Source organism: Thalia democratica, chromosome 3, assembly GCF_965202585.1.
Source record: "Thalia democratica chromosome 3, ktThaDemo2.hap1.1, whole genome shotgun sequence".
Taxonomy (NCBI): domain Eukaryota; kingdom Metazoa; phylum Chordata; class Thaliacea; order Salpida; family Salpidae; genus Thalia; species Thalia democratica.
Window position 1 is genome coordinate 52,342,229 of NC_139167.1, and position 72,089 is coordinate 52,414,317.

The 72,089-nt window shown below is 25.7% G+C and overlaps 4 protein-coding genes across 4 annotated transcripts; 3 read left to right on the plus strand and 1 right to left on the minus strand.

The window, feature by feature from the left end:
* The first annotated feature begins 14,627 nt into the window (after positions 1-14,627).
* LOC145832389 (uncharacterized) lies at positions 14,628-15,518 on the plus strand. The gene has a single exon (XM_082939707.1). The coding sequence runs from the start codon at positions 14,628-14,630 to the stop codon at positions 15,516-15,518; it is 891 nt and encodes a 296-aa protein (XP_082795833.1).
* Positions 15,519-25,120: 9,602 nt separating this feature from the next.
* Positions 25,121-25,617, plus strand: LOC145831836 (N-alpha-acetyltransferase 38, NatC auxiliary subunit-like). The gene has a single exon (XM_082939178.1). It carries the CDS (start codon positions 25,144-25,146, stop codon positions 25,405-25,407), a length of 264 nt encoding a protein of 87 aa, XP_082795304.1. The 5' UTR covers positions 25,121-25,143; the 3' UTR covers positions 25,408-25,617.
* Positions 25,618-26,819: 1,202 nt separating this feature from the next.
* Positions 26,820-41,039, plus strand: LOC145831556 (GTPase Era, mitochondrial-like). The gene is made up of 3 exons (XM_082938846.1): positions 26,820-27,565; positions 32,745-33,004; positions 40,572-41,039. Exons 1-3 carry the CDS (start codon positions 26,948-26,950, stop codon positions 40,690-40,692), a joined length of 999 nt encoding a protein of 332 aa, XP_082794972.1. The 5' UTR covers positions 26,820-26,947; the 3' UTR covers positions 40,693-41,039.
* Positions 41,040-52,495: 11,456 nt separating this feature from the next.
* LOC145832390 (slit homolog 1 protein-like) lies at positions 52,496-65,744 on the minus strand. Its single transcript, XM_082939708.1, has 33 exons — positions 65,731-65,744; positions 64,599-64,670; positions 63,465-63,611; positions 62,973-63,142; positions 62,570-62,708; positions 62,207-62,278; positions 61,970-62,041; positions 61,840-61,911; positions 61,681-61,752; positions 61,533-61,604; positions 60,922-61,094; positions 60,571-60,703; positions 60,183-60,329; positions 60,057-60,128; positions 59,813-59,956; positions 59,211-59,443; positions 58,739-58,883; positions 58,494-58,637; positions 58,219-58,290; positions 57,639-57,817; positions 57,453-57,569; positions 57,205-57,304; positions 56,895-57,032; positions 56,585-56,695; positions 56,383-56,529; positions 55,057-55,225; positions 54,683-54,796; positions 54,258-54,428; positions 53,896-54,097; positions 53,541-53,723; positions 53,332-53,442; positions 53,120-53,266; positions 52,496-52,982 (listed from the first exon to the last, which is right to left on the minus strand). Exons 1-33 carry the CDS (start codon positions 65,742-65,744, stop codon positions 52,660-52,662), a joined length of 4,377 nt encoding a protein of 1,458 aa, XP_082795834.1. The 3' UTR covers positions 52,496-52,659.
* Between the last annotated feature and the right edge of the window lie 6,345 nt (positions 65,745-72,089).

A 72,089-nucleotide genomic window follows, 5' to 3' on the forward strand; every position in this document is an offset into this window, starting at 1 on the left:
TTTTTGAATAGTTTTTAAAAGACCTAATTAATTTTATATAGCAATTTAAAAACTTTTAAGTTTTTATTTTTGAATAACAATATAGTAGATAATCTAACTATATAGTATTAAAAATAATATATTTTAAATTTTTACTTTGACAACTCGATATTATTTTGATTATGCATCACCTGATACAACCTTAAACTAAACTTAAAATTAAACTAAAAACTACTTGAATTTTAACAAAACCTAATAAACAAACACATATCTTAGCAACAAAGAATTGAACTTACTGTCTCCTCAGTTTGTCAACACAGCTTTTTTGATGCTTGTTGTAGCTATTGTACAAAATATTTTATTTTTTTATTACTTATAGCTTTAACTTGTTCTAAAAAAATTTAAGGTAAACAAAAACTCCTAAACTGCTAAACAATGCTTAAATTCAAATGTAATGCAATATGTAATGTTGTCATTTTAATATTTTTCTATAGTTATCAACACTTTGTATAATTTTTTTAAATTATACTATTAAAGAAAAATTAATACTAAAAACAGGGTTGACACTTTTTGAGGCGAAACAGCCAGCCTTAGTAAGTAAAAACTAGTCAGAGTTGTTTTAAGCAAGCCTGAGTTAAAAAAAAAAAGAAATATAAAAGTAAAATAAGCAAAAAAAAATGTTTATTATTAATCAAACTTAAATACCTAAAACACTAATTTGATAACAAAAGGACTTTGTAAAAACATAATTTTTAGGAAACTAAATTTAAGTTATATAATCTAGTCTGAGTCTTAAAAATTATAAAAACTAGCCTAAGTTTTTAAATATTTCAAACTAGCCTGAGTTAATCAGAGTGTGTGGCAACCCTGTAAAAAATGTAGTTTTAGTATAATAAACTTATCATTAACATTTGACACAAAGGTATTATTATAAAATACTTAATTTTAAATATGTTTCTTTTTAATTAATTTTAATTTAATAAAATACTTCTTTGTTATAAAATACTGTTTTGTTTTCTATTTTTGGAGAAATAAGCAAGTTAGTCACTAAAAAATTTTCATGAAAAATGTACTTTTCAACTCATAAAATCATACAAAAAAGTTTGAATACTTAAGTACTTTTCCACTCATAAAGTCACAAGTGTGAAGTTAGCTTGACCGCGTTTTTCAATAAATTTTATAAAATGTCAAACTTTGGTCCTAATTATTTTCCTTATCTTAATAGCTAATTCAAAACTTTTATTTTCATTCTAAAGAGCGGTCGTTTGTCTTTTTTTTTTTTAAACCATTGGATTGGTGTTTGGTTTTTTTGAGTGGGGTCCCTTATAAAAAATTGGGTTTTTTTTATGATTTTTTTATTTTATGAGTTTGAGTAAAAAATAAAAATAATACTTTTTTTATTATCTTATTAATATGTGAATTAATGGCTATAACATTTTTTTAATAATTGTCAATATTTTGTATAACTTGGCCTTATTTCAATCTTTTTACAATTGGGCCAATTTTTTTACTCAAACTCATAAAATAAAAAAATTCATAAAAAACCTAATAAAGGCCAAATTGTACAATATATTGACAGTATTTAAAAAAAATTATGGCCATTAATTCATATATTAATAAGAAGATAAAAAAAAATATTTTTATTTTTTACACTAACTCATAAAATAAAAAACAGAATAAAAAAAATTTAAAGTTTTACTAAAAAAAAAAATTTAATTAGCTATTAAGATAAAGAAAATAATTAAGTCAAAAGTTTGGACATTTCATAAAAATTATTGAAAAACGCGGTCAGGCTAACTTCACACTTGTCATATAGTCATACAAAAAAGTGATGCTAAAATATTGTTGTTGCTACAGCAAAAAAAATATTTTAAAAATGCACTCTATGTTTTGCACTATGATAAGAAGTACATACAACTCTAAGTACAAATAAAATTTTTGAAGCCAAAAAAATAATATTGGTTATATTATCACAAAAATTTTAATCACCAAGAAAAAAAAAGTAAATTCTAAAGATTTTCATATATTATTCAAATAAATTTTTTAAGGATTTTTAGGGAAGTAGGAACCCTGATTTTTAGATCTTTTTAAAATATTTATACTAACTTTTGTGATATGGCTGGTTAAATTTAGAAATTTCTATAGGTTCTTAATACAGGGTTGCCAAATATTTTTAAGAAACTTCTTCCAGGTTTTTGCAATTACAAGTTTTTTGGTCTATTTATTTTAAGTATATAATTAAGTTCAAGGTTAAAAACTGTCTTAAATTAGTATAATAAGATTGAAAAAATATTGTAAATATAATTTAAATATGTTTTTTAATAAAAAAAAATTAATACAAAAAAATATTGTCTATATGATACATTTTTTATGTCATATTGAATTATTATTACTCCACAAGAAAACTGTTAAAATTTCAAGCTTTCCCAGGTTTCTAATATTTTTTGTTCAAAATTCTAGGTATTTTTTAAAATTTATGAAAATCTAGGTTATTTTAGCCTAAACTGTGAATTTTATAGTTTTTCCAGGTTTTTTAGCAAACCTGCCAATAGCTTTAACAATACTTCAGCTTAAAAATCACATCTTTTTAAACTTATAGTTCATCTTTATTTTAAAAAGGAATGTTAATATATAAAAAATAGTAAAACTTTTTCTTTTTATATATTGTCTGTGTTTATTGTAATTCTAGAAACTACTTTAACTAACTATCAAAGGTTGAATTAGATCAGGGTTTCCAAAAAGGGGCAATGTCACCCCTTTTGGATGATTTTAGTAAGTTGGTGGTAATACCTAAAAAGGCTTTAAAAACTTATTTATATAAGTTACAGGGTTCCAACTAAAATTTAACAAAAGAAAATCTAGGGAAAGTCATGCTAGAGCAGCAAAAATCTAGGTATTTACCTCAAATAAAAAAACTTCATATTATTAATTAAAAAACTGGACACAAGAATTTCTAATATGAGTATCTACAACCTATCCTACATCTGAACAAGAAATGAATTTTAAGTAATCTATTGTATGCTGGTCAGTTTTCAATAAATCATCACATAACCACATATTAAATAGTCTTTAATTCTGGGTGGCTTCGCGTTTAGCCACTAAATCTTACGCTCTACTGAGCACTAAAGATAGCTTTTTTTAAGAGAATGTTCAACGTTTAAAAAAAGCTAACTGTTATCTAATATAAAAGAACATTATCAAAGAATCTGATAAATTAAATTAAAATATCAGTTTTAAACGGGCATATTTTTAAGTGTTTGTTACTGTATTTATACACTATACTTTATCTAATTTTCACTATTTATACAAATTAGTTATGTTGTTTTTTAAGTTAAAAAATCTAATTAAATATTATTTTATTTTAAAATTACATGTAAAAATCAACGTTATCACCACCAATCAAATAGTCTTCAATTCTCACCTCTAAAAGGTCCAAAGAACCCAGTAAATTTGTTTTCTATTAAATAATGCACACATATTATTCAACAATTTTTACAGAGACTTTTACTAAATTAAAATTAATATTCTTCTTGTATTTACTACCAGCTCTAAATTTCAAGAACGTGCTTTTTAAGAAGTAAAGACATCGATAAGGTAAGCACTTTGAAAAGTAAATAAAGAACAAAAATTGGAAATTTTGATAACTTAAAATAATTTTAAACATAAATATTCATGAAAAAAGAAAACCTATATTTAAAAAAACAAAAGCAAAAAAAAAACAATTAAACTTCTGTCGAAACTAATCGTTACTTTTGGTAAAATTTCATTAAAAAGTTTTTTTTTAAACATATTGCAAATTATCATATTGATTTTTTTTTTCAACTTATGTCACAATAAGGTTTTGCATGTAAATGATATATCGAACGTAGATAATAGATCAATAAGCGTGCATTATTTTCAACCTGGTAGTAGGTAAAAATTCGGTGCTGACTGCTGACCTTATGCTGCTGCGTATTTTTTAATAAAACTTTCAAATATGAAATATAAGTGTGTTAATGAAAATTTAGTGCAAACCTTTAGCAGGTGCGTACTTCTTAAAAATGCATAACTTACTGATGTCTTCTATTTTTTTAAAAGTATAGTCTGCAAATTTGTTTAAAATGGAAATTGGTTATCGAAAATAAATCTAATAAAGTTCCTGTATACAATAATTATTAATGTTTTTGTTTTTGTGGTAGAATAACATCAGACTCACTCTTCCCTCTACCTACAACGATAAACGTAAAATAATGTTAGTAATAATAAATGATAATTTGCGTGCATTTTGTACCTACAAAAAATTAAAAAACAACAAAGACCTATCACAGTTTAGTGTAAATAAAACTTGCATCAATTTTCAATACATATAAAAAGTCGGCTATACACGTGAATCGGGGCACAAATTATTCAACATTATTTTCAGGAACTTTTTCCTATTTTATATCATATTCAATATATATTTACTACCAGGTCCAAAGTTTTACAATGTGCTTCTAAAAAAGTTAAGACATCGGTTAGGTACGCACTAATTTTTTTTTTAATATTTAGTATTGGTTTTAGAAAACTTTTTTAACACTAAATGTTTAGAAACTTTTTACAGGTATTATCAGAGACTAATACAAGCTCTTTAACACAAAGATAGAATTGTAATTACTAGTGACATTTAAACTACGCTTGATAATTTAACTATATCAAAACTTTATTGTTAAATAAATGAAAAATATTCCTTTTCTGAAAACGAGTGTTTAACTAAAACTAAACAAAAACAAAAAAATAATTAGGGTTAAAGTAAATTTAGTTAAACTAAAGTTTAATTAAACCTGAACAGAACTGTTTTAAATTTTTTTTTTTTTCAAAAGATAAAAATAGACATGCAACTATTTTAAAGAAATGAAACTCTAAAATTTATCAAACTTAAATTATAACAAATAACGTTTTGAGTTTAAACTACAAACCTTTTTGTCTTTAATAAATAAATAAACAACTTAAGTTTAATTATCAAATTTAGTTTATCAATTTTTGTCAGGAAAAAATCTAATCGTAGCGGTACAAGATTTAACGAAACAACTATATTCCAAAAACTAATCAAATAATTAAACACAAGCTTAAGTGACAGAAGTTTATTTTAAATTAACACAAATTGAGTTTGATTAATGTTTTTTATTTTTACACAAAAAATCCCAAACTAATCACTGAATCATACAATAAGTGAAATTTATTAATAAAAACGATATTGTTTAGCATAAATTACATAGAAATATTTTTGTTCCATACTTTTAAATTTTAACGTTGTAAATCAGAGGAAATATCAGCGAAAATTATCTTACAATGCTGAAGTCTGGATTTTTGTGAGCTGAGAGACAAGCTCAAGTTAACATAAAGTTTTGATTACACCATTTCTAATCTTTAGACCAAGATTAAGCCAAACTAACACAGTATAAGAATAAGTTAGTTTTTGAAATTTATAACTGCACTAAAAGTTATTAAAAAATGTAATAGTAAACGAGTAAAGAATATATTTAGTTTCAATAAACAGCTTAATCTACTATATGGTAATAATTTTAACTTAACTACTAATTTAAATGTATGTTTCAAACAAGTAAAGAATAAACTTAAACCTATTTAACTGTATATCTTTATCAAGACTCTAATCGGCGCACACATACTTAATTGTAATCAAAGCAGACAATAAATACACCTATTTGGGCACGACTGTTTTTTATAACACTTTTTTTTGTATGAATGTTGCTAGAAAAGTTTTTTTGTACATTTTGTTTACAATATTCTAAGTAAATAAACTATACAGAATTTTCGATTTACTTTTTTTTTTTTTTCGTTCGTTTTATTTGTTGAAGATTGAATTAAAAAAGAAACTTTTCAAGTAGATCTTAATAGGTTGTAAAAGCATGTTGAGTACTAATCGATAACTATTTTTTTTCTTACACCAGGTCTTTAGGCTTAATTTTTGAGCGTTTTATATCATTTGTTAAAAAAAAAACATAAAGCATAAGCTTCAGCCAAATTTTTAAGTTTAATACAGTTATAAGTCTTTAACTTGTTTAAAAAAACTATTATTTGTATCAGAAACTTAGCCTTAATAATACTTTAACTTTAAAATTTTTTGTTTAGAAACAGCTTCTACCTATGCTATGACTCATACTTGTTTTGGAAACTAAATATTACTTTTTTAGGCGTAACTACTACATTGTATGACTGAATTGACTTTAGCAATACAAAATATTCAATCTAACGTAATTAAAGAATGCTATTAAACATAAATTATTGCATAAATTCTTATACAGATTTTTTAAAACCATTGTTTAAACATAAAAAAAATAAAAGTAATTATGCCATTTTTGTATCAACGCTTTTTATTACTTACGAAAAAACATTTCAATACTACTAACGACTTAACTAAAAAGAAATTACTAAAAATGAACAATAAAGAAAAACTTTAAAACTTTTAACTAATTACTTTAAAATACAGAATATATTTTTCTTCAATATAATTAAAAAAAAAATTGTTCGTACAGGAATGGCCTCCCGCACTTAATTAACAATTTAAATAAAGAACGAATTATAAAAGAAAATATTTCTAGTACTATAAACATATTACTTTTAGTTAGCTAAAAAATTAGTCTTCTTATTCGTCGTAAGGAAACTTTGAATTAACTAAACTTATTTTAAACCAAATTATTTCTTTTTTATTATTTAGTTTTAGTCAAATATAAGTTTTCATAAAAATATTTTTTTTTTTTTTGACGATAAATTTTTGATATATTTAAAATGTCTAACGTAGTTAAAATGTCACTAACAGTTACAATTTTCTATCTTTGCTTTAAAGAGTTTGTCTTTGTCTCTGATAACACCTGTAAAAAGTTTATAAATATTTAATTTTAAATAAGTTTTCTAAAACCAATATTAAGAGTTGAAAAAAATAGTGCGTACCTTACGCGGGTGCCTACCTCTCAAAGGGTGTACCTTACCAATGTCTTTACGTTTTTTAAATCACATTGTAGAAATTTGGACCTGAATATAAATTTATATTGAATATCATCTAAAATAGAAAAAAGTTTCTGCAAATAATGTTGAATAAAGTGTAGCCCGATTCGTGCGTATAACCAAAAAGTCAAACCCGAATCCCATGGAACTTTTTATTTAATTCAAAGCAAAGAAACGTAGAGCAAAGCTAGAAAAGAAAATTAATTAGCTTTAAAGGTAAGAAAATAATTGGATCTAAAGTTTGGAGTTGTTCAAAATTTTCAAAAACATGCTATTAGAGCAAAGTAAACGCTCGTACACATAAAACATACATTTAAAATCATTCTAGAATCTAGATCTAGTGATTTAATATAAATTTAGTCATGGTTCAGTTTAGAGGTGATAATTTGCTTTCTTTATCAAAACTGTTTACGAGCGTTAACTTAGCAGATTAGCAGTCTTTTGCAGTTTAAAAAAATGTCCAAACATCAAATCCAATTATTTTCCTTATCTTTAAAGCTAACTAAGATTTCTTTTGATTCTAGAGAACGCTTCTTTTTCATTAATTAAAAAAAAAATCTTTTGGTTGGGGTTGAATTTTTGAGTGGGGCCCCTGAGATTTTTTTTTTTTGATATTTTTACTCCAATTGATGTTTAGCCAAACAATATTAACTATTATTTTTTTTATCCTTATCTTGCTGTGTTTTCAAAGGTGGGTGTTTTTTTTTCAAATTTATAATATTTTAATAAAACATAAAAATATGCCCAGTTGTAGATTTCAAAGACACTCAGTTTTCTAACGGTCACTGTAGCAAAAAAAGAGTTTTTTTTATTTTTTAGAACACTTAATTATAACTATTTTAAATGTTGCACGCTTTTTTTAAAATCTAAACTGTTTTTTTTGTAAGATATGACCCATGCACGTTTTACTAAAATTATCATTATTTGAACATCAAATCCCTCATGCACCTTTTATGAGATTATAAAGTTTAAACTGTAAAAAACTGAATACAAATTTAAAATATATCTAGTGGCTTAAACATTATAACTTCTTTTAAGTTGTGCTTTTAGTTCTAAAATATATTGCGTTTAGTTTATGTTTACTCAAACTTTTTTAAGTAAAAAATAAAAATAAAGAAATTGGTTTTAGAAAACTTTAACACTACAGTATTTCTAAACTACTTCCCTAGAAGAAAAGACTAAACTATTACAAACTTAAGTTTCGTAAACAATTTGTTTTTTACAGAAGCAGAATCAACGGAATCTACAACAATTTATGTAGATAAAATCTCTCACTTTACACTCCATAGTAAACAATATTTGTACTTTTTGAAACTTATTTAATAAATTAGTCCGCATATACAATTATAATGTATGAAAAACATTATACTTTTCTAACCTAATTATTAATTTTAACTACACAGACCTTTGCTTTTGCGACAGTTTTACTCCCATTTGAAAGGAAGAAAGTAGTGATGAAGAGCACTCTGTTGATGATGGCGATATTTACGATGAAAATGGAGACGAGGAAGATTTTAAAAAGCTCAGTGATTGTATTGATGATGGTAAAATCATCATCTAGTCAGAGTATGAACTGTGATGGAGGAACCTCCGTTAAGTAAGAAAATGAAATGTAAACGATGCCGATGAGATAAAATGTTTCAAAATAGAATCACTTTTCGAAATACGAGGTGAGAAAGACACTGAGAGCACCTATGTAGATAAACGCTAGAGTTCTGTTAAAAGGAAATCTTCTCTCGATAGTTTGTCTTACTTATTTGAGATAAGAGTTGATGAAACCGACAGTAGTAGGGAGAATGATTGTGACAGTAAGAGTAATTGTGACAATGAGAGTATTTTTGACAGCGAAAGTGATTGTGACAGTTTGAGTGATATTGACAAATTTGTTTCGTATCGTTACAACGAGGAGTGTAGCGAGTGTGTGCTTTCAGACCATAATAAAGCAAACTTTGCAAAAATGAATGAGAAGTGGACAATGAAAAAGCCTGAGAGTGTGGTTGACAGCGATGATGAGTGGTGAATTGTGAGAAGATTTTTAAATATGAAATGAACAGATCAATATTTGAAAATAAATAAAATCTTAACCACCAATTTTTGTTGTGATATCTACAACATATTTGTAACTTTAATGTAGATTTAGTTCTAAAATGTTTTTATATTCTCTGCTTAGCTATTAAGTAATTTTTTATAAACAACAAATAGAATTTAAATACTCTTAATAGAGTACGACAGCATTAAATGAATAAAAATGCATTGATTGTTTTATTTATGAATCATTAATAGTTTATGCCTTTTTAACTACACTTCTTCATGCTAAACTTAGTAATAAATATTACAGTATAAATTTAAACTCTTCTTTGATTTGAGTAAAATTTAAGGGTTTTGACAGCAAAAATAAAATAACAATTTTTTTTTACGAAAACTGTCTAAAAGAAAGAGCTTGAAATCATAAAAGAAGTATAATTGCCTGCCGTATAATAGAAATTATGATGCTATTAACCTTTTAAGCTTTCAAAGCGTGGTAAAGTATTTATAATATATTACCAAACATATAGAATTCAAACTTTTTAGAAAGACAAAAACAAAGCTTAGTTTTTTCAATATGTAGAAAATTTTTCACAGGTTTCAATATCTCTAAATTATTGCAGATTAATTTTTATAATGCAGATATAAAATGTGTTCTGTTGTATACTACAAAATTAATTAATGAAAGATTTGTAAACTTTCAGTTCAAAACATTTGTTTTTTCAAACATAAGTGTTTTGCCTTACTACATGGAAAAAGTAATTTTAGAAATATTTTTTTTATTCAAGTTAACTTGTATCTGTTGCACTTCATAGAAATTTAACTGCAATCAAGTATGAAAACTTAATCAACCGGTAGTATGCATATATATTGTTAACGACGATTTCTATTTTTTTCAAATATACGTGGTTGTTCTTTTAAAAATAATCCTTGTACTTTACAATTTTCATTAATAGGCCACACTTTCTTTCTTACAATTAAGAAGACTAAAATAGTAGTTTAGGTAAAATAGGTTTGGTTTTAGCGTGGAATTTTTTCAAATAGTTCATAAGTATTACGGGTGGTTTTAACAAGACAGAGATAAATATGTTTTACCCTAAGTATAATGTCGTTGGTTTACATAAATAAAAGGAAGACTTTACATTATTAAATCAATTTTTTTTTATTAAAAAAATGTATAGACATTTTTAAACCTAACCTTTCAAACCATATAGCAAATTTAGTCTGAATATGAACACTGTTTAAACTAAACATACTCTAACCTTATCTTTAGCTTTCAAAATAACTATAAAGCTTAACTAAGTTAGTAAAGTTATCACACTTTACTATAAAAACAGGTGAAAAGATGCTCACATGGTTAATTAAAGACAATATTTGTTCTACAGCTCTATCGAACAAACTAGCCGATTTCAAAACACGACTTTAAAAAATTGGGATTTAAAAGCCACTGCTTACTTAAACCTTTTTCCGTTAAAACTTTGTGTAAATCAAAAAGCATATTGTTTATACTTTGGTAAGCTTCCAACTTATTTCCAGGGCTAAGCACTGATGAAAATTTAAAATACATTATCATAATTTAGATCAGTTTTGTAGTATTGGTAAAACTATTAACAACAATTTTAATCTCAAACTCACAACTTTTAACATGCGCTTATTTTTAGTTAAGATTTCAAACTGTCACACTTAAAATAAAAAAAAATTATTGAAAACCTCCCGTACTTCTCTTCATTATGCTTATAAACTAGAAACTAAATATTAAATCACTATGTTAACTTAACTAAAAAATTTAATTCGAAAGCTAGTTAAATTATAAACAAATACAATTGAAATACCTAGAATAAACGCTGTAAACTATTTGAAAATACGTTTTTTACGAAATTTGTTTATAAATCTACCGATTAAAATAAAACTTTTTTTAAATTTCTAAAAAAAACTTTAGATTTACAAAAAATTAAGATATACCAGTTTTTAACTATAAAAATATTAAGAATTTTTTCTTTCAAGACTTTATTTTACAAACTAAGTTTCGGTCAAAGACCTCGTCAGTGCTTAAATAAGTCTAAAAAGATATATAAAAGTCATGGAAAATAGCATTAAAACAATTAAATAAGAACAATTTTTTACTTAAAAACTAAACTAATTAAATTCTAATATTTTGATTGAATTTACGGTAAAGTTTAATTTTTAGTCAGGTTTCAAAATCAGAAAACAACAAAAATAATAATAAAAAGCTGAATGTAGTTTTCTTCTTTCTTCTAGTTAATTTTCAAAGTAAACATTGCTTAAATAAAAATGTAGTTAATAGTGCTATATTAAGTGAGCTTTAGTTGAGCTGCATTTTAATAAAGATAGTTTTAATAGTGACGTAACTTTTGAAAATTTTAGACAATTTTGTACTTGTAATAGCTACAAAAATTTGAAGTTTTGCTTGAATGATTTTCATAAAAACTTTAAGTTTCAAGAAAATATTAGCTACATAAAAACTTTTTAAGAGCATGCAAAAAACCTATATTAATAACAATTTAAACTTAAGTTTTGAAGTGGAGTTTTCTGAAGTGCGGGCAGGAATAAAAGAGCTCGTACCGTTTATTTAAGTTATCCCTTCTGTCGGCTTTGGCAATCGCGACCTTTTCTAGTATGCAAGTTCTGCAAATGCTTTGTGGATTTTCGACTTTGCAAATATGGTGGATTATTTCCCAGTCTATTTAGTAAACAATGTTGTTATTTTTAAGTTTCCAGATGTATTTTGATATTTCTGTGCCGTTTTCTTTTTAGTTTTTAAAATCACTGATTTGGTTGTACCATCTTTTTTGAGCGTTCCACCCGTTGATCCCAAACATTTGTTTCGTTATCTGATTGTTGCTTTATATATGACATTTTCAACTAAGCATTTGCTATTGAAAGGTCATTTATTTTTAGTTTGACCGTTGCAAAGTGTTTCGTTTTCTTCATCGTTTATTGTTTTAAGTATTTTTGATTATATTTTTGGGTTAATTTCTAAATTTTGCTCATGCAGCTATATGAAATCTTACAATTATTTCTCTTTATTATTTTGTTTAACTTGTGGTCTTCTTTAAAATGTTTAACTATTAGTTGCAAAAAAGCTTTACCTATATTGGTTCTTACTGACTGACAGTAAGGTGGGTTGAAGTAGATTGCTTTTCTTGTTCGTATTGGTTGCTTTGGTGATTTAAGTATTTAAGTTTGTGTTTGAAATTTGAGTTAAATGAAGCATTCTGGTATCCTGTTATTGACTCTTTGAAAATTTCTACAGTTTTTGACAGTCTATTGAGTCTTTTTTCGATCATTTTTGGGAGTTTCTTTTTGATAATGGACGAATGATTCGAATACTTGTCAATATAATTGGTGCTGGAGTTTACTTTTTGGTATTTTTTGAATGTATTATTAGCAGTGTCTAGAGATATATCTAGGAAATGGCATTAATATTGCAGTAATAATATTTAAGCTTTTCAAGTCGTCCTGGTATGTCAACTATTTGTTGTGATTTTTTGTCGTGATTATTTACTTGTTATTAAATAAAATGTTCTAACCATTTACAGTTTTTAACTAAAATGAACGACATTGACCGTATATTACTGGTAAAAATAAAAAGTTTCCTAAAAGTATATAATACAAAGTACACTGTTTAAATGTATTACTACCTCAACATTTTGATACGAATGACCAAAATTTTAGATTTCTTGTTTGAATATTAACTTTTAAAAAGTACTATTAAAAACTATCAATTATAGAAAAGTAACAAAGAAACGTTAAAACAAAAAGTATAATTTTTATTAAGGTATAAATAAAATGGTTCTGAATTGAAAAACAAGTTTTTGCAGATACTCTGGTGTTCAAATAGGCTAGTATCTGTTTCTGAATATCTTCTAATTTTCAGCTTACTTTAGATTAATAAACCTGAATAAATAAAATAGAATAAACTTTTGAATAATTGTAATAAAATTTCATAAATAAAAATCTAAGTACTAAAATGTTTAAATATTTTAACTGTTGACTGATACATGCCAAGAAAATACCTTAATAAATGCTTTTATTTTATACTCACTTAATCTGTTGTGAATAAAATACTCACAACTTTTGGCTGTTTTTTCATACCATGTTTTGTTATTTTTTTATTGGCTGCTTTAATTATATAATTAAACATATAAATGATATTTAACACTCTAATTACATTGACTTAAATGTAAACACTTGTAAACTTCTTTAAATGGTACTTAGTCAAAAGTAACTATTTGATGTGTCAAGTATAGTCTTTAGCTATTAATTTAAAATTAAATACATGGTTACAACAGATTTACCACATAAAATCAATTTAAGCTGAAGATTCATATACTAAAAAATATATTTATTACAAAACTTACAGTTACTCAGTTTCTCGATTTCACCGTTAAACGGATTTTAAAACTTTGATTCTACAATAAAAGAAACTTTAATTGAAAAACTATGGATAAAATCTAAAAACACTTTTTTATTTTCAAGTCGATATACTTGAAAGTGTTTTCTACGACGCTTAAAAAAGTACTAAACTAAATATAGTTTAACTTTACTTAAGGTTTTATGCTATTCGAATTTAGTATTTAATTGTGCTTTAATATTTTTGACATATTTTTTGATTTTAGTTATTATTGCCCAAATTCAAGTTTATTATTCTTTTTACAACTTTAACTAACACTTTATTAACTACACTTATTTTTGATAAAAAAAACCCTAAACAATCGTTATTTTATACAACCTAATTATGAATTTATGCTAGTACTTAACTCTTCATCTAAAGTTAAGCATACATTATTAAGATTTGAATTTTAAATATCAAGTTTAGGCTCAGCCAATTACAGTAATAGTTCTAAAACATTCTCAATAGTTTTGCACCTAAGTTTTACAAGCGTAAGTTTTTTAGTTTAGTCTTTTAAATAAAAGCTAATAAAACTAAATATTTTTTAAAATTATATATATTTTTTTCTATTACTTAAAGTCATTTATGCTAAAAATTTACTGTGTATAAAAAAAAAACAACTTAAATAAATGAAAACTGTTTGTTTTCTATCACTAAATACAATAGAATATATAAAAAGTTAGTTTATTGCTTATTAAAGTTCGTATCGTAATGCTTTTTACTTGAAAGTATACTATAATATATTAAACAAAAAATAAATTGAGTAGTTTCGTTTATAAATTTTTATTTATACACATATAGTCTTGGAAATCTGAATTAAGATATCTTATTTATTTGATGTGTGTGATTAGCACGTTATTAGATATAAATTAAATAGTTTTCGTTGTGAATTTTAAGTAAATTTAATCAAACCAAATGTAACAGTTTTATTATTATTACTATCAATTTAATTTAAAAAGTACCATCATTTAACTCCAAGCACATATAAAAAGCACATTATTAAAATGACAGTTCCTACTTTGTTTTATTATTTTAAATCACTAAAAATAAAAACAATGTCTTTCATGAAATGATAACTAATACTTACAAGCTTTTTCTAACAAGATTTATAATAAACCTAAAGTACTAGTAGCTCTTAAATAATTTTTGAACATTAATTATATAAAAACTCTTAAAGAAAACAATCTATGTAAAGGTAATTAAACTTTTCTAAAGTAAAAAATCAACAATGGTTATACCTGATAAAGAAGACACTTTTGACCGAAAAAAACTAAAAATTCAGAGGGAACTCGCAAAGGGAAGTCTCGGTCGCGTTTATGACGCAACATACGAAAGCCTTCCGGTGGTGGTCAAATCTTCACTGCGAGAAGACAACAACAAGCTGCTGTTGCACGAGTACAATATTTTAAAATACCTTCAAAAGAATAAAATTCCCGGCATTCCGCAGGTTAGTTTCAAGCTCACTTACGAAAACAAAGCGAGTTTCATAATGGAAAAGCTCCGAACCGACCTGAAGAGACTAGCGGATAAAATTTCAAACAAAAAATTTGCCTTGGAAACCACATTGAGGGTGGCCATGCAAGTTTTGAACATTTTGAAATCGGTCCACGACCTCGGCATAGTTCACAACGACGTCAAGCCGAGCAACTTGATGACCAAAACTGACGACCCGAACTCGATCTACTTGATAGACTTTGGTTTGGCGACGAGTTATCTTTGTAAAGGGGAGCACGTTCACGAAAAACAAACGAATCAAATCGTTGGAAATCGCAAATACTGTTCGACCAACAGCCTCAACGGAAGAAATTTGAGCCGAAGAGACGATTTAGAAAGCTTGGCCTACGTTCTCATAAAACTCAGGTCCGGAAAACTGCTTTGGGAAGAAATTGTAAGGGACAATAAGATCAGTAAGAAAGACAAGCATATAAAACTAGTTGAGTGCAGAAGCAGGCACGCAAAGGACTTGTGTTTGGGTTTGAATGAAGAATTTGCAACTTTTCTTGACGAAGTGAGATGTTTGAGTTTCACTGAGAAGCCTGATTATGATAAATATTACAGAATGTTTGAACGGCTGCTGAAGAAAACTAGCGACTTAAATGGACCAATAGATTGGAGTTAATTTTAATGTAAAGATTAAATAGTTAATTTTATTTGTAATTGCGATTGTGAACAAATTTTTCGGTTTTTAGATTTTTGTTGAAAAATAAAATTTTACAGTTTTTAACAGTTTAAGTTTAACTTTTACTACATTAAACGCAATGTAGCAGAGGATCATAAATTATAGCAAAAATATTGTATAACATAAAAAAATACAATTCTTAACCTCCTATAGCTTATCTGTATTGTAAATACTAAAATTTGATGATTTTAAACAGAGTAATTTTATACCCTTACGCTTAAAATTAATGCTGTTGTAACGAAATAACAAAATAATTTCAATTTGTCTTTGCCAATGACTTTTGTGAAATAAAAAAATATTGTTAAGTATATATAAGTATTTTATTAAAAAAAGCAAAAGATATTAATAAAGAACATTAAAAAAAGATAATTTTAAATGTACTATCTTTAGCTTTTATTAATTATAAAACACGACTAACATGTAATTGATATTAAAATAACACAGAAAAAATATAAATTTAAAACTATTTTTGACTAAACTAATACATACAAATTATTAATAAGACTTAAGGCAAAATTTAGTATATTATTATTATTATCATTATTATTATTGGAGTTTATTGTGCAAAGATGGACTCGGGCATTAAAACCTGAGCCGCTTAAACAATACACACGAAAAAAGAAACAAACAAATTACATTCAATAAAAATTAAAATCTGAAAATAACACTGTAAAAAAAATTACAAACAAATAGTCCTGTATGATATATGTGGTTTTAATGTTGTATTTTTTTACTTATAGGAAACGAGTTATTTAAATACTTTATAAATACAAAACTCTGTAAAAATGGAAAGGTGAACGTTCATATTTAGATTCAATTGAATTTATTGAATATGTAAAAAACCTTTTTTTTTCATTTCACAAAAAAAAATCTTAAAATAAGTTCATTATTGTAGTAAAAACACTAGAGAATTTAAGAGAACTCTTAAAATTGTTTGTCATAAAAATGTTTCTAGCATAATAATTTAAAGTAGTCAACTCTCGCGAATCTACGCACTCATTTGGTTACGCACTCTCGTTTAGTTCTTCTAAATTGAAAAAATGTTGAAAAATCTTTATTACTGTAAATTTGGTGCAAATAGGCAATATTTCCTTAAAATTATCTGTGAATTTTATATGTGGTATGCATTTTTTGAGGAAAATTTAACTTGTTTATACAGCTATATAGTTCAAATATTCATCATAGTAATTTTAAATCAACGAGATTGATAATAAAACTGATATATTTTAACTAAGTTTGGTTTTATAGTTTTAAATGAATTATTTTGTATTTCTAAGCGCAAAACTATGTACTATGTAATAATTTATTAATTAACAAAATAATAGCTATGATCTTAATTTAAGTGCGTTAATAATATGTTACTTTGTTATTATTTTATAGTAAGTATATAAGCCTAGCAAAAAGTGTTACTAGTTTACACAAATCCTCAATTTAATTTTTATAAATAACATACACATATTATTGAAGTATTTAAACTTAAAGTATTTTAATCAGTATACTAACAATTTCTACCTGTCACCCACGCACAATTCACTACCCAATTGTTTATTCTAATTTTTCTGTTCTTTTTTTATTTGTTTTATGTTTATTATTCACTATCACTGTTACCCCTACTGACCCTTACCGTTGGTCGGTAAGCGGTTCTTGTAATTGATCGGGTGGCTATCGTGCGAATAGGAGTTGATCACAAACTGGAACTGAGCAGATTACAGTTTGATCGTAACCTCACACAGTAAACAACAAGCCAAACAGAAAAAATAAAGTCAAAAGCCGTTTACAATTGTTCAAAGCAGTATTAGTTACAAAACCTAAGAAAACAGCCAATACAATAAGTACATTGCAACCTCTCGTGTAGTTACGTTCTCCAATTTAGTTACGCACTTTTGCTGTGGATACAATGTGAGTAGATTGGCGAGAAGTGACTGTACACTACTTTATACCATACGGTATTATAATATCAAAACAGTTTTAAAATATAGTTGTCCTGGACAAGACCTTAAAAGGTATCCGTGGTGTGCGACTCGATAACCGAAAGGTTTTTTCGTGCACCAGGTCATTGGACCAAAAATTTTGAGGATATCTTTTGCTGTTTAATAATATATATATATATATTATAATATTTCTGCTTATATCAATTATAGTTTCTTTAAAGAAGTTGAAACCCATCTTTCAAGTATCTTCAAATTTTCTATTATAATTGTATGTTTCATTATATTTAGCTAAACTAATATTAGTTTTTTTAGGTCTAAAAAATTTTTCAACTACTTACTACCTTTATTTTTTCAAAAAATTGGGCTCTATTTTCATTTGTATGTTTTTAAACGAGATTTTTAGTACATTTATAATTTGACTTTCCTGCTAAATTTACTACTTGGTTAACTTTTGTTTAAGTTTTTCTTTCTATTACAGACTGTTAGATTTGTTCAGGTTTAAAGCGTTAAATTTAAAAGATAATTTTTACTAGCTCTTAATAGGTGCTAGAAGCATGTTGTGTACAACTCGATAACCAAAACTTTCTTTCGTACAATTTATTTGCCAATAATCTTTTATTGTCCAATAAACAGTATTAAGTAAAACTTTTATGCTCTAAAAACTCTTTGGTTCGGCCATTTATTTTTTTTAAGCTAATCTAGCTAGTTAACTGCAAAAGCAGCTTAGCTCTGTATTATGAAATACTACAGTTTAAATACGCATGACTTAATTTTACAACTAAAAATTCTAAATTAATTTAAGTCATTACGATGTATTTTTTATATTTCCTAATAATAATAAATTTAAGCTTTATTAAAAAGTACTATAGATTATTTGTATAGCGCAGTATGACCAAAGCAAATAAATGTTTTTGTAACCTATATTCTTTTAAAAAGAAACATATAAAAAATAGTAGTACAGTAAATTATATTTTACTTTTTAAATTAATTGTAGCAATCTTTAAAAGTTTAAACATTAAACTCGTACAATTTAACATTGTAGTAAATACAAAATTTTTCTTCAAATATATTTGAAATAAATTAACATTTGTATTTTACAATTTGTTAAGCTTACTAACACAGCTTAAAATTAAAATTATAAATTAAATTCAAAAATTTCTGTAGTTAAAACAATTTTGCTGCAATTAATCACCTATTTAACGTTTATATTCTATTGTATATTGTCCAAAAACCTATTTTATATTATTTTTTTTTGCAATTTTAAACAATTTTATGATTTAAATGTTTTTTAATTTTTGCTTTTTTATTATAAGCTTTTTATTTAATACATCAATAAATATGAAAAGCTGTGAAACGTAAAAAATAAGAATTTTTTATTTTGTGAGTATGAAATTGAATTTTAAGTATTAAAACATATGTATAAAACTACATGAATTTAAAAATATTAAAATAAGTTTTTTGTTTAAATATATAATATCATACCCTAAAATTCTATAATTAAGAATTTTTTAATAGAAGTAAAATTAACTTTTGTTTTAGGTTTGCGATGTTTTTACTTTATAAAGCTAAACAAAAGCTTGAACTAACAATATTATGTTTTAACATCTATACTAGTAAAACTAGTAACATGTTTGAAAAAATCTAGTGTTTGCTTATTTTTATTAATTATGTTTGTTTATTAAACTTTGCTATATATAGTTCCGTGCTAAAATGACGCCGTGCAAAAGTGACGCACCATATCATATTGACGCTTAAAATTTTGACTCGCTCCCTTGTATACAGCATAATATTTCAGACCTGGTAGGACTTCAAAATTAAAAAAATTCTCCCAAATTCAGTTCAAGCTTGAATATTAAACACAAGAAATGCATGGTTATTTGCATTAATATGACAATAAATAGTTGAATTTAAAACGTGTTTTTTATTAAGCTAATCAGAACAATGCTGCTTTTATCTTTTCAAAAGAACAAATTTTTGCTTCTGTATCGATATTCAACTGATATAAAATAAATACTACAAACAAAATTGCACCGAAACAAAATTGCACAAACAACAGTTTTTCACAAAGGGTCATTTTAAATCAAAAAAAATAATTTAAATCAAAATATAACTACTTAAAGATAAACTAATAAAAAATAGCTATCGATCGAGGGTAAGGGTTAGGGGTAACAGTGATAACAAAATAATAAAGTAACTATTAAATAAAATAAAAGTTTTTTGTCTGAATTTGAGTAGTCGTGCACCCTATATATGTAAATGTTTTGACCTGGTGTTAAGTTTAAAATGATTATTAATTTATAAAAATATTACTTTAAAATTAGTTGGAAAAAACTACAATAAAAAAAAACAATATTCAATTCACCCTTAATATTACAATTAAGGGCATAGGTAGGGGAAAAACACCCTTTTTGTTTTTTAATCTTATTTTATATAGTTTTTACTAAGCTACAAGATGCTTTTTACAGATTTTAAAAACTCAAAATAATTTTTGAGATATAGCCGGTCAAAGTTGGAGGTAACAATACTTTACATAACTGTATTTTTGTTTATTTTTTATATATAATTTTTATTTTATAAATTTTAAAAAATTTCTTCCAACAGAATTTTCGGTTATGATTAATTTTAGGTGGGCACCAATATCAAAGTGTAGTTAAATATACAGAAATTTTTCAGCTTTATTTTAAGCTTTAATAATTTTCAATTTTATTTTGAAAATAAGTACATAAGCAAGGCTTCGCCCTGCTTATGCTTTTATACTACTGAATGTAATTTTAGGTGACTCTTCAACTGTACATAACAGTGTCATTTCAATAATGCGACTTTTAAACTATTTTTTATTCTTTTATAATTATGGTTTATGTATGTTACATATCGCTGTGAATTAATTATAGAAATTAAGTCGGTTTTTGGGCCCTATTTAATTCTAACGATAGTTTCATTTCAACTAAGTAAATACAATAACTTACTTCTAAATTAAAGAACTAGTATTTAGTTATATGTACAACACAACAGTAATATCAGGATTTTATTTATTAAACGAAGTTGAATAAAACTATTACATTTTTGACATAGGAAAAAAAAAGCTGTTTGCTAGTAATCGTTAAAAAACTATGTAAATTTAAAATTACTGTTTATAAACATATCAAATCAACTCTAACATTTGTGCCTTAAATTCAAAAAGGAACTATTTATTACTTGGACTTAAAAAAATCATAAACGAAATAATAAACAAACGAAAAAACAAAATACACTTTTTTTTCTATAAAAAATTTTACTTTTAAACATAAAGCTCCTGATAAAAAACAACTTTCATTTAATAACTGTAAAAAACTTTGATAAATCAAACTAATTTAAATAATTTTTTAATTAAAATAAAATAGTTTGTAATGAAAAACAAGTACTTTTTAACAAAATTATTTAATTTGATTACAGTGAACGTTGATTAAAACGAAATTAAATAAATAAATTTGTAGACTTAACTTAAAAAGTTTAGATAAAATTGTTTGTTTTGGTACTATGTTAACAAGCAAAATTTTTAAATTAAAACATGCATATAGCGTTTAACATCAAATACATTGTTCTGAGTTTTTATTATATACTTCTAAATCTGCAAAAATGTTAGCGGATTTTTGAAATCTTTCAAAGTAGTACATTTAAAAAAATATATCAATTGTATATTGAAAAAAATATTTTGTAGTTTTAATTATCAGAAGTGGTTAAAATTAACGTTGTTCTTAACTACAAAAATTCTAATAAACTTTTAAGAATTTTAAAATACAAACAATATATCAAGCAATTTACTTTTTTTTTTGCAAATACATACTAGTTTTTAAATGTATTTAGAGTTTACCCTGGTAGTATGATAATAAAATAAGTAACTTTATTAATTTAATAAAAAATTAACTTTTCGGAATGGATTTTTTTATTCGAATTTTATTTGTAACTAAATATTACTATAAATCGATATATAAGAAAAAACATACTACTAAACTATAAAATAAAAAAAAAAAGAGTCTAGTATGTTATGTTAAAGAGATGGCTCTTGGCTCTTGATCACTTATTCGTGGAGGCTTGCAAAGCTTTACTATTCAGCCGGCACATCAATGAGCTTTGATTTTTACCTATCTGTGATTTTAAGATGAAATAAGTATAGTTTTGCTTTTTTGTGTATATCAAATCATTAAATAATGTCTTTAACAGGTTATAAAATATTTTCAATAATTTTTTTATTAATTGTTGTTATAGTTATAACTTAACTACGTATACTAATGTTTAAGTGTTAAGTTAAGTCTACAAATTTATTTCTTTAATTTCGATTTAATCAAAGTTATCTGTAATCAGGTTAAATGATTTTGTTGAAAAGTACTTGTTTTTCGATATAAACTAGATAATTTTAATTAAAAGATTATTTAAATTATTTTGATTAATTAAAGTTTTTTCAGTTATTAAATGAAAGTTGTTTTTTTATCAGGAGCTTTATGTTTAAAAGTAAAGTTTTTCATAGAAAAAAAGTGTATTTTGTTTTTTCGTTTGTTTATTATTTTGTTTATGATTTTTTTAAAGTCCAAGTTATGAATATTTCTTTGACTTTGTTTTAAACAAGCTATACAATTAAATAGTAAGGATTAAATTTATATATTATAAAATAAAATATTTATTTGACTTTATTTTACAACATCGAAATCAATATAAATTATTGCATTGATATAATTACTTTACATTGTCAAATAATAACTATTAAATATTTAAGTTTTATTAGTTTATGATAAATATGTGTTTATGTATTTATAAAATAAAAATTTTTAGCTTAATCAAAATTATAGTTGAATAATGCATTAGTTATAACATATTTTTAGTTTGATATTGGTGTGACATAATCCTAGATAATTACCAAAAATTTCATGATTATTCAGTACAAATGCTAGAGAAACTCTGAATTTATTAAAGATGTTCGTTAATCTAATTGTTTTGAGGGTTGTTCAAAACCTGGAAACCTGGAAAAAATTGGAATTTGATAATTTAGATAAAAAAACCTGGAGTTTGAGATATCAAATAAAAAACCTGGAATTTTGTACAAAAAATAATGGAAAGACCTGAAAAAAAAATGTTTTATATTATTAATAATATACAATAAACTCATCAGAATTAGAGAATAAAATATTCGAGGTAAACTTTCTCCGAGGAGACAATTGATTATGTAGTTCTAGTAGTTCAAAGTAATTTTCAATTTAGTTCAAAGTTTAGTTTTCATATTTTTTTCTTAAGTTCTTATTTATTTATTTTTAATTTTTTTGAAAGTGTTTTACAGTTTGAATTCCAAGTAGGTAACTCTCACTTTAATTTAAACATTTTTTAAAACATCAGTCTCTTAGATTGTTTATTTACAATAGAATAACTAGTCACTTAAATTTTTTGTAATCATTTTAAAATATGGTTCAATACTTATGTTAGACACTGAAAAATAGCTTTTTAGTTTTAGTTTTTTTCTGAGTTAATTCATAATAAGTTTTTGTAAAGTAGTTTTTACTTTGTAAATCATATATGTAATTTTATTTCAATCATAAAATTTAAAAAATGGGTACATAGAAGATTAGTCAATATTTATTTTGCTGTTTTTGTTAAAGTTCATTGTAATTTACAGAAGATAAGTAAGTTTTTTAATGATAGAATTTTAATTGCATACATCAACCAACAACCCCCCCACTTTGGTCCTTTTGCTACTTATGGCCCCCAAAAGGGCCGTATGACCCACATTTGGAAACCCTAGTCTAAATGGTTTTTGTCTACTTAAAATTTCAAGGCTTTGTTTATAAACCCATTTTTCAATAGTATATAATATTGTAATAATTCTTTTAAGCTGTGTTTTATTAGTCATGTGCATAAATATTGTGATACTGTGCACATAAAATTTAGTAAGTTATAAAAGCATTTAAATTAAATATTTTTAATGTTCTAACAAAAAAGCTCAATATATCACAAATTATAAGTTTAACAGTTTACTTTTCTTTTAACACTCTAAAAACATTGAAAATAAAGTTTTATAATAATTAGTTAAAGTAGTGATCTAATACCTAAGAATCCAGCTGGATCAATATCTTATTTTGGAATCAGGCTTTGACCGCATCCTATAAATCTCTCAAATAATCTTGTAGAATTTAATGTAAGTTTCAAGACTGCCTTAAAATATGCTGAAACCCTTTTTTGCTCTTTATCTTGAACTTCAGAATATCTAGTTTAAGTTTCATGTTTTCTTTAAATGATTAATGTAGTATTTAAGTATTTTCTTTTGATATCTAGTATAACTGTTAAAACTACCCTAAAATGACCTTCTTTTTTTGCTCTTTTTCATGAACTCCAGAACATTTATTTTCAGTTTTAAAACGCTCAACTATGTCTTTTACCTGAAAAAACTAAAAAAATTGAAGTATATTCTGTGACCTACTGAATCTATAACATTAGAATCTAGTCAAATTTGGTCAATATTTTTAAAAATAGGATCAGGCCAGATCCAGATATTTTTTCATATTAATATTCAGCCAGGAATCTAAGTCAGGATATTTTTGTTAAATTAAGATCCAACTGAATAGAAATCTGGATTAAAAAAAAGTATCCAGCCAGATCTGATTCCGCATCCAAAAAGACATTCCAGCTGGATCCAAATCTCAACACTAGAATCCAGTAGGTCACTAAAATATATTGAATAATTAAATACTTTTCTAATCTAGTCTTGTGTACACAACACTTATTATCAGTAATTTAATGTGCACAGCTTTTGAAAAAGTTGAAAACCACTATTAGGGTTGCTCACACTTATGAAAACTCTGGCTAGTTTTAAAATGATTGAAACACTTAAGCTAGCTCAGGCCAACTCAGGCTAATATAAACATTTTTAAAGACTTATTTTTTGCAAAACCTTGGCTAATTTGTATTTTTTGTAATGTCAGGCTAGTTTTTATGACATAACTATCTTATTGATTAATTCCTTTTGTTACTTTTTAGTATTTCTAGGTATTAAAACAGGGGTCAGCAGGTCAAAAGGGAACAACTTTGTGTGCTTAAAAAAAAATTTTTTTACTAACTTTTTGAACAAAAAATAAAAGGTGATTGATTGTCTTGTAATAATAACACTAAAACTTAAATAAAAAAAAACAAATACATAAAAATAAACTCATTAAAACTTTGAGTGCAGCCTGCTGGTCGCAGTTCGCTGAATCCAGTATTAAAGCTTGATTAAAGTGTTTTTTTAAACTTTTTTCCTCATAACATTAAAAAAAATCCTAAGATTAAGGATTGCCACTCACTTAAACAACTCAGGCTTACTTAAACTTTAAAATAAACAATTTATATTTTGTTTAGTTTTTGTTAAAACACAACTAAATTGAAATATCAATGTATTTAAATAGTTAATTATTAAAACAATTTTTACCTAAAGTTTAATTAAAAAAAAAGAAAAAAGAAAAATTGTATATTTTGAAAAAGTACTTGATACTTTTTATAAATTTAATTTCAGCACTTTTTTACTACATATAATACAGTTGCCAAAAAAAAAACACCTTGTAGTTTTCAATCAACTTTTACAACTTCCAACAAAAGCAATTCCTTACAGAAAATTTTAATCTTTTTGCTTAGTAAGTATGGATTCTTCAAAAGAAGAGGCCAAGGACAAGTTCAAGAGCTGGCTGGGGCAGATCATGCGAGTGAAGCTGAGCGATGGAAGAAACGTGATGGGCCAGTTCATGTGCACTGACAAGGACTGCAACATCATACTCGGCATGGCTTCAGAGTTTGTTGAAGAAGGGGAAGCAGCAGATAGGAAGCCGAGAAACATCGGACTTGTTATGGTTCCCGGCAATCACATTGTGACAATTCACATAGATAAAACTGACTTTAGTAAATAAAACGCCTTTTGAATTTTGTGCTTTGATTGATTTTGAGTTGTTTTAGGTAAAATTGTTTCTGCTAAAGGCATTTAGCTGTTTCATTATTTGAAAACAATAGTTTGCCTAATAATAAATAAGTTTTTAAAGTATTTTTTAGTGTTCCATTAAATAAATTTACATTTTTTTGTGTAAAGTATAATTCGGTCCTTAAAATTGTCGAAGTTTATAGTGTACGTATAATTTTTAAAGATATTTATTTTTATGCTTAAGTAATTTATCAATTTCAAGTATTGAAATAAAAAATAAAATGTATGATACATACTAGTTTGTTTCATGGTATTAACTTGTAAACTACTTTTAACTCAAGTTTTTTTCTTCAAATCTTATTTTAAGAATTGAAATTTTTTTAAAGTGTTTACTATTCTTTTTATCATAAGGTAAATACTAACATTATTGAAGTTAATAAAATATATGACTTTGACAAAAAATGTTCTCTTAACTTTGGTAATTTTAACATGTATGTTTGCTAATGTCATACACTAACATAAAAAAATTATTAACAATTTTGTATTTTGAATCAAACATGCTGTTTCGTTTACAAAGTTATTAACTTCTTGTTTTTAAAGTTGAAACTGACTTACTTACTGTTATAGTATTAAGTTCACATTTTTTATATAAATATACAGAACATATTTTACCTAATACTATTTCTTGCATCATAAAAAAAAAGTTTACAAAATCTTCACTTACAGTAATTAACAGGCTTTAAACTATAAGTTTCTCATGCTTTTATATTGTTCATTTTTTAAAAGCTATACTTTGTTGAAATGTTTTAGATTTAGGACTATCTTTTAAAGTTATAACATATATGATGAGGAATTTAAAGTGTTTAACTAACGTTTTAAGAAAACTAGTATTTATTAGTAAAGTAAGTTTAATAATTTAACCAGAATTTTTATTTAAAGTAATCTCAAAACTATTAAGCAGTATATTTGCTTGAAGTCTGTCCAACTATATTAACTATACAAAAGTTTTGTATGAAGAACTTTAAATCTTTTACTTCACTTTTTCTTCATTATAGATACAAATGGTGTTCAATAGTGATACAACAAGTAATTTAAGATAATTTTAGTTACTAATAAAATATTTCTGTCAATGTTAAATTTTTTTTATGAAAAGTTGTTTTGTGAAGAAAGTGGACTATTTTGGGATTTAATAACTAATTTGCGCATTAAAAATAAACAATTTATTTGGCTTTTGAACATTTTATTTCGTGCAGTTTTCTAGAAAATAAGTTACTATTGTTAGCAAATTTCTACAACATTATTTGAAAAGTTATCACTTGGTAGTGAAGTGATCAAGTTTTAAAAGTATTTACGCACTACACAATTTAAAGTAATAAAAAAAGTATTATTTTTTAAAGATGTTAATGCAAATATGTAAGCAATGCTTTTTGCAAAGGCATTTAAAAACTTTTAAAAAATTAAACCGCCTTTGTTCAAGTACCAGCAAAAAACCTGAAGATGAGGAGAAAACGCTGAAAGTGGGAGTCATTGGAATGCCCAACGTTGGAAAATCCACACTCATAAACGCGCTCACAGGCGTTCACTTGCTGCCCGTTTCAAAGAAAATAGACACCACGCGGGCAAACACCATTGCAGTTCTGACCCACCAAAACGTTCAGATCGAATTCGAGGACAGCCCTGGCATCCACAACATGCTGAAGACGAAAAAGTACAAGGGCAACTTCTCCCCGGCCCATCTTCCTGCTGACTGCATGCAGTCATCCGATTTGTGCATGGTTGTTGTGGACTGCTCTTCTAGGCGCACAGCTTTGGGCCACCTCCAGCCGGAGATACTTTTGCACCTGATCACTAATCGCAACGTTCCTGCCGTCCTTGTTCTCAACAAAAGCGACCAGTTGTCCAGACCTGAAGACTCGTTCGACATCATCAAAGGCCTCACCAAGGGTTGCTTGGACGGGAAAGAAGCGGTGGTGACAAGGAAAAGAAAAAGTTTGAAGAAGATTGATTTGCCCAACTTCGAGGCGGAAGTGATTGAGGCAGAAGGCAGCTGGAAAGAAATAAAGTCTCTGGAGGATGTAAATTTTGCTAAAAAGGAGAAAAGCATCTTGAATCAGCTTCGTTCCGTGAGAGGCTGGCCTTACTTCAAAGAGGTTAGATTAAAAAATACTTAAGAAACTAACAGTTATAAATTAAAAGTTTGACTTGGAGATTTTTGTAAGTAATTTTTCAAGGTGAAATTAATTTAAAAACAAGCTTTAATTAAGTGAAAATACTTGTAAGCATGATGAATATGTTTTTATATCAAAATAAAATATTCTAGCATGTTTTGTGTAATTTGATTTTTATATCAAGTACATTACTATAGTGGTAGATTAAAAGATTCTTTGTTATCTATTTAGCTGTTAGTATAGGACAGAATAAGTCTTGGGTTTTTGTTAGTTGGTTATAAATTAAAACTATAATACTTAGCTATCAGATAACTAAATCACTTAAATAATATTAAAGGCTTAAAATTAAAGAGTTTCTTATGAAAGAGGTAACTTTTTAAGACATAAAAGTCTACTAAAATAAAATATCCCTTTCTTTTTAATAATAACAAAAAAAGTTCTGTTTTTTCTTTACTTAATTTAGACTATTATAACCTTAGGTAAATTTTCTATTTTATAAAATTAAATAAATATTAAGAGAAAAGACTTTCATAGAATCAATTCATATCAAGAAAAAAAGTTTTTTTTAAAGTTCAAGTGTTTTTACTTAAGTTTTAAATTTCAAAAAGTATTAGTGAATAAAATTTAGTCAGTGCTGTAAGTTCTTGAAAATTAAGGACCAGTAAAAAGTTTTCTTGCATAAACTTAAAATTTTGAAAGTATATCTATGTAAGGTTTACTGTTTATTTTTGTAAATAAAAGCTTATGCCTCACTTAAAATACTGCTTTGTTTTTAACAAGACAATTTATAACAAGGTCATAACAAGGCGGTAAGAAGTATATGTTCTATTAAAACTAACATTGATTCTTATATAAAGTATAAAAAGACTTATTTTAATGATTTTTTAAATAGTAAAACTTATATTAGTGTCTTATTTGATCATTAGTGCTACACCAAGTATTATTATGTATATATATTAAGAGGGTAGGTGTCAAATATGCACAAATGGACATTTTTGCACAAAGACACTTTTGCACGACATCATTTTAGCAAGGTGCGTCACTTTAGTATGGCGGATCACATTTGCACGTAGTGTCACTCTTGCATGGCGTCACTTTAGCTAGACGGGTCACTTTTGCATGGCGTCAGTTTATCACCGAGCGTAATTTTTGCAATATTTTTTTCTCTTTTATTTTTGCTTGAAGCTTCTTTTTTTAACAGTTTTTTTAGGACTGAGCATTATTTTGCACACACCAAACCTTTTTAAGAACAACTGTTTTTTCTATAATAAATTTTTAATTAGAATTTTTTATAACTTTGTATTATATAAAACACGTGTTTTAAACTTGAAAAATTAAAAGTAAAAACGCATTAGATTCAAAAAAATTCAAACTTAGTTTACAACTTTATTTTTAATAGTTTTTAAAATGTAGTAATAAATTTTTCTTGACATCGGTGTAAAAGTATATATAACAAAGTTCAATAAACAAATATAACTAAAGATAAAGCAAACACCGCATACTTAATTTTTTTTTCGAAAATTTAACTAGTTTTATTGGTATAATTATTAAAACAATTTATTATTGTTTCAAGTTACTATTCAGTTTTATAAAATAAAAATATTGCAAGCTAAAAAAAAGTTAGACTAACTTCTGTTATTAAATTTTTAATTATATTATTTAAAATTGATGTTAACTATTAAAAAAGAACTTATTTTAATGTTTTAAACTAATATTTGGTTAATAGATGCGTTTTAAATACTTTAAAATACAAGTTGATAGACAATATACATACACACATAATGAAATTTTAAGTTTCTTTTGTTTTTACGTTTCACGGCTTTTCATATTTATGTATTGAATAAAAAACTTAAAATAAAAATGTTCCAGAAATAATAAAACTAAAATCAAAGATGATATTCAAAAATATCCAATTAAAAACAAGCGTTAAATAATTAATTAATTGCTGCAATATTGTCTTAACTCCAGAATTTTTTTGAATTGAAACGTATAAAAAAATACAAATGCTGCGTTAGAAAATACACTGAATTATAAAATGCAACTGTTAACTTATTTCAAATACACTAAAGAAAACTTTCGCATTTACTTCAAACTTATATAAGTAAAATAATGTTTAAAAATAATAAGATTGCTACGTTTAGTTCAAAAAATACAGTATAACTCTACTATACTACAATAACCTGCCAACTAGGTACGCACTTCTTAGGTACGAACTACCAGTCTGGTACGCACTATTTAGCTGAAAAACACTGTGTTCAAAATGCAATTTAGTTTTTATAAAAATTAAGATGTTTTGTACAATATAAGTTACACTACCTATGTTATACAACATAAGTGAAATCTTATCTGAATATTTATTTGACCAAATCTTGTATAGTTGTTGATATACTTTGGGAAAAGTTCATAAGTAATTAATTATAAATTTAAAACTAATTATATAATTTTGTAAAGCTGTTTAATTCTTATAACTTTAATACAATCGTTGTTCTACTTTTAGTTTATATAATTTCTTTTTAGACTAATTATTTAATTTATAATTTATTATTATTATTTTTGTTTTCTAAAATAAGTTTTTAAAATTGAAATTTTATTTAATAATCCGGGTTTCAATGGCGTCATCCAAGGTAAAACAAAGGCAGTAATTTATCTAAATACATTTTACTAGTGTATAACATTTTACATTTAAGGCAGTATATATAATATATTTAGCTGACATTGTCAATTTTTGTCATTTGTATTGCAAGAAGCATTTCAAATAACAGTGGATTTATAGAAATATTACCATTAAAACTTGCACTTAATTTTTAGGAAACAATACTCACATTTACTATGTATCCCTTTTAAGAGTCCATTAAATAACCAAGGATATTGTTCCAGTTTTAATCTAAATAACTAACAAAGTGTGTTGACACAATTTAAATCCTAATAATTCAAAAGTTATTAGCAAAGTATAAGACCTATATATTCAAAGTTTGGTAAAGTAAGCCTAAATAAGTTACAAATTCTATTTGCATGGTATAGGCCTGAGTTACTCAATGTTTTTGGCATAGTATAGATTATTCTCAGTTTTTCAAAGTATAGGCCTAAATAAGTTGCAAAAGTCATTGGCATAGTATAAGCCCAAGTAAGTCTTAACTATTGGTAATATGTAAGCCCAAATAATTCTCAAAATTTCGGAAAAGTATAAGCCAAAATAAGTCAAAAGTATTTAAAAAAATAGGCCAAAGTAAGTTACGAAGGTTTTGTCAAAACATAAGCCCCAGTAGGTCTCAAAAGTTATTGGGCATGGTATAATCCCGAGTAAGTCATAGTTGTTGGCAAAGTTTAAGCCCAAATAAGTATTTTAGAGGTTATATAAAATTTAAGAATATACTTTTTTTTTTTGCTAAAGTGGTTAAAAAATTAGTCCTATATTATTTCAAACTTACTATTTTTTTATTAAAAAACTGTTTTTAAATACTTCGAAATTGCTATTCAAATTATTACATAGCTAGTTTAATTGAAGTCAATAAAAGCCTGACAAATTCAATTGTTCTTAGAATAACAATGCTTTAAAAACGAGTCATTTTTTAAGTTATGACTTTATAAATCTTATTAAATGGGTTTTTTAATTTATAAGTAAGAATGAATTTTTTGCAAAATTTTATTAAATCAAAACGTTTTTTATGAAGTTACTTAAAAGTATAGGTTGAAACATTTACTTACACGTTAAAAATCTACATCTTATCTAAAACAAGTTTATGTCGTATGAAATTAGATTCAATACTTGAAAAATAAAGTTGTTTCAAAAAATGTAGTATTAAACTTTCAAGGTTTTTTGGTCAATTTAGTTAAATTTATAAGGTTTTATTAAATTAAATATGGTTAATACTTGACTGACTTTTTAGTTTCACTAAACTTTCTAGCCTTAAAAAATTAAAATGAAAACTTAAGAACGATGAAAATATTGTATTGCCATATGGTATAAAAAATTAAAAAACATTATACATAAGTTACAAAATCAGTAAAAAATAAAACATTAATAGTTTGTATCTAAAAGCAGACTTAAATTTGTTTTTAAACAATTTTGCTAATTTGTACTCTTGAGTTTTTTTTACAAAGGTTTAAAAAATCTCAGCTTCTTTTAGTTTTTAAAAAATGTGTTATTGTACTGGTTAGTTATTAGCTTTACTATCTTATCGTAATATTTATTTAGTTTAAAATGTATATGATTATTAATTAACAAACTTTATAATTTTTAATTTTGAAATAACTACTACAAAGTACTAAAAAATATAAAATTAAGTTTTCCTTAAAAAAATTATATACAAATAGAATAACAAATTTAATTTAAGCTTAATGTTCCTAAAAATTTAGAGTATTAACATTTATTTTTTATCAGATGAATAGCAAGTTTTATAAATCCTCATATAGAAAAGCTTTAGTTAAAATGCAAAAATAAGGCTTCGTGCTTAAGTTACCCTTAAAAAAGTGACACCAAGCAAAAGTGAACAATTGTGCTAGAGTGACACCAAGCAAAAGTGAACAATTGTGCTAAAGTGACGTACCTTGTTAAAATGATGCCGTGAAAAAGTGATCACCAGTGCAAAGGATGTCGCACTGTGCAAAAGTGACTCACCGTGCTGAATTGTTTATTTATGCTGAAAATTATTTATCTTTTGTATTTTTATTTTTTTTAGTTGTTTTTTTTAACGTTATTTATTTTTTTACTCTCGTTCAAAAGTGACCCTCCCTGCAAAAGTGTTTTCGTTTCAAAAATATCTTTGTGTAAAAATGACCTTTTGTACAAAGGTGTCCCTTCGTGCATATTTGACCCGTTCCCATATTTAGTAGACAAGTAGTTAACTTGAAAGAGAAAGTTTGCCTTTTCGCAAACATTCCTTTTTTGTTTTTTTTTTAAGTTGAGCTTTTCATGCAGATCCTGTTTTTTTTACTAGTTTTAATTCTAAATATCTCAAAAGTAAATTATATTTTGTAGTGGTAAAAAATTCTGATAGCTTAGATGAAACTTTGTTAATAAGATCACTGTTGAAAAAACAGGGTAAACATATTATTTAACTTTAATATAACACTATTTGTTTAATTACAACTTATTTTTATAACCTTAACAGACTTTCACTTATTTCAATTAAAATTAGTAAGTAAAAAAATAAACATTCAGGTATTTTTCGTCTCTGCCAAGAAACAGTCAAACGTCGACTTGCTGAAAAGCTACTTGCTCGAAAAATCCACTCCCGGCCGGTGGAAGCACGACTGTGACGTCATAACAACGGCGGAAAGCGACGACATCATGGTGGACGCGATGCGGGCCGCCCTGCTGAACAACATCCAGCACGAAGTTCCGTACCAGACGCAAGTGGTGCTGGCCGATTTCAGGGAGGGTGAAGATGAAATTCTGGTTTCGTTTCATCTCAAATGCAGGTTTATTTATATAAATATACTTTTGGAGCATGATTGATATATTAAAAAATATATAAGAGCAATGATAAATCAGATAGTTTTTTTTAATGCGCAATTAAAATAAAAATCATTATATTTCTACAGTAACTTTTTTTAAATGTTACCAAATCTCCTAAAAATAATTGAAGAAAAAAAAGGTATAAGATTTATTTAACTAGCTGTTTATTTTGGTTTTTAAGCAAGTATTTAAAATTATATAGGAAATATTTAAGTTTGGTACCTTACAAAGCTTCTATTTTATATTTTATAAAATGCAGTATAAGCTTTTAAGCATTTATTACAAAAAATTATGATAACCTTGGTACATTATGAAATAATAAAAACTTGTAGAATAACTACTTTTTTAAAAAACAAACTATTTATGCAAGATATAAAAAAAAACTAAACATTTTAATATAATTTTTATTATAGGCGTAGGGGGGTAAATCACTTTTTTACAATTTTATTTTGTGTTGTAGAATTTTAACTAAGCTACAAGAAGCTTTTTACAGATTTTTAATATCCAAACAATTTTTTGAGATATATCAGGTTAAAAACGGAGAGTATAATAGCTTCCTTAAGGGAGGCGCAAACTAAAAAGGCGAAAAAAGATAGTTTCACTAAAAATCTATCTCTTCCTAGGTTTTTTTTGAGAAAATCACCTCAAACTTTTAGAAAATGTTCCTTGCAATATTAAGAAAGTTCTCTTGACAGAAAATTGTAGAAAAATTAAAAATTAAAACTTTGGAAAAAAAATCACAAAAAAAACTGTTTTTTCTACCAACCATTCAAAATTTTGTTTAAATATTTGTTGAGACCGGGTTGTACAACCTTGGAAATCTTCTGTTTCTACACATCAGTCTCTGTGAGCCTTCAATTCTCACCATAAATTGATCAAATGGAAAAACTTCACCACTCCACTCCTGTCCCGTTTACGCGTATGGGCACCGCCTTGGTTCTGCAGTAAGCACCTACTGCCAACTTCCTAGCGTTATGGTTGATCGCTTCTGCATTTAAAAAAATCTTGTACGAAGTGCTTCTTCTTTTAGTTTCCATACTTATCATTATACAGGACTCACATCAGGGTTGGAAAATTTATCCAGTTTGGTTAAAAGGCAAAATCTGTCGCAACAGAGTTTTCTAAATATTGCAAGAAACATTTCCTGAAAATTTGAGGCACTTATCTCGAAATAAAAAACGTAAGAGGAGATAGATTAGTGATTTCTAGTTATTCTCCGGTTTAGTTTGCGCTTACCATAAGGAACCTATTGTAGTTTTCGACTTTGACTGGCTATATCATAATAGTTATTTTGAATTCTTAAATTCTATTAAAAGCAACTTTTATCTTATTAAAACTCAACAAATAAGATCAAATTGTGAAAAAGGTGTTTTACCATCTCTATGCCATTATAGAAAAACACCACAAAATGAGAATAAAACACAACCAAGACTGTAATTAACTATTAACTATTAATTAACTATAAAATAAAAGTTAAAACCATATATATAATTTTTAACTATATGAAATAAGTAGCAATAACTTTATACAACTTAAAAAGTCATTTAGAAAATACTTAAGTAAATAAAAACACCAAAACTTGAATTTTTATGCAGAAAAAATTAGTGTACACTCAATATTGAGCACTAAGAAAAAAATGTAAAACATTAAAAAGTAAAAGTTCAGTGTTTAAAACTTTGAGAACTCATAGATACTAGATATTGAAATATTTTTTTCAAAAAGAAGCTAAGAGCTTCACTGAATATCATTGTTTTAACTCGACCCATTAGGTTAGATTAAAATACCATGGGCTCTTAACACTAGCCTCTGTGTTCTGTTGTTTCGATCTAATTTTGTAAGCTCGACTTCGTTGAATTCTTGCACTAATCGATTTGGATGAACTGTAACATAGTAACGTAATTGATTTTATATACTATGGACAATACCATACTTTGGTATGCTGCTCATATAATGAGTTATAATTACTTCATTTCCTATAGCAAACTTGTGCTCCGTTTCCATTTCTTTTATAGATATACTTAACTTCTAAAAAAGTACTAATTTAAGGTAGATTATGTTTGTTAGTATTAACAAAAATTTGTCTTTTGTATTGAGGTTTGTGCAAAGTTACATTATAAAATGACAAAAATTTATAGAAAAACTAAGTTTTTTAAAAACAAACTATTTATCTTTAATATCTAAGATCAACTTTTATAATTAGCAAAAAGGGGTAAATCTCTTTTTTTTAAATTTGATCTTTTTTTGTAGAGTTTTGACTAAGCTACAAGTAGCTTTTTACAGTACTAATTTAAGGTAGGTTATAGGTTTATGGTAGGAAATTTGTCTTGTGCTTTGAGGTTTGTGCAAGCTTATGAAGCACATTGTATCGATCTTCACTAACTATTATTATCTTTAAAGATTTTACAATTGAAAGAACAAAATAAAGTTAGTTAATTAAATAAGTATTTATTGTACAGTTAGTATGCAAAAATGTATACGTTTAACATACATGTTATTGATATTTCATATTCATGTATTATCATGTATACTATGTTCGGTAAAGCCATTTATAAAGCTGTCTTAATTTTATTCTAATTACTCTTTTTTTCTATTTATATCAGGGTTTCATATACTTTTTTTCATATGGTCCCCTTTAAAGAATTAATAAAGCTAAGGCCTTTTCCGACAAGTTTTCTCAAAAAAAAATTATTAAAACGCAAGATCTTTTTATTTACTTTTGTCTTCATCATCAACTTCAGAAAATTTAGTGTAAGTTAAAAATTACAGCCTTGTGGCTCTCCCTTTTACAGCTTATGGGCCCCTAAATTTTCTAAAGTCTTTCTATAATATCTAAAGCAGGGTTTCCCAAAGTGGGCGATATCGCCCCCCTGGGGGCGATTTTAGTTATTTGGGGGGCGATAATTAGTAAGGGGGCGAAAGGGTGGGCGATAACTAGTAAGGGGGCGAAAAGGGGGCGATTTTAAAATTTTGGGTTGTCATAAAATTTTTACTTTTTATCTTGATATTTTACTAATTTTAGCTTGCTGTTAAATATTTGAGCCTGAGGTAAACTTAAACAAAAAAGTCTATTGTATTTATGTAAAATATAGAGAAATTAAGTACCTATGACTACTACTTTCAAATTAATCACATATTTTCAATTATATATTTTCTTATTTAACAATTACATTGATCATAGACGATCGGAAATCCTCTCACTATTTTCAACCTTACATATATATTATTTAGGATCATAAATGGTTTGTAAAAATCTATTTTATCGATATTAACTATCAGCTAATGATATTTCCAATTGTTTTTTGAAAATTCATTAAGTTAGACTAAGAAATAAAACTAAACAGGGTTGCCAATTTACCTAGAAAAACCTTGAATTTGACAATTTAGGCAAAAAAAAATCTCAAAAATCTGGAATTTTTAACAATTTCAACATATTAAGTAGTAAAATTTTGATTTGACACAAAAAAGCTATCAGATAGATAAAAATATGGGTCCCTTCGTGGCAGATCTTTTTAAAGAAACGACTCACAGAAAATCTTCTCAGACTTACAAACTGATTTTAAACTTAAATTATTTTTTTATAAAGAACGATATGAAAGCTTTTGGACTCAACAAAAACTAAGGCAAAGTATTCAATCATTGGAGAGGAATTTAGATTGTTGTGTATAGTTTTTCTTTCTAGCTACGTTGCTGAGAAAGCTTTCAGTTTAGTTATCATCATCTTGAGAAAAATATATAATCTAGATATTTGTAAAGAAGAGGTGACTTGAGGCTTTATATGACTGATTTAGAATCAGATTAGAAAAACTTGCAAGCATTCATGAACCTCATCCTTCGCATTATATTAGAATTCAGTAGCAGACATTATTTTATGATTTCTTTTTTGTTTATTTGTTCTATTAAAATACTTCTTGTTTAACCTGGTTTGTATTGTATTTAAGTAGTCTTTTTATATTAGAAATTCTTATAAATTATTTATTCCTTAACAGATTTGCATAATGCCTAATAAATATTAATTACTGTAGACTTCCTATTGAGTTTGCATTTTTAACCCAAAAAAAGTGCAAATTTATATTTTCTTAAATTTAACTTAAATTAAGTCTACTACTAACTAAGTATTAAAAAAAATACACAATATTTAATAGCTTATATAGATCTCTTTTTTTATGAATGTTTGTTTTATGTTTTAGTTGATTTCATGTATATTCATAACGTTATTGCATATAAGATATTTAAACTTATCATTTTGTAAAAATAATGGTTATAATTTTTGAGTTTAAACTTTTTGATTTTGTTCAAAGCGCGAACTGAAGAGGAAGTCTGCTGTATATATAAAATGGTTTATGTTTTAAATATGTTAACAGCTTTGTTTTGACCTGGTTAGTTTTCAGTTTATATTTGTCGATTTACATTACACTAAAATTTTTATAGCATAGTAGTTAAAGTATTTGTTTGAAATAAATTTATTTGACATATTTTTGTTAATACTTGTTTAATCTGTATAAGTAAAAAAATATTCATAACCGATAAATTTTTTATTTTTAAAACTATTTTTCGGTTTTTAAAGAGGGTAGATTTGATGTCTCTATTTGAAATGACTTCAAATTTTTCATTTAAAAGATTATTAAACTCAATTTTTTTTTCTAACTTGATTTATTAATGTTAAAAAATCTATATATTAAATAATATTAAACTATTCATACAACTGTTTTTTGTTTTATCTCATTTTCTAATATAGTAGCAATTAGAATAAGTTGTTTATTTTAATAGTTCAACACTAGTTTTTAGTTTTTCACTATATTCTCTGGTAAATTATTGTAGGCTAATAACTAGAGAATAAATAAAATTAAACAGTATTAAATAAGCCATCAAAAAGACTGTTACAGTTACAAAACAAAGTTTAAACATAATTAAAAGAATTTTTAATCGATTACTTTCTGTTCACAGAATTAACTGTAAAACATTTGATTTTTTAGAATTTAAATTAAGAAAAAAATGTTAAAATTATGGTTTAGTTTCCTAAAGGTTATTCCAAGTCAAATACTATTTGATGGTATTCTACTACAAAACATATAGTTTAAAATTAAATTTTTTATTTTGCAACTAACTTTCTTATAATATATTTTAGCATTGAAACTAATGATTTTACTGCATTAACAGAAGCTATTCATAAAACCACTTTTCATGTTAGATTATCAACCAGTCGGTAAAACTTTCTAAAACTGGATCAGAAATGGTGTTTTAATATTTATTTTATTATGTGTAAAATAATCTGTTCATTCTTTTGTAGTTTTTTAATCTCTGGTATTTAATTTTAGAATATGCCTATCTATAAAATAATTTAAGTATTTTGTGCGGCTTAAATAAACTACTTAGTATTCAATTCTAAATATCCGAAATTCCTTAAATGAGAGATAGTTATAATGTCAGGTTTCAGTTAAGATTTCAAATGGGTAACGTACGGTCCAGATTCAATCAAATTTGACCCGCTAAGTAATTTGAAAACTACTTGTGCAAAATAAACAAAATTTATTTTTTAGATGCTTATGATTTTGAAATACACTTTCAATTTTATTTTCAGTTCACAACAGTATTTCCTAGATCACAATAATAGTAAATCATTTTATTAAAATTCTGCTCGAGTTTTTTATTTTCTATATTTTATTTTTTTAATTATGCAGCTCGCAATTACATTTTTTTAACGAGTTGAAACAAGAAAAGGTTTTTTAGTAAATATGAATTGCTGACTACAGAAATTTTCCACCACTACCCTAAAAGTTTCATTAGCTTCAAAACAATTGATATTTATTCAGGATTGATTACACAAGGCTTTTTAATATTCAAGTATTTTAATACACTTTACTGGGCTTATAAGGAAACAACAGTAACTTATTTTCTCAAGCCCTGTAAACTACTTTGAACACAGCCCAAAAGTGCGTGCATAAGAAATACCAGACTAAATTACATTTCGAACACAAATTATCTGGCTCAAAAGTTTGTACTCAAGAGAAAAACTACTTTTTAAAATCGTGGGGGGCGATTATTTTTCAAATTTCTGAAAAGGGGGCGATTTAGTAAATGAGTTTGGGAAACCCTGATCTAAAGTTTCAAAATTACAACCAAAAACGCCCAAGACCTTTTTCTTTTTTTGCAATTCACCATCAACTCTAGAATATCTAGTGTAAGTTTCAAAGTGCAAACTCATGGCCCCCTGAATTTTTGTGAAGGCCCTGATTTACATTATCAATCATACTACTTTAGTAAAAATAAGGTTTTAAATTGAAGTTTGTTATTATTAATGACTAAAATATATTTTTTAACGAAATATTTTATCTACGTTGCACTAAATAAACCTTTCAATACAAGATAAAATTGAGCTATGTTAAAATTAAAATACTGGAGCAGTGCTTTTAAAACTTTCAAAACTGTGTAGCAAATTGATAAGTAAAGTAAAATTTGTGTGCGCTCTGAGAACATTATATATAATTTTAACTACTAAACTTATTTCATTTAATTTTGGTAACAAGGTTTCGAAAAAAATGCGTGGAAAAACCTGGAATTTAAACAATTTTTATATGAAAAATAATTAAACTTTTGTCAATAAAAGAATATTTCATATACAGTAAATTCACTTTATGTCACTTAGAATTTTACTTGTTATAAAACGCATTTAAAGTAGCATTACATCATTTTTTCAATATTTTTATACTTAAGAGAATTTTTTACCTTAAATTTAATTTTGTACTAAAAATGAACAAAAAACCTTATATTTTCAAAAGCCTGTAAAATATTCAGAAATCCTCAAAAATAATTTTAAAAAACCTGTAGCAACCTTGTAATATGTATATTTAAATCTGACTGAAAAAATATTTTCTATACAATGTAAAATATTTTACACACTTATTTAGAAATTTTTTTCTGGATAAAATTTCTTAGTACTTCTTAACAATTACTATGCACATTACTTTGTCCATGTTCAAGAAACACTTACATCTTAGAAAACTGAATAAATTATATGAATGTCAAAAGACTGAAGTTTAAAGTTTAAAAACAAAAGTTAAAACCATTTTCGCCAAAATGGAATTAAAAAATTTAAACTGATACTAAGGGATGCGAAAAGTTGATGCAAGTATGGTATGCAAATAAATATCTAAGTTTATCTGGTTTACTTTTATAAAACCAGTTGTGATCAAAAATAATCATGAAATTGTAACAAAATTTTCATTTTTATTACACCAACAGCATATTTATACCTTTAATCATTACATTTTAGCTCTAAATCCAAGTATAAGGTGCAAAAATTTCCTATAAATTGCCAAGTCTACAAATACAAACTACTTTTTTATTTTTAATGATTAATATTTTGATCAGTTTTTGAAAAAAAAAATTGAGATAGTCATTAAGACAAATCTTAATTTTGGTTTGAATCATAATTCAACTAACTAAATGTTTTTTATTCTGTAACTTTTAAATTTTCAAGAGTGATAGGAAAAAATTGCCAATATTAAAAAATTTTAAAACTTGTTTTAACAGAAAACAGAAACACTTAGACTACTTGCAACGGAGCAGAGACCTGCTGAGTTTTGCCTGCCAGAGGCGAGTTCAAAGTTTGTTCAATAAACAAGTTACCATCGACCTCGTCATAACTTGCTAAGGTAGAAGTTGGATTGAAATTTTTCATGAAAAAGAGGCTTGATTGGAATTAGCAAGAGTATAAAAGTTTTGTATCAGGTCGAAAATGTTGTGTTTGATCAAGTTTTTGTTTTGGTTGTAAATGTTGTAGCTTAACTTTATTTAGAACAATTGTTTATACTTCAATAAAGTTTATTTTTTATCTTATGAAAATAAAAATAAAATTTTTAGTTGTATTTGCATAAAAGATATTTTCAAAAGTGTCATAGGTGTTTCAAGATTTTTAGTTTAGTTGTGAACTTCTAGTGAATTTCTTAGACTTTTGTTTAGAATAATTTTATTTTTGAAGAATAAAAATTTAAAACATGTGATTAATTTCTTGCTTTTGTTTGATTGAAATTAATTTGACTAAAGTTTGTTTGATTAAAGTTAAACTAGAAGTAAAAGTTTTATGTAAAATATTTTTTTCAAGTTTTCTTTAATTTACATATATTAATGTTTAGTTTTATTAGTTATAAAATTGTGGATAAGTACTTAAATTTTTAATAATTTTTTACTATTTTTATTACATAGTAGTTTAATTGTGTAATTACGATTTACGAAAAATTATAATTATTTATTTTTGTTTTATGACTTGAATTTTTAAAACCAAATACAAAGACTTTAATTTCTAGACCAGGGTTTCCCCTGGGTGCGATTTTAGTAAGTCGGGGGCAATATTTAGTAAAGGGGCGAGGGAGGGGGGGCGATTTTTAAACTTACACTAGATATTCTTGAGTTGCAGATGAAGAGCAAAAAAAAAAAAGGTCTTATGTGTTTTAAATGGTAGTCTTGTTGGAGGGGGCAACAGCTTTTTTAATTTGGTCAAAGGGGGAAATTAAAAAAAAAAGTTTGGGAAACCCTCTTCTAGACCAAAACTAAGTTTACTAACTAAAGTCTTGAAAGAATAAAGTATATTATTTATTTTTATTTAAAAACACATTTAAAATAACTTTACAGTATCTTTTCAATGATGTTATACTTTTTATACCATTTTTTACCTTAAATATGATGGTATACTAAAAATGACTGAAAAAATTGTTCTTAAATTTAAGCCTGGAAGTATTTTAAAAAACCTAAAAAGATCATTTCGAAAAACTTTTGGCATCCCTGTTAATTAATATTAAGCAAACAGAAAAATATTGGGTCAAAAACAATTCCAATATTTCAGACAGTTGAGTATATATTTTTTAATTTTAAAACAAACTGTTCAAGTTAAAGTATACCAAACAATGTCATTCATTAGTCAGGTGTAAATTTTTAGTTTTTATAATTTGTAACTGAATAATCGTTTATTTTATTAATTTGATTTAAAGCATTAAAATTTTAATCTAGCCAAATGCAGCAATATTTGTTCGACAACAGTAATTTTAAAGAAACTTTAAACAAGTTTTAAATAACCATGTTCTAAAAAAATATTTTCTTTAGTTTTGAAAACTATAAAAGTAAACAATACTAAGTTTAATACATATCGTTTTTGTATTTCAATATTAAATAGTATTTATAGAATGTTGATTGTAAATTAAAAAATTAAAAACTAGGTTTTTAATCAACTTTGTGCATAATCAAATAGTAAAGTAGTGTCATTTTGCTTAATTTTTATACATTATTTCTGTAATATGGTTGAAAACCATTATTTTATCACAATAATGTTTAACGTTTGTGTCAAATCTCAATTACATAGTGAAATATTTAGAAATGAAAAGCTCAAAGTTTTTGATTTTTAATTTTTTATCTAAGCATATTTCAACTTATTAAGATGAAAATTATAAGATATTATGATGAACTTTAAAGAGTGTCTAAGTTGTTTAAAATAGCACAATGTTAGATAAAAAAGTATAATAATTTTTCTGGTGTCCAGATTATTCTTGCTACAAAAATAAATGTAAAAAGTCATACTAAGTTATGTTCATAAGGAAATCTTTAAAACTTTTAGAATTAAAAAAGTTAAAACCTGAACTAACACATGATTTGAAATCCTTAGTTTTGTCAGTTTATTGTTTTCTTGGGTTAGTAATAAAAAAAGTAATATGTATTGTACGACAGATTACTTTTACTGATGCTAGTTTAAAAAAAACAATTAAAACTGCTTTTGGGTAGAAGTTTTTTTATTTTCTAAAGACTTTTGCTATTAAGAAAATAATTGTATCACTTATAATTAATTAACTAACTAATAAATTTTTCTTACTTTTTTGCGGAACCTATAAAAGAAAGTCTAGTTATCTTAATTTTCAGTTTACAAACTTAACTTTTAATTATTAAGACACAAAATAAAGTAATTCTTTTTATTCAAAAACTATTTATGACAAGAGGTTAATAAAAAATAAACTAGTAAAAAATGCCTGTAAAGCCACAGCGTTTTCTTCTTTAATTAACCCTTAAACATATTGTGCAACTTAATGTCAGTTTGTCTAGACTTAAAATATTCTTTGTTGTAGCATTTTAATAATTTTTATGAAGTATTGTTTTCTACTAAAGTTAAGTGACTGTTTAAAAGTTTACTTAATGAAATGTATTGACTATGTTTACTTAATGAAATGTATTGACTATGTTTATCTAATCAAGTAAACTATTTTTTCACAGTATATTGTTTTACTATTGTTCTCTTTTAGTATAGAAAAGCCGAAATGTTTTATACTTTTATGATATAATTTTTTGTTTACTCAGATAGGAGAAAAAAGTAAAAAATTTACACAAAAAAAAATTTTTTTATTATAAAATAGGCAAAAACTATTTTTAAAGTAAAGTTTGAAAACCAACACTGTCTGTTCATATAGATAAAAACTAAGGTTGTATTTAGTTGGGTTTTCATGAGCATATCTTTAAGAAGTTTGAGACTTTTTGAAAGTGTAAAATTTGGTCAACACAAAGATGAACAAATGTTTCTGCGAAAAATCACTTAATATGCGACTAGTAAACTAACTCTTATGAAAATTTTACTTGACTATTTTATTAATAGTTTATTTTAGTGATCTACCGAATCCATAAATTTTAGACCCGGCCGAATACAAATTTAATCTTTAAATTCCATCCGGATCCAAATATCATTTTAAATTTTGATCTGGCCGGATCCATGTCTGAGTATTTTAATAACTGGAATCCTAAAAATTTAAGTAGCTAGTAATTTAATACTATACAAGCTTTTAAATAATAATTATGTGAAATATTATTAATTATAAAAACAGCCTTGTTAAGACTGATATTTTTTTATTCCAACTAACAGGCTCTTCTAAAACGACACAATGAGTGGTAAATTGAATCTATTTAATCCTTGTCACAAGTCATTCACTACACTATCAAATAAAAGGTAATCAATTACATCTAAATTGACGCTGAAAATATATTTACCAGACAAAACATAATTTAAATAATTACATGACTTTTGTAGATTGGACCTCTTACTAAAAACACCATAAGTTTATCCATAAAATATATGTCGCGACAACTTTAATATGATAGCTAGAAAAATATTTCTAGGCCTGAACTATCCAGATAAGACTTCACTGAACTGAGGTGACTTGAGAAAGAATTTAACTAAATGAAATGAACAACCTACAAAGATATTTATTTTTTATATTCTTGTAGGAGAAAAACCAAAATGTTATTAGGACCTAAAGAAATTCACGAGCAAAGATAAAAAACTGTAGTCTTAAACTAAATATATGATGAAAAAGTAACAGCATTTATACAAAAAGCTAATATTAAACCCTTTAGGTAATTACTTAACTTTATTTGAGAGTCTAACAAAAATAGTTTACCCTAGTTTTTATACTGTGTGCAAAACTCTATTTTTAGGATTATATATTTTTTTGTTTACTGAGATAGTAGGCAAACGTCGAACGTTTACAAAACAAATCTTATGTGTGTTGTTTCTCATTGATTTTAAGTTGCGGGCTAAGAAACTTTCCATAAATAAAAATTGAACTCTAGCCGCAGTTAAAAAAAAATATCTTATAAGGTATCCTTGGTGTGCGACCCGATAACCAAAGGTTCTTCGTGCACCAGGTCCTAGGACCAAATATTTTTAGAGTTTTTTTATCGTCCATTAAACTGTAATTAACTATATAATACTTTATAATATTTACAATTATCTAATACTAAATGATATCATAATGTGACTTTTAATAAACTGCATTTAAAAAATATTTCAATGAAGTATTTCTCAATATTTTTTTTATTTTATTTATAATAAAATCACAAGTCAAAAACTTTAACAAAACTGAAGATTATAAAGTTTAGAAAAAACATAAAAGATTTACTGTTTAATTTTATACGTTCCTTCTTTTCTAATTACATAAAGCTGTGAAGTTTGCTTTTAAAGCATATATGCACTGCTCTGTTAACGACATTAATGCAATTTTTTATAATATTTTAACTGTAAGATACAACAAAGATTCTTTTTTAATTAATAAGACGCTAAAAAGCAGTAAAGATTTTTAAACATTAGAGTTATATATGCTATACAATAATAACTTAGGTATAAAAATTCACAAATACTTTAGAAAATTAATGTACGAACTCAATTAAAAAATGTTTTTCTAAACCCAAAAAGTCGATAATTCAACATTCAAACAGTAAGAAAAACAAATACTGGTGCAAACTCTGAAGTCCAACAATGTACGTATTTTATCTGCTTAGGAAATTATTCGTTGATATTACTAAAACGTTTGGTAACTGTTTTTAAAAACACAAAGTAAAAATAATACCAGCATTATCAATAAAAAATTGTTCGAATACTAAAATTTAGAAATTTTAGACTCAAGTGCCATAAACAAATTTACCTGCTCTGTAGGCCAGAGCATCTTCTACATAAAAAAGACATCGTTACAAGTGTTTCGAAGAGGTGCTGTTTTTTAGTTCATTTTTCGATCACTAGCATGAATGTCTACTGTGTTAAAACTGAAACATTATAAATACAGTAACCTATCGACTATTTACGCACATTGTGTCCACAGAAATAAAATGCGTAAAGATACAAGAGGTACCAAATAAACTTATTACAATGGCTGTTTTTCGATATTGCATTTTAAAATTAGAATCCAGCTTGATACGAATCCAAATCTTAGGATCCGGTAGATTACTAGATATAAGTAATAGTACCTTGAAATTGAGACTGACACTTACAAATTTGTTTTTGATAATGTTTATACAAGTATAAACTAACTTAAATTTTTGTAGTATAGCTAGCTTACACACTAACTCTCAACTATTCTTTTCTGCTGAATATTTTTAAGTATATAAAGCCTGCAAAAGCTATATACACAAATAATTAAAAATGTTTTTAGTTGAAATCAAAGGGCGTTTAACGTAAACATAATAAGAATTTTATTGATTTAAATATTTCATTATCCTTATACTTGGTTTTAAAATATACTTCATTGTTCATTTAACTAATAGCTTCAAGCTAAATTAAGACTTTTTTGTAATACACAAAAAAAAATTAGTTCAACTCTAAAAATGCTTTATTAAAAGTTTGTTTTCAATTATCAGTAGAACTTCGTAGCTAATTTACTTTATTCACTATCGTTAAAAGAAAAGCTAACTAAAAGTATATTCAACTTATTATTTTTTAAAACATAGACTTAGTTCTTATTTTGCCATCATTGTTTAAACTAGGATTGAATTTTATACTATGAAACCAAACTTTTATCTTAAACGATAAGTTAGGTATAAATTAGTTTGCAATTAATAATTTGATCGTTAAAAAAATTGAAGTAGTTTTAGTCTTTGTATTTGTATTAAGTACCATTTGTGTTTTTATTGATTTTAGATATGCGTTTATTAAAAATCGTAGTATATTCAAGTTTAAATTATTTGAGTTTTTTAAATACACTTATTTCAAATTACATCAAATCATTTATACCTAATAATTAAGTTCATAAATGTTCCACAAATCAAATTAGAACTCAAGGTAGGCATATATATCAAAAGAATTTAATTCTTTTAACATGTTTACCATATTAACATGTAAAAAACTAAGTTTCATCTTTGAAAACTGTTAGATATAATTTATTAATTTATATTGTACAATTCTGGACAATTTTAGATAAGTAATACTTACAAAAGTTACTACAAACAAAAAAATATTTGCGCTTCATCAATGTTGCTTTTTTATTGTAGTTTAAGAAACCTAGAATTTAAAAGTTTTACATAGTATATCTTAATACTTATATTAAATATTAAATTTTATGTAACAGAGTCAAAAAAGTATTACAACCAAACTAAAACTAAAAATCAAATAATAAAATACTTAAACAGTCCTCGCGAAAATCAATGGATGTTTTATTTTCTGTTTTCACAACTTAAGCTTTTTTTCGTAAAAACTTGATAAAACTTAACATCTATAAGCCTTTATTAGATAAAATACATCTAAGATTATTTTTAGTAGTATTGTTTTAATAATAAAAAAACTTAACACATAATCAGATTTTTAGTATAAGTTTATGCAATTTAGTACAATTTGTTAAAACGTAATAGTCCCTTATTTTATTTTAATAGGAATTTAAACTGTATTAAAAATAAAGTTAGTTTTGCTTTAAAGAAACCTGTTTGTTACTACTAAACTGCTACTTAACATAACAACCAATAACAATTTTTAAAAATAGTATATTAAATAAACTTAAACTTATAAGTTATTTACCTTTAACCTACCCATTTAATTTTTAAATGATGGTACTAAGTTATACTAAAACTCTACTTACAACACATGTTTCGAAAACATTATTTTAAAGACTTAAAGTTAAATTAAAACAAAGCTTATTAGTTACATAAATCATTGTTTATTCATACATAATATTATTCATCCATCAAATCTATAAGTAACATATTTACTTAAAGTTTTGTTGTGCTTAAACTCTGTTTCTATTTCGCAAAATTAAAGTTAATTCACACTTACCAAAAAAACATTGCAACAAGTTTTTCTCTAAAAATCTTAGTTGATAATGTAATGTTGTTTAGTGAACGAAAGAAAAAGCGCTCAAAAAGTTTGGTTCAAGACCCTTGTGTATGAAAAACCTTTTGGTTTTCGAGTCTTACACCACGGATACAGTTTAACTTCTTGTCAGGGACATTAATAAGAAAAATTATTAAATTATTAAACTATCAAACAGTTATAACAAAAAAACACAAAACACACGATAATCTTACAACATCTACCCTAATATATTAAACAAGAGATTGAAGTTAGATTAAAGGTTGATCAAAAATTGATAAAAATAATCATTTTAACTGCTATTAAAAAAAAACTAGTTTTAATTTATAAAAGTTTATAAATAAAAGTTGTTTTTTGCTTCTTATTTTGTGGAAATACAAGATTAGTGTATTCTAACTTATAAAGTGGCTCGTTAAACTGGTTTGTCCTTCTCACTATTAAAATTTAATTATAAAACAATTTTATAAAGCAGTAGCATATTTATTTTTAAACACCTCTAAATTATAAAACTAGTTTATAATATTCTGGCAGTCTTTAAAAACAAGTTGTTACTAATGTCAAAACTTATTTTTAAACACTTGTGTCAGCTATAAAAATGCCATTAAGCAGATAAAATAGGAAACTAAAATACCAGCTAACACTTATTTAAATTGTTAAGCAAATGATTTTCTGCATGTTTTAACAAGATAAATATTAAACAAAAAACTAACTCGATTAAACAGTATTAATTCATGTATGAAATAGTATAAAATATGCATTTGTAAAGTTTTATGAAACTTTTTTTTAAAATTATTTTAGTGTATATTAATTGCAAAACTTTAATGTTTACTTTCTGAATAAAAAACACTTTTTTATACAGAACATAGTGTAAAAAAGTTGTATTGAAACTAAGTAACTGCTTATTTTATAGCTAAAACGGAATACTGAATATAGGAAATACGGAATACGGATATAGTAAACTAAAATATAATATCTAACACAACATTTCAATAAAAACTTTAAAATGGTTTTATTTATTTTATATAAATAAGAACAAAAAAAGATCTTAACTTAAAAGTTGAATTTAATTAAATGCTTGTAAAATGTTCACAGTTAGTTAGTTTAGAACTTAAAAATATTATTACCTAAATTCTTTAGTTTCTTATATTATAAGTTGTAATTTCATAGTAGTGATAAAAAAGATACTTTTTAACTGGCTTCTCTTAGTTTAAGTTGTAATTTTTTACTATAGTTTCTTTATTAAACTGTCTACAAATCTTGTCAGAAAATATTTAAGTACAAGCTTTTGGGTAAGTTTTTATTATTCATAAGTATGAATTTAATTGTAAAACTTAATTATTTGAAAAAGCTAGACAGTAAACTGTATTAATTAAGTTGCTTTTCGAGGATAAAAATAAAACTATACTAAAATCAAAACATGAGTAAAATGCGTAAGAATATTATAGAAAATAAGAGAACTAAGTAGTTTAGAAAATATTTATTCTTTATAAAGCTTTCAAGATGTAACTTATTACGAAATAGAAAACAAGTTTGTAAATTTGTACTTTTAAAAAGCTTAACTTGTTCTGCAAATATAACGACTTCTAGTACACACCTAAAAGTAATGTTATACTTTGAAAAATAATAATTAGTTTAACTAGTTACGATATTTTATTAAAGCTTCTGCTATAGAAATTAAAAAAGTAAATTTACCAAGTTTTCGAGCAATTTTCATATAAAGTTTCACAGTAAGTTGAATAATAAACACCTTATAATTCGTTTTTATAAAAACTATCAAAAGTTTTTTGAAACAAAATACATAAAAACGTATGCACTTAAGTGCGAAAGATCAAGTTACATGATGTATCAACAAATAAATTATTGCTTAGAATAACTTTTTTAGGGTAGGTAAAAAGATTGTTTTAAAAAACATGTAATTAGCAAGACCTTAATTTTCTGTGTTAGTGTAAGGTTTCAAAGTTTTGTCGTTAAACTTGTTACAAAAATATAATGACAATCTGAAGATTTTTTTATTGATAACTTAAGTTATATTTCAAAATTAAATCTTTTAGTAACACTTTTATAATAGTTTTAATACTTATTTAAAAATTTTAAAAGAATCAGAAAACAATAAACTTAAAAAATTATAAATAAAATATTTAGTTTTGTTGCAAGCTAGTCTTTGAATAATTTACTTAAAATATAAACAAAAATTTTCATTTGTTTCATTCAAACGAAAGTTGTTTTTATCTGTAACTTTATTTTGTATAAACTATGCTATTTTAAAGTATTTAATTATACATACTATAAAAGGATACTTTAGAACACAATTTAAATGTTAAGTAATTACTAAGCAATAATTACTTTACTTCAGTAAACTTTATTTGAACTTAAAGTTGTTCACATTTTTTGATTGATGGAATTTAATAAGATGTAATAGACTAACTTTGTTGTCTTTGAAACTAACAATCAAGAAAAGCTTTTAGAGTTAAAAAATGTTAGAACTTGATAATCATACTGCTCTTTTATATATCTTTTTGCTTAATGTTACAAGTTAATGTTAATTTTTTTTATAACTTTTGAACATAAGCAAATAAAATAAGCAGTTTATAAATATTCAAGTACAAATAGAGTCTAAAAATAAGGTGAACTTATTAAAAAAATTTTTAAAGGCTATATGACTAAATATCTAATATACTTAAATAATTTTACTTTTTCCATAGATTATTTAAAAGAGCTTAAATTTATATAATTTAGTTAAAGGCAAAAGTTATGCTATAACATAACTTTTAGTCTTACATATCTTAATATAAAACATTTTAAGTATTAAATTATATAAACTTGTATACACACATATGAATTCATACAATTATTATTCCTTAGATATTAGTTTTAAAACTACAAAGCAGTTTTGTTACTAAAAAATAGTTTTCAGCTAGAATTTATTTGTAAATAGTTATTCTTTTAATAAGGGTCTAAAAAGTTTGTTGTTTTTTTATGGTATTCTTTAATTATATAGTAATCTTGAATCATTAATCCTCTAGGATATAAAATAAGGTTAAACTGGTTATTGTAATTTAGCAATAGTTGTACTTATTAGTTATTTAGACTATCTATTATTTTTTGATTTTTATATTTTCACATATACTTTAAAAAGTCCCATCATTTATGTTAAAAACGAATCTTAGTTCGTTATAAAATGACAGAATAATTTTTTGTTTCCGTTTTTATCTGTTTATGAACTGTTTATATTTTAGTTTAGTAATATGATCAAAAAACTAACTAACTGGTTGGAAACAAAACTGTCAAAAAAGTAAAATGATCAAAAAGACTTTAAGTATAGAAACAATTAAACATATTCATGTAGTATTTATGCAAAGTTTAATTTAAACAAAAAGGCGTTTTGTATAAAAAATGATATAAATTTTCACAAGTAGCGGCTACACTTAACTGTTTGACTCGATAAGCGTTTGATCTCGTTCCAAAATCTATGAGAGTTGTTTATAGCAGATATTAAAAAGTCACTTTTAACTGCATTTTGGCGTCGTTTTCTCAATTTTCTGATAAGCACTGTACGAATTAGCCCACTTATTGACCTGGCCAAAACACATTTATCTCTCCTAATGTGATTTGTTTGACTGAAGTAGACGATTAACAATTGTATATAGGTTTTTTGGCAAAAGTATTTTTCAAACAATCTACGGAAAAGCGAATTTTGGTTTTTGACATGACTATGTTTGCTCTTGTCAAGTAGTTGTTTGTAGAATCGACAGGTTTATGACGTCATAGTTTAAACATTCAAGTTTTCTCAGGTGACATCCGGATATTAGCATGTTAGTTTACTTTCACAAGGTTTGATACCTTTATTATTGATATTTAAGCTACTATCATTTAGTTACTTAACTTAAGCTTAAAGTAATTAAAACCTTTTAAAGCTTAAAGGTCTATAATTATTGTTTATAAAAAAAAACATAAGTAATTAATCAAAAGTGATAAACTTACAAACATAATATTTTTTAACTAAAGTAATCACTAGAACTGCTACTAAAGAAAACTTTGATTTTTTTTAACAAACAGCTAACGTTTAATTTCACCATGGTAAAGAAATGTCTTTTTACAAAAACACAAACTGCATACTTTAATAATTAAAAGTAAATTACGATCGCTTTACGCTCTAAGCACAATGTATTGGCTTCAAAACAGGTTTAAAATGATTTTATTTTGTACGTATATCAAAGTCGTCAAACCGATATTGATCTTCATTATAAAAACATTTACTTTAAAATTTATTTCGCTTTGGCCACGCAAATTAAAATCAGCTACTTATATTTACAAGTTGAAAATTAAATTGGATATGCATAAAATCGAAAAAGAAGTTTCGAAATGTTTTTTTTAAACAAATAGTTTTTTCTCTAACTTTTTTTTTGTATTACTAGGTAAATAATAAGTTTACTTATGAAATAAGTTTTTTTTTCAACAGCTGATAGATTTGCTTACAAAAAAATAACTAAATAGTGTATTAGTTTTGTATTTGTTTTTGTTTTTATCAGAAAAAAGGATTATAGTCAAAAATATTTTTTTTCTCTTTGTTTTTATTTAACGAACTCCAAATCTAAAGATTTTATAGTTGTAAGTTTTAAAACTAGTAATACGTTAAGAATAGTCATTTATAAAACTTAAGCTCCAACACGTTATAAAAGTAAATGTTTTTGCAGCTATATGTTTGATAAATAACGAAATTCGTTTAAATTTTTTAGCTTATGGCGTGTATATTTAGAGCTTAATAAATGACTGGATATTATTAGAAATATTTTTTGTAAACATATAAACTAAATAACAAAAGCCTAAAGTTAAACCTTTAGGACAAACAGATTAATTTGATACTATTAAATATAAAAAGCAATTAAGTACAAAAAAAAAGAGTGGCAGTTATCAAGTTGGCATCTTAAAACAACTTCAACAGTTTTTTTAACCTTCTTTTCAAACTCAGCTATTTCCTCCATTAAGCAAAGTAATTTTAACTACTTGAAAGTTAAATTGTCACATGACGCAGTTTTTGATGCACCCGCACCGCCGTGCCTTTTCAACTTTCCTCGAAATTGTAGTGTCATCCTCGCATTTCATCCTGATTCGCTTCTGCTGAATTTTTATCGGTCTACAGCAGGATCGGCTGTCGTTGAGCGCGGGTTTTATACCGAGGGCGTTGTTGTAGCTTCCAACAGAAGAAGCAAAACACTTTCCCACCGCACAGTTTAGGTTGACGAACTTTCGCAGGCTTGAGCACTTTATTGGTGGCTCACTTGTTCCATGCTTCGTAGATGTGTAGAAGATGCGTTCTTTTGTTCCTTTACACCTCTTTATTCCTTTGAAATGTACAAGTTTGTTAGAGAAAGACTAAATTTTTACATTTAAAACAATTTTCAACCAAGCAACAAAAATTATATACTTTTTGTTATTTTTTAAAAACTATATAATAAAACTTGAAAAGTAATAAACGTACTTATTTGGCACCGATCACCGGTGTACATAGTGGGGCACTTGCACTTGAAACCCTCATAAGTATTCACGCAAGTTCCTTTCTCACACACCTTTTCACCGCACAAATCACCCGTCTTAGTTTTTTTATTGCATGTTTTCCCATGATAACCTAGCAATTACATTTAATTTAAAGACTTAAAATTTTTTAAGCAATAAATCACAACAAAAATTTACCTGTATTACACTGACAGAAATACTTTTTGTTGACCGATGAAGCTTTACACTCCCCGTTAACACAATCGCCACATATTGTATTTTTGTTTTCTCTTTCATCACACAAAACTCCTTGAAAAACGTTTTTTATTTAACCAAGTTTTAAGTAAACACTGTTTTAAAGCGAGACGAAATAATCTTTAAAGTTTCTGAAAGATCATTATTATTACCTTTGAACCCGTCTGAGCAAATACACGAATCTGGGTAACCCCCAATTCCGATACAGCTTCCGTACACGCAATCAAGGGAGCATGACGTAGTTTTTATATCTGATAGTTTCCCCGCAATAACACCATTGTCGATTTTTTTATAATCAATAAGCTTGTCGTTCACCACAAAAGCTGACAAGTATCCTGGTTAAAAGAAATAAAACTATTTAGATTTTGCTACAAAAACAAAATGACAAGCGATACAACTGATATTTATTAAAAAAAAGTAGTAATAAAATCTGTAAAAGATTTAGTTGTCAAGCAATGTGATTCAAAGTAGTATTTATAAAATTATATGAAAAGTAAAAAAAAAAACCTTTAAAAGACGTAGTGTTACTGAAAAACCATTTCTCTTTGCCAATTGCCAGCAAATCAGAAGCAACTCCACCGACTTGGGTCAGAATCGGAAAGCTACCAATACTTCTGATGAACTGCAGAGAAAACCTAACGTCACGTGACACTGTTCTACCATCGTCTAAGCGAATCATTATCTCATTTTCTCTGATTACAATCTCCACCTAATGCAATTTAAATTAAAAAAAAGGTTTAAACAATCGTCTCTAAATACTTATGTTTTTTAATTAAAACTGTTAAAAACAAACAACTTAGTTTTTTAGTAAATTTCTTTTGTAAATTAAATTTTTACAAAAGGTTAAACTTAATTTTTTTTAATCTTACTTTATGAACTTCACCGTCATTGATAGGTGTAGGACTGTACAAAGTGGTCGCATCCTCACCTTCAAGCGACCTTATAACTCTCACGTGACCTGAAAACAATTCAACCGAAACGAAGTTGTAGTATTTGCTTTGTAATGGGTCAACTCCCCAGTAAAATAAGATTCCATTCGCCTGAAATTTAAAAAGCTGTCATTAACCTAAGAAACTTATAGTTTTTAAGTTTTATTGAAGTTTGTTGTTTAAAGTCGTTTACAAATGCTGCAAAATAAATTATAACTTTGAATCAAAGTAAATTAAATACTTTTTTTAATACTTTCCTAAAGTTTATTTAAGTTTTAAAATAGCTAGAACGTATTAACCAAAACTATGCATTACTTTTAAAACTGTTTTATTAATAATTTATTTAAATTTCAAACCATACTTACTTCATTTGTCGACAAGTAGAAAGTAACTGATTCAATAAAATTTGTTATTTTTCTATTCAACACACTGTCAAGATCGATATAACTTCCATTTTGTACAAAGCTGACACTTGTGATCTGTCAAAAACATTTATGACTACGTTTTGCTAGTATTATAAAAGTCATGATCATTTGTTTGACTTCTAGTAATAAATGTATATTTCAAGACATATGTAGTTGATTATGTAAAATAACAGTTTCAGATTTTAAAATATCAAATATGATTTCTATTTTTTTTACGTATAATATTCTTCGATGACCGCTTACAATGGTAAGCTATCAATCAAATAAAATGACTTTGTTTAACTTTTAACAAAACGCATGCTGATTAAACTTACAGATTCGCATTTAAATCCGCCGTATCCGTGCAAACACTGGCACTTGTACTCGGTTGATGAGTCATTCGTGGTGTGGCAGGTCGAGTTGTTTCCGCAGTCGTGGTTGCTGCAAGGATCGTCTTGCAGTATGTTCACTCGTTCACCGACATAATTTTCGCAAAACTCTCCTCTGTTTTAAGCTAGATTAACAAAAGTTAATAAAAAAAAATCGCACACTTAAAATATAAACATTAGGGACAAGTCATAAATTTATTAGATTTTTCTAAAATGTAGCGAGAAACGAGGTAGAGTATATAATTGTTAACCAGCTTTTAAAATCATAAAACAATTATTAAACCTACATATTTTGCAAACAGTTATTAAAAGAAAAACTTATTGAATTTTTCAAAAGCTAGTAACCCATTTTCTCTAGAATTTTAGAAAAGTAGATTAATAGCTCTAAAATATTCTAACTTTATTTTAAATATTTTGTAAATAAACAAAATGTCTCTATTTTTTTAACCGGCAACATAATTTAAGCATTTCACGATGTTATAACAGGCTGCATGATACTTTTAATGTATTGATTTTACGTCATAACTTTAGCATAAGTGCTTTCGAACTTATGAGGCTCTATAATTTTATTTGTGAATTTTAAGGTATTTATGAAAAAAAATATTAATTTTTTTAATATTTAAGTAATATACTTTAAAAATAAACAACAACAAAAGTACAAGTATTAAGAAAAAAGATTATGAATAATAAATTTTGATGCATAGTAAAAACAATTAAAAAATATTTTGAAATAGCTTTGTACAACAATGATATCAATTTAGCTGTGTAGTAAAAATTGCCTCCATGCTTTTTAAGCTAAAAACCAAAAGTTGCATAAAAAGTATGCTTTAAATGTTTTTTGCTTGCGTATAAATAAATTAAAGGATGTTTAGCTTGCATGGTTTTACACTTTTTTTGCTTAGAAACTTATTTCATTGTTTTGTTATAAACAACATTATAAACTAGAGACGTTAAATTTTTGTACAAAAATTATATTTCAGCTCGTATAAGGTTATTAAGTTTCGTGCATTTCATTTTAAGTTTGCATGTAAAAATAACGGTTTAAAATTAAAAATTGTAACTATTTCAAGTACAATACATAAATATTAAATAGTTGATATTACAAACAGTATGAATCTATTGTAACTGAAAAAACTAACTCTAGTTGCTATATTTACACTATATTGTTTAGCTAATAAAACTTTATATGTAACTAAGTTGGTGTTTTGAAAGTTTTGCTTTCGCCAAAGTAACAGTCAAAAACTGTCTCAACCAGTTTATTTGAAATTTAACCTGAAATTGTCGGTACATATGCATTTGTAACCGATATCTTGCCGATTGTCGACTTTACAAAGCGCGTCGTTCATGCATGAGTGATTTCGACAATCACGTCCAACTTCCGTGCAGTTTCGCCCAGTAAAGCCCGGTTCGCATTCACACCTGGAAAGTTGCGAGCTCAAGTTAAATATTACGCACTAATTTAACAACATCACACCTGTATGCTGACAAGTTGAGCTCATCAGTACTAATACAAGTAGCGTTGTTTTGGCAAGGTTGTATGTCGGAACATGCATCAACAACTTTCGTGTTACAATTATCTCCTGACCTAATAAAGATAGTTGTATGCTTTTAAAAATTTTTAGAAACATTTAAACCCTCTGCTGTACTAAGTACTTAGGAAGTGTAACCATTTAACTATATAAAAATTATATTTTTATCAATAATCCAAACAGCATTATAAAATTAAGTTTTATTCTTGGGCAAAAACAGCATTAACTTTTAATTTTTTATAAAGTAGTACTTACCATCCTGGTAAGCATCTGCAAGTAAATTCATTGATACCATCAATACATATTTGATTATTTCCAGGACATGAAAATTCGTTACAATCGTTTGTATTTGTTTCACACAGTTTGCCTTCAAAACCAGATGGGCAAGTACACCTAGAAGTTAATACAAAAATATACATTTTTTGTTGCTTATTATAATGAAAACAAAATTGAGACATTAACGCTACAAATTCGAAGTTTCAGCATAGTTGTTAGCTTATTGTACGTTTATCCAGGGTTTAGACACTTCAAATTCAAAACTTTGAAAAATAATTAAAAAACTTACTCATATACAATTTCATTTCTCGCATGGCAGGTTCCTTCGTTTTTACAGGGGTTTAAGATACAAGGATCAATAGGAACTTCGCAGTTTTTACCTTTAAAACCTTAAAAGTAAACAGCATGTTTATATTAGTTGTAACTAAATTATCACTAAAACTCAATTTTTATGTCAATATAGCTGTTTAACTCGTATTTTTGATGTGATTTGTTTACTTAGCTTTAACATATGTATATTTTTAACTTAACTCAAACCTGCTTTGCAGTTACATTTATACACTTCACTAGGGTGGGTGGTGCATGTAGAGCCATACAAACATGGGTTTAACAAACATGAATTACATTTTGCAGCTATTTCCATCGGTAATGGACCTTAAAATTTATAAATTTTAAGCACTAGTTACTTATAGTTTTAACAATTCATATAGTTTTAAAAGTTACAAAAAAACTTTTTACCATCACATCTGAACTTGTACGGCTCGATGACCACCATGAGCTGACTGGACATGGTTTCTGGTCCTGTACACCTGGCAATACCCGGGTCCACACCTGATGTTTGCATCCACGACACCAACCACTTGAGATTGCAATCACAATGCCAAGGGTTTTCTCCCAGCCCGCTGTGAAGCAAATTTGTAAGTATTAACATGTAATTTGATTTGTATAAAATTAAAATATTTTAATCTAAATATTTGTGTAAACACTATAATAATTTAGATATTGTAATACCAAAGAATAAAAACTAATTTGTATACTTACATTCATATTATAACTATCATATCCTTGGAGGATAAGTTATTTAGTAACTGCAAATAATATTTTACTTTTTAAGATATTAAACATACTCTTGGGAAATATTATTTTATTTTAGTATAAAAATGTTTCACTTTTTTTTTCTAGCGGTTTTTTTTATTTTAAGTTGAAGAATTTTCAAACACTTTAGATTTTTATCGTTTAAAGGTTAAAATTTTTATTTCATACTTCAGTACTTTTTAACTACTAGTTTATGAAAAACACTTACAGTCTTCTTATGGCTTGTAGATCTTTAAAGGAACCTTCAGTAATTGTTGAGAGTGAATTTGAGTGCAACGATCTAAATATTTTATAATTTTTTTCTTTAAAACAGTTTATAAATGTTTGTATTTATAAAAACAACCTTAGCAAAATTATTTTTAACATTTTGATAGTTTTATTTTTAAAAACATCTTAGAGCAACACGTACGAAAGTATTAAAAACAAGTTTAAAATATCAGTTTATTTCAAAACAATAAAATCTTAGCTATTAAATAAACTCACAATGTACGTAAGTTAAACAGTCCAAACAAGCCGTCCTTTTTTATGCATTTTATTTTGTTATAACCGAGCAATAAAGACTCCAAAGAAGTTAAATTAGCAAACTGCTTCGACTGAATTTCGTTGATTCTGTTTTCGCTCAAGTCGCTGAAAAAGTTCAAGTCATAATTACATTTTAATGAGTTCACTACGTATAACTAGTTTTAACAACGTTTCTTAAAGACTCTACAAATGTTTTTCAAACTAACATTCTCCTGAGTTTACTGAGACGGTTTATTTCTAACGGAATTTCTTTTAATCCGTTTCTTTCAAAGTAAAGCTCAGTTGTATCTACAGGTATTTGATCTACCGGTATGACGTCATAGTTCAATTTTGAACAACGTACTATGCTATCTAAAAGTAAGTAAGTTTGTGCGTTAAAATATTGTTTATATTTTTCGGTAGAAAGTAGCATTTAGACACCTAAGAATATAAATACTAAAGAGTATTTGAAATTTTAATAAAAATAAAGGAATGAATATTGAGAATTTGAACAGTTATTGAATCATTTTATAACGGAAGCAAACTGTTTATAATAAGAGTAAGTGTTGCTATATATACTCGAATTAGGTAAAATTAAGCCTTTTTTGTACTTAGATTTAAAACCTTTAGATTTGAACAGTAAAGTAGTACTTTTCTGTAGTTTAAGCTTATGTTACAAGAATGAACGTTTTAGCTTACTTTCGCAAGTACATTTCTCAGGGCATTTTCTTTTCGGTGTGCATTTAAAACTTTCTTGCGAGCTGCCAGCACACCTAAAGTCTTCTTGGTTGATGTCTGTCAGGGGCAGGTTTTTGTAGAAACTTGGACTGAAGCAACGGGGGTTTCCTGATGACAAGTGTAAGTTTTCTCTGAAGTAAGACTTGAGCCAACCCAAATTGCAGTTGCAATTAAGTCGATTTGAAAGAATGTTTCTTAAAAAAAATATAAGTATTTTAAAAATAAAAAAATTATAGTAAAATATAGTCTTTTTTAGTTGTCTAGAAAGATAAAAATTATTACTAACTAATTAAGAGTATTCAGAAAAATAACAACAGTATTAAAACTAATCACAACAAATATTTTTATTGTGTGATTTTTATCATTAACTGTTCAAAAGTTCAAGAATTTTCTGTTAACACTCAAGCTTTTGGACTTAAAAAAACATGTAAAAAACATATGTAAATGTTCAAAATTATTTTCTTTAATTATTACAAACATTGTTTAAAACTTTAATACTAAAACTATGTTTTTGCTCAATATACAATTTTTTCTTTTTTTTTTGATTGGTATAAAAATCTAACATAGTTTCAAGCTTTTCTAGTCTATCAAACGATCGAGCATCTATAGTAGAAATCAAATTAGAAAACAAATCAACATGTTTCAAATTTACCATTCCCTCAAATGAGTGAACACCAATACACTTTATTCTGTTGTTTCTAACTTGCCTGTTTGTTGTTAAATACATAATTTGTCATTGTAAACTTTATTTTTTTATTTTTATAACTTTTTTTACATCAATTTGTTTATGTATTAAAAGTTTCTTACAGTGATTGCAAGTTTTTCAGACCGATAAACATTTTTCCTTCAATATCTTCAAGTAAGTTGTTGTTCAGCCAACTGTTAAAATAAATAACTTTATTTATGTTCTACTTTTTTTTTCAAACTACCAACAGTTCTTTTAAGCTTTCTCCGCCTTTAAAAGCTCCAACTTCTATTTTGGATATTTTATTGTTGGAAAAGTCGACTCGTTTCAAAGATTTGTATTTATGAAATAAGCCGTCTTGCTTTAAAACTTGTATATCGTTTAACTGCAAATCCCTGTAAAAGTTTTGCTGATAAGTTTGTTTAGAAAAAAAGCTTAGAAATAAATGTAAATTTTAATAGAATAACTAAATACATTCAGTAAGTAAAAGTTTATTTTCACTTGAACGTTTTATGTAAAAATTTTATTGATAACTGGTAACAAAAAACTAAAATAAGATATAAAATCTTTAGTATTTTATCGTAAGCGTCATTAATCAAGCTACAGAAAATCAAATTAATATTAAAAATAACTTACAAGTAAGATACTTTTTCTGGCAGCTGTTTAGGCACATCATATACACCATTGCAAATTATTTTTGATGCTGAGCACTGGCAACCGTTAGGACAGTCATTTCGCATTTGGCAAGCGTCATAAGACGACGAAAAACCTGGTAAAGTTTTAAGATGAATATTACAAGCACACAAGTGTAAGCTTTACGTAGCTTTTACTATAACCAGTTTAAGAAATATCAAACTAAATATAATTTGAATTTTAAACGATTTTTGATTAATTGATAATTGGTCAAAAAAGTAATTAAATGTTTTTATATTTTTAAAGTAGTACATCATTCAGAATAATTTCAGTGTTACGCAATTATAAATTTACTTTTAGAGCACTTTTTGAAATATTTTTTTTTAATATTCGTTATTTCAACACCGTGAACTGAATTTGGTCCGTGACACGAAGCTTGTGATCTTTCAATATCTTTTCTTCGTTTTAAAAATTTTGATAGCCACTTGATTTTACAGTCGCATTCAATCGGGTTCTTTCCTAGATACCTGTTAACAAAACAGTACTATCTAACAGTTTTCTTTTTCATTATAATAAAAATTTTTATTTTAGATAAGTTAGAGTTTACACTAAAGTAAAGTTAAATTTGATTTTAAAAAACGCTTAACAATGAGTATGAACTTTTTTCACACAAAAAGTACAAAGTTAAAAAAATTTTGACTTCAGAATTATTTTATGTTTAGTACATAATATTTTACAGCAAGTAAGAAAATAAAATTGAAATTATTTTCAAACGTAGCTTGTGATTTTATTGTAAATTTAGAATCGAGTTAAAAATTATGTTCAGTTCATGTGCGAACTGAAAATAAAACATGCAAAATAGACAGTTTTTACTTAATAAAAAACTACATAAAAAATTTCAACTTGCGCTTTTTGATGAAAAACTTTAAACATGTTTTAAAAATTAAAAATACGGTTAAACTCACAGATATTCTAAGTTTTTCAGCGGGCGTAATGTACCTTCTGTTAAAGTTGAAAGCTGATTGTTGTACAAGTTACTGTGAGAAAAAGATATTATCGAAATACATCATTATCTCATTAAGTTAGTTCATGGTTATTAAAATAAGAACTCACAGTGTTGTCAAGTTTTTCAATCCGTAAAAGGTTTCTTGCTTTAGACAGCTTATTCTGTTGTCTTGTAGAAACCTAATTGAAATTTAAGTTAGAATTTATAAGTTAATGACTTGAGAATAAAAATAATTAAGAACAGTGTTGGCTGAAACATTAACTTACAGTTGTTCAAGACTTTTTAGATTGTTTAGTGCAAACGCTGGTATTACTTTTATCTTGTTTTCTTGCAGATATCTATAAATAATGACATTTTTATTATTCTGAAGAAACTAGTAGCAAAACAGTAACTTACAATGTTTTAAGATCAGAAAGTCCCTCAAATGAGTTTTCATCAATTTTCGTTATTTGATTGCTGATCAAACTTCTTGAAAATAAAAAGTTATAATCAGTTTAAAGTGCTACTGCTACTATTGTGTTTGAGCTACTAACAAAAACGGTAATATTAACAAAAATAAGTTAAAATGTATGATTTAAATAGTCGTCAATTTTTTCACCTCATAACATAATATAATTTTAAATAGCAACTAACAGATGTCTAAGTTTTGTGAAGCCAGCAAAAGCGAATGCAGGAATCAAGTTTATTGAGTTTTGAGTTAGTCTCCTGCGCATATATATAACTTTTATTTTATTAACAGTCAATAATGAACTAAGTAAAGATATCATACTCTATCAAAAAGCATAGTTTGTTACTAGTTCTATAATTAGAATATAACTAAAGTGTACATAAGTTTGAAAACAGGTAGATACAAACTTTAGTTTATACACTTTTGTTAGCTAGTCTAAACTAATTAAAAAAAAATTTATTTTATTAAACGTTATTGAAACTAAAAGACATTTTTTCAAGTTTTATGTGTTTATTGAAAGAAAAGTATTAGGTAGTAAGAAATCTTACAAAATTTCAATGTTTCTCGGAAGAACTTTAGGTATTGATGTGAGTTTTGCGCGAGTGCAGTCGACAAGACCATCATACTTGCAATCGCAACCTTGCGGGCAAGCATGTAACTCGCATGTTGGTCTAGAAAGCTCATCTCCTGTCGTTGAAAAAGCTTTAAAACTCTTAAAATAACTTCATATTAGATAAAAGTCATTGAACTTAATTTACATTTAAACACATATACTGCTTTATATAAAATTAAAATTTTTTATTTTGAAAATCACTTAGACGTCTGTATTATACTTGAAACATTTATTTTCATCGGTTTTTATAAAATAAAAAGAGGTGTACTCATAAATACTTCATCCAAAACTTTAAAATAACTAAATACCTGTTATACAATTATTATATCAAAACTTACGTTTGCAGTGAAACTTTCTTTTTTCAAGTTTCTTCATGTGTTGACCTCTCAGTCTGTACGGCTCGTGGCAAGTGGCCAGTACGGCAAGACCCTCCACTTTGGAGTTCTGCAAATAATCGTTCAGCCATCGCATGTGACAATTGCATTTCCATCGGTTTGAATGCAGACGACTGTTTTGAAGTACAAAAAGAATTAAGTTTAAGGTAGTTGAAAACTAAAAGTTAGGAACGTTTTATTAAACAGCTTTTTTTAAAATCAACTTTCTTAAATAACTTATACTAAAACAGATTTGATTTATTATAGTAAAAATTAAAAATACTACTTCTTACCTTTACAAACGACAGGTATTTTTTTATTTTTAATATTTATATTACATGAATGATATATTTGAAGTTGGTTTTGGGTATTTTTTAGTAGTTTACACTTAATTGGTTGTTTGAAAACTTAGCTTAATGTTGCGCTTCAAAAAACAAACAGCTAACATAAACTAACAATCTCACTAAGTTGGGGATTCTTTCACCAAACACTTCTTGTTGCAACGAGGTCATCTCATTCTCGCTCAACGTCAGCGTTTGCAGTTTCTCGAGCTTACTGAAAGTCTTGTCCTTAACACACGTGATCAGGTTGTTTCCAAGATTTCTGTTAATATAAAAAATATGTTCAAATTTTCTAAAAACTGAAATTATGTCATATTTTTTTAAACCAATGAAATATCACTTATTTTTGAAATAAACGTTTTAAATAGTCTTGGGCGCGTTACCTTAAAACTTTGTGTGTGGTTTGTTTTTTGAAACTGATAGTTAGTTTCGTTCGTAGTTTAAGTCAACACACTCACAAATCCGATTAAAATACGAAAAAGCTTTGATACAGTTTTACCTGCCCTTTTTGTTTACTATTGTCTCAGTTTACACCGTTAAGTCTTTCATAAAAGAGTAAACATTATTTTGGCTTATTTGTGTTTAAGAGACAATTCGAAGTCACTTTATCAAAATCAATCAATTTTTGGTTTTATTTTTGCATTAACTTGTTTACAATAGCTAGCCGACTAATGATACGTTTAAATCTTGTAGTCTAAAACTAGTTAGAACTTAAGAAAATGTAAAAAATATGCAAATGATAGTTTACAAATGTGACTTCGCTTTTATAATCAGTTGCTATTCACAAAGTATTTTGTAGCAAAACTATTCAATGACTATTAACAAAAAAGTTTTCATTGTAAAAACAGTTTTTAGATATTTTTAATTAATCTCTACACACACTTCAAGATGAAAATATTTTAAATGAACTAAATAGTTTAATTATGATAATACATTTCTACTGAAATTTTTTTATTTAACTTTAAATTTCTTCAAAATGAAAATTTTTTTTAATGTTTTTTTTATGTTAAGTAGCTAACAAAACTTTGAAATTTGTTGTTAATCCTAAAATAAAAAGCGTATACTAACTTGATTAACTTAAGTTTTACTGGTTAAGCTCGTGTACTTATTTGAAGAATCAAGTAGCAAAATTTATGAAACAACATAGGTATAAAAAAAATTCAGAACACTTTCGTTTACTAAAATTTACAAGCTAGTTAAGAAAAAGAAGATTACTAACGACTAATAATAACAACAAGTTTTTACTTACAAACTAATCAGGTTTTTTAAATCGTCGAAAGAGTGTTGGTGTATCTCATCTATACGGTTGTTTTCCAAATTTCTATAAAAATATAGTTTTGCTCTAAAAGATATAAATAGTTAATTTAATTATATTTACATGGTTATCAATTATTTGCATATTGTTAAGTACTAACTTCATTAATCTATTTAGTGATTTTGTTAAATTGTTTATTTTAAACCAAAAAAAAAAGAAAAATGTTCAAAAAATTAAAATATAAAACTTCAGCCTTGATAAACAATTTGAATCTACCTTTTTATGTCCATAGGTAAATTTTAGTAGTGTAATGTATCTGATACTTTAAAAAGTATTAGATAAATAAATTGCTAGTTTTTTTGATACTTTAGTTAGAAACCAAATAGTAGTTAGGTTAAGCATAGGTTAAAGCTTTGTAGACTATTGTTGTAACTAACAACAATCTTAACAACTGAGTATCAAAAAAGAACACAAATCTTTCACAGATAACAAAAACATTTTAAGTTCAATATGCATAATATAAAGTTATAAAACTTGCGTACAGCTGTTTCAAATTTAAAAGCTTTTGAAAATCTTCAGCTTTCACTTTTTTGATGTTGTTGTTTTGAAGCAACCTAAAAACAATAGTACATTGGTAAAACATAAACATATTGTAAAAAAGTCTTTTCTTTCTTTATAGTTTAGAAACTGATTCAGCGTTTTCACTCTAGCTTAGTCCAAGTAAAACTTTTTTAATATAAACTTTAAATGACTTAAAATCAAGTTAAGCATAAAATCACTTTAATACAGCGTGACGGTTTTAATTTGCTAAACAATAACGTCAAGCCATGTACGAGGTATAGAAATACCAAGTTTTCTTTGTGAAAACGAAAAATATACTAAAACAGGAAATAATTTTTAATGCAACATACGGTAGGCGTAAAATTTTCAAAATATTACTCTATTTCTACTTTTTTAGTCTCAGCTTTCTTCATAACGACGAAAAAACATAATCAGTAAAGTTGATAAGTTAAAAAAAAAACTAAAAGCTTTTACAAAAAATATCAAACTAACAGTGATTGTGTGTTCAAAGGTATAAATTTAGGTACTTCAGATAGTCCCACTCCGCTGCAATCTACTAATGTACCTTCGCAATGACATTTTTGTGGGCAGGATACAGCAATCAGTACTCGACTTAGAAGGATGGATATTATTAAGATTGTTTTGAAGCTCATTAAATTATTTTCCAGGTGTAAAATTTTAAAAACCTTTGCTAAAGTATTTTGTTTTGACAACAATCTTACGTTTAAAATCATGTTTGAACTAGTTATTACAAACTAAAAGCTAATTTACTCTAAAACTAAACTTTGTTTCAAAAGGTTAATAAATTAATAACTTTAAAAGCATATGTTTAATAAAACTTAGTAAAACTTGCTATAGTTAGCGTAGTCTAACTAGTAGATCGCATTTTCTAAAACTCATTGAAAAACTAAATAGTTAAAAAACCTTTTTTTACAAACTCGCTCTCTCGCAAAAAAAAAAGACTAAAAGTAAATTCTGTGAGAGAACGTTGATATCGATATTTATCTCATCAACTTTTAAATATCATTTAGTAACTAAAATTCAAAAATAATAATAGCAGGTGTGAACCGAAATTAGGCTATGCAAAGCTAATAAAATCTTTTTAGCTTGACTTCAATAAACTTAATAAAAAAACATTTGTACAGTGTTGTAAAACATCTTACACGAGATGCTACTAGATAAGTGATGTATTTTTAGTCAAGTCTCGCTATCACTCTTGTACTTAATTTGACTGATAAAATCTTATGTAGAACTTGTTTATTGATAAGAAAAAAAACTCTGTCACGACATGTATAGAGTCGTGTGAACCGATTTTAATGGGTCTGAACTGCTTTCTTTTAAAAATGTTACAAGTATAATCTCTTTTAGCTAATGCTTAATATAAAAAATATATTAGTTGTCTTATACATATTTTAATTTAAACAACATTAAGTCATTTTAATCATAAGTGAGTTTTTAAACTGATTGTATTCAAGAATATTACAATTTCTTTTATTTAATAAAAAGTTTGTTTAAAATAACGTTCAAAAAATATGTTTTAAGTTAACGATTTTTATATACTATGCATTTCAAAACTTAAAATATTGGTTTAAATATTACAAATAAACGCGAACATAAACTTAAAACTGAAATTAGTTAAAATTAGGGATTTCACAACTATGATGTTAATAAAATAAAATCAAACCACTCTACTCTTATTATTTTTATGTGAATACGATATATTCGTAACATTATGTTATTGTAATTATGCAAATAACTATACTGTAGTTAAACATATGCATATTTATTAACAAAATAATAGTCATGTATCCTTTATAAAAGTTAATATAATATCGTTATTAAATATTTTTATCATTTTCCTTGATATTTAAAAACATTAAGTGTTTTTAAACCTAGCAAAGTAAGCATATAACTAGCCTCTCATAAAACGAGACTGTTATAGTTAATAATCTTTTTTTAGAGAGTTGAATTATAAAAAAAATTAAGAAAACTATCATCTTGAAAATGAAAAATAATAATAAAGAAACAATCAATGTTTAAAAAAGACTGAAGATGAACTAATTAATTAATTTTTTATAAATTTTTTTTATGTGGTAAAAATATGGTAAAACTATTTTTGGTTAGTTAAGTAAAATGCTAGACATAATTTTCAATATATTTCTTAAACGTAAAGTATGTTTGCTTAAACCTTGTCACTTCTTAGATCGACTGATGTGATACTTTAAGCAGCATTTTTAACGGTAACAAATTGTAAACAAGTTTTACAGACTCTTATAAAAACATTTATATGAAAGAAGCCTGTGTTTATTAAATTCAAAAGTACTAATAGAAGTTAATAGAACTTTATGAAATATTCACTTACAATATAAAATAGGTGTATAACACATTTGAAGCATCATTTAAAATTTTTTTTTATTTCTTGCTTGTCTTGTTTTTAAATAGACGTTTTGTATACTGAAATATATATAATACAACACATTGTTTAAAATAAAATCGCCCTTAAAATGTTTAGTTTTGTGTAACTTTTGCTAGAAACAGTAATTCTATATAAGTTTCTGTAAAACAAATGCCATTAAAACTTGGCATAAAAAACTTTTTAATCAATAGCTATACTTTGTTAAACGACCAAAAAAAACGCTCAAAATATCGGGTCGTAGGACCTGGGGCACAAAGAACCTTTAAAAGGAATAACATAAAAACAATTATGACTTTTGTAAGAAATATAAGCTTATCTAGAGTCTTAAAATTTGACTATTTTACTTAAATAAATGCTTCTTATTATAAAAACAAAAGTTAATATGTTTTGGAATTTTTTTACAACAGAATTAAAAACATTTTTTTTGTTATTTTCTCACATCACAGTAAAATACTTTCATTAAAAATTGCTTACCAACGTATATAAACAAAGCTTTTGTGAAGATTTATCGTAAAGTTGTTTAAATTACGCAGTGTAAAATAAGTATAGAAATATGTCAATGACGTAGATGTGTAATAACACAAAAATTTTCTACAATAAAAAAATTATCCTTTAAACTTTAAGGCACCTACTTCCGATTTAGATATAGTAAGAGAAAAAAGTAAAAAACAAGATTTAAGTTCTTACGGGTTTTATTAGCAGACTTTTTTCAATTTAGAATTATATTAAATTTTTTGTTTATTGCTACAAAAGGTTTATTCCTAAAAATTACATAAAAGTTACAAATAATGACCATGAGATATATTAAGAAATTATTATGATCGAAGATCTGTTTATATTCCTTAATCTAAACAAGCATCAATTAAGCATTTGTTTTATTTCACTGTCAAGTTACTTATTTCTAATTTTAAAATGTTGACTTGGTTTTACTATTTTTATATTACTGATATCTAAAATAAATTGAGTATGTTTATAAAAACATAATTGAAATATTTTATTTTGAAAGCAAAATTTACAGATAAATATCTAGTTTTTGAATTTTTATTAAACTTATAAAATATAATTCTTATATAACATTTAAATAAAAACTTAATTAGACTATTTTAGTCTGAACAAAATGAAACCGTAAAAACAAATAAAGTAATTTAGTTTCATTACACGATGCTTGGTACTATAATCCTACTTAGTAGACCAAAGTAAGAACTTTAAATTCAAAAATTAGTGAAAAATACTTTATAAAATTTAATTTTACTGCAAATATTGTAGATTTTAGAAGGCAGATTACAATATTAACTCATACTAAAGAGTATATGTACAACTTTGTAATCATATTTATCCATTAATCTAATTTAGATTGTATAGTTTTTTATCTTCAGAACATTTATTTACTTAAATTATAGCTATCATATTCTTAAAAATTAATAGCATTTTCTCAATAAAATAACTAAACTTTTTAAAATAGCATTTATTATATAGTATTGGACCTCACAAATTATTACTATATCAAACAAAAACTTCTTTTCTGTATCATAACTTGTATTAAAATATTTTAAAATACTTACTTGATCAAAAATTTTAAAACCAGATTCTAAGAATAACTTTAAATTTTGAATATTTGTACATTTGTCTTAAAAATAATTGAACAAAAGTTAAAGTAAAATTTTGATATATACAGTATAGTTATCTTTGAAAAGTTAGAAGCTTATATCAGATTACAAAATGAGTAACATAAAACAATCAAGAAAATTAAATCCAAGTGCTACTACTGAATAAAAGTCTATATCACCTTTCGTTGTTAATATTTTTTCCTAATTAATTTTTATCAAAAACAAAAACTAGGAATAGATTTTTTTGTTACAATAAAACCCACAGTTAAAATTTTATTCAAGGTTTTGAATATGATGAATTTTAAACAAGTTATTAAATTACAATGTTTAAAAGTTTTATTAGACTTTACTTATTAAAACCAAAATCCAAAAAATTTTTTAAGGTTGTTCTATTATTCGAATACACTTTTTTTTTTAAACCTTGAAGCTAATAAGTTCTGTTTATCATAAATTAAAATAAAGAAAGTAAAACTGAGATTTAAATATGAAACAAAGTTTTACAAATACTTTTTGACTAAATATGAGAAATATTTTCAACCAAAATAGTGCCTTAAAACTCCTTGATTTTAATAAGTCAAGACTATTGTTCTTTTTTGTTAATTGTTTTAATTATCTTGATTAAAGTACTTCTGAAATTTTTGTTAAACAATATAATTTGTCGATAAGAATTCATTGTTTTAGTAAAGTTTAAAAATAAACTTGACAGCATCAGTCTTTGCTTTACTGTGATTATGAATTGGTTAGTTTTGTTTTCGAATTTATTATTATTAAAAAATAGTCTACGTTGAAATAGTTTAGTGCAGTGGTATTCAAGGTGTACACTGTACACTGGTGCACACGAAATTTTTTTTGGGGTACATGAAGACTTTAGGGTGCACGAAACTAATTTAGGAGTGCAGGAAATTTTTAGGGTGTATAAAAGAGATAAAGTTTATTTTATATGTTTATTTTAACGATAAGTTCAACATTAATTTAAATACAGCCCTGATGATTTATTTTGAATTTACTGTATTAGCTATTCTGCTAATTGACCATTTTAGTATTCTGAAGGCTGAAATTAATTTAATTGAACAATTTTTCTCTGGAATATGCAAACCAGCTGTTATCAAACTAAAAAAACAGTGAATTCTTTTAAAAGTGTTCAAAACAATGGTGAGATGAGGACCTTCCAATAATCAGCTACAAACTAAAGGGGAACCACAAAACCTATAGGATATCTAAAATATTAGTTAGTTTTCTCGACTAATTATTGTTGTAAAACTTTTTTATAAATTTTAAATATCTTTCTTAATTAAATACTTCAAATAATTATAAATGCATTAAGATAAATGTATTTACAAAGTAAAAATATTAAGTGTCTAGTAACACAGGGTTGAAACAAACTCATGATACTTGATATACCAGGAAAACTCTGTACAGTGTAACATTTTTCAAATTCTCAGAACAACTCGTGCTGGTTTAAAATTTGTACTAACGTAGGCCAGCTTAGTTATTTAACTAAAAACTAAGGTCATTTTTAAGGTTTTTTGAAAATATCAAGCTAGTTTCTTTTAAAATCTTGAATGATATTTAGTTCTCTTAGTTTTAATGTTTTGATATTTTATAACCAATTTTTTTTTAAACTCGATTTCTGTTGTTTTAAAAAGTAAGTTGAAGTTTTTTATCTATTCATTATATAATTTTTAAAAGATTTAAAATAAACTCTTGATGACTTGAGACATTTTAAGTTCATTCAATACAGTTTTTGGTCACTATTTTTTTTCTATTAAAGAGTGGCAACTCAGTAACATTTGATTAAAAACGATTTTATGCTAGAAAGGGTAAGACCAATATCTGAAAACAAAAGTATCAAATACTAAACACTTACATAACCTATCTTTAGTATCGTAGCTAAAAACAAATAATATATTAATGTTAAGATTCAGTTAAGTATTGTTGAAATGTTTTTGCTAAATTAATATTTAAGTTAGAGGTGTGCAAACTTTTTGTTCAGCAGACCAGATGTGGAAAACTTTAACTATTGGTTTGCCAGAACATTTAAGTTTTATTTGTTACTTAAAAATAGGTAAATTATTTATGCCAAAATGCTGATTTTATATGATTATTTTTAATTATCAAGTTTTTAATTTCCCTTTAGTTAAACTTAAGATTTTTTCGTATGCATTTTAAATCCTAGAATTTCTAATGTAAGTTTTTCCTCTTGTTGGCCGAATTCCACTTAAATTCTGTAAGTATTTTCAGATCAGATATTTTCTTTAGGGTTCCTAAAGTATGAATTGAGCGATACAAATATTCATGTTGTGAAAATCAGATTAATGAAATAACTTACAATATTTGAAACATTTGCGCATAAATTTGTGGGAGTTTTCCATGAATATATAAGCTAGGTTCTAACAACAAAGCTCAAAAATTGCTGCAGTGTCCATATAAAAGTATTGAAGTTATTTACATATTCCTACCACTAGCGGCGTAATTTAGGGGTACACAGAAATAGTTTTTCACAGTTTGGTGTGCATAAAGTTTTATCAGCTTGAAGACCACTGGTTTACAGCACAAATATCATTTTTAAGTTACCATTAAAAAAAAAGAAATAGTTCATAACATTCAAGAAGTTATATCGCAAGCTGTTGAAGAACATAGCACAAGTTTCAGGTGTCTGTAAATTTTTATAAAAAAAAATTGTTAGAAGTGTTATACTTAAAATGCAAATTACTCTAGCTAATGTATGATGATGACTTGCAAGTTCTTCTTAGTATTGTCGCACACTTTGATTTTAATATTAGCAGTTGTTTTATTCGTTATAATGTTTAAAGAAATATTTACATTTAGGAAAATAAGAATAACTTCAAGCTTTTAAGTAAGCTTTATTTAAGCTTAAAACGTTAAACTCAATTGATATAA

What these genes read in the sequence shown, in the direction of transcription:
- LOC145832389 (XM_082939707.1), top strand. Translation starts at nt 14,628, where the DNA reads ATGGTTATACCTGATAAAGAAGACACTTTTGACCGAAAAAAACTAAAA.
- LOC145832390 (XM_082939708.1), bottom strand. An exon ending in CTACAAGCCATAAGAAGACT is followed by an intron (nt 57,818 to 58,218) that starts GTAAGTGTTTTT and finishes TTTGCTTCACAG; the next exon opens with CGGGCTGGGAGAAAACCCTT. An exon ending in CTCAACTTGTCAGCATACAG is followed by an intron (nt 56,530 to 56,584) that starts GTGTGATGTTGT and finishes GCAACTTTCCAG; the next exon opens with GTGTGAATGCGAACCGGGCT.
- LOC145831556 (XM_082938846.1), top strand. Translation starts at nt 26,948, where the DNA reads ATGCCCAACGTTGGAAAATCCACACTCATAAACGCGCTCACAGGCGTT. An exon ending in GCTGGCCTTACTTCAAAGAG is followed by an intron (nt 27,566 to 32,744) that starts GTTAGATTAAAA and finishes ATAAACATTCAG; the next exon opens with GTATTTTTCGTCTCTGCCAA. An exon ending in TCGTTTCATCTCAAATGCAG is followed by an intron (nt 33,005 to 40,571) that starts GTTTATTTATAT and finishes TTGTTTTAACAG; the next exon opens with AAAACAGAAACACTTAGACT.
- LOC145831836 (XM_082939178.1), top strand. Translation starts at nt 25,144, where the DNA reads ATGGATTCTTCAAAAGAAGAGGCCAAGGACAAGTTCAAGAGCTGGCTG.